The 69,931-nt window shown below is 50.1% G+C and overlaps 3 protein-coding genes and 1 long non-coding RNA gene across 4 annotated transcripts; 2 read left to right on the top strand and 2 right to left on the bottom strand.

Annotated features, from left to right (window-relative positions):
- Window positions 1-5,288: 5,288 nt before the first annotated feature.
- LOC123622311 (protein ALEX-like) lies at window positions 5,289-7,628 on the bottom strand. The gene is made up of 2 exons (XM_045528546.1): window positions 6,057-7,628; window positions 5,289-5,840 (listed from the first exon to the last, which is right to left on the bottom strand). Exons 1-2 carry the CDS (start codon window positions 7,446-7,448, stop codon window positions 5,289-5,291), a joined length of 1,944 nt encoding a protein of 647 aa, XP_045384502.1. The 5' UTR covers window positions 7,449-7,628.
- A 7,895-nt stretch (window positions 7,629-15,523) lies between these two features.
- On the top strand, window positions 15,524-20,121 carry LOC123622267. Its single transcript, XM_045528442.1, has 5 exons — window positions 15,524-15,535; window positions 18,641-18,831; window positions 18,952-19,077; window positions 19,127-19,831; window positions 19,992-20,121. Exons 1-5 carry the CDS (start codon window positions 15,524-15,526, stop codon window positions 20,119-20,121), a joined length of 1,164 nt encoding a protein of 387 aa, XP_045384398.1.
- A 107-nt stretch (window positions 20,122-20,228) lies between these two features.
- Window positions 20,229-21,435, bottom strand: LOC123622308 (neuroendocrine secretory protein 55-like). Its single transcript, XM_045528539.1, has one exon. The coding sequence runs from the start codon at window positions 21,026-21,028 to the stop codon at window positions 20,267-20,269; it is 762 nt and encodes a 253-aa protein (XP_045384495.1). The 5' UTR covers window positions 21,029-21,435; the 3' UTR covers window positions 20,229-20,266.
- Window positions 21,436-22,034: 599 nt separating this feature from the next.
- LOC123622309 lies at window positions 22,035-43,007 on the top strand. The gene is made up of 4 exons (XR_006729458.1): window positions 22,035-22,097; window positions 22,390-22,613; window positions 40,111-40,209; window positions 40,828-43,007. It is a non-coding gene; the product is annotated as an uncharacterized LOC123622309 (long non-coding RNA).
- Window positions 43,008-69,931: the final 26,924 nt, after the last annotated feature.

The following is a 69,931-nucleotide window of genomic DNA, read 5'->3' as shown; positions in this document are numbered from 1 at the left end:
TCTAAACTGCATAAAGACCCCAGAGAGAGAGGCTTAGGCCCATTTTTCTATCACTTCCTAAAGAGAGAATGATCTTTTGCTCAGGGCGACCACAGGCCAGAATGGGAATGTATTGGGAACAAAGGTTCCATTCAGTCCAATTCAATGAAATCTGTCAAGGTGGGTATTAGGGCCAGAGTCTCTAGTCTCTGTTACTGGGGGTTAGGGGACCACCAGAGGCAAAGATGGCCAATCAGCCTGACCAATGCTTCCAGCTCCCTTGGCTGGCTGTTTAATTTACGGTGGGGACCTTGTCACATCAGCCGGCCCTGTCCTATCTGAAAAATTGCTACTCTTCCTGAGAAATTTGATTTTAAAATGGACAAATGACATGTGACTTTCGCATTTCGTTAGGAACCCTGGGAGGGGCAAAGTGGGTTTGATATGATCCCACGTTTGCCATAGGTAAGACAAAACCTAGACATGTCAAAACCATTTTTTATTCACTATTTATGTGTCTCCTGAAAGGTACTTTATTTAGAAACATTTGAAGAGCCATAATTTTGCTCGGAGTGGGAGTAAGTTTTATTTGGAGGCAAAATTGACTTTCAAAAAAAGGAAGATGGCTGGCATTGAGAATTTCAAATCTAGGTTACTTTCTCCAAAGAAAAATTCATTTTTTCTTAATACCAACCTTCCTGTATAAAAAGTCAAAGGTGATTTCTAAGATCATACACTGACTCTTGCTAAGTGGGAATTAGTCCTGGACTAAAAGTAAAGAACATTTTTTTTAAAAAATTGCTATGAAGAATATTGAGCAGAGTTATTTCAATAAGATCATTAGATCCAGACTAGGATATTCTAAACCATCTAATTCTATAAATGTAATAGAACTATGCATAAAAGCAACTGCGTTTTATTCTTACAATTATTATTATTATTATTATTTTTTAGTGGAAAGCTAACTAAAGAGAAAAGCTTTAGACCCTGCTAAAGAAATCTAATGGAGGATTTTTAAAAAGACTTTAAAGAAAACATGCATTTAAAAGAAAAAAGCAAAGGCCAACAAACAAAATAAAACTGCAGTGTTGCTATGCTGGCAGATGAGTTAGAGCAAACGTGGAAATTAAATATCACCATAGCAGTGACAGGTATCTCAGAAATGGGGAGCTCACGTGTCATGTACACTCAATGGACATTTATAACCAGGGATCGGTCAGGGTTTAGCTGTAATTCTGAAAGCAGCAGACTATTAGACACCTGTCATTTGACAAGGGATTTCAAGAGCACATAGTAAACTTATAAAAATCATGCTTTACATTTATGTAATGGTTTACAGCTTATTAGCACATTTTCCCTATGCAGTACCTTATCTGAATTTGATCCTTCACTTACCTTGCAGTCTTCGAGCAAAAGTCCCTGATATTTAATCTCTGAGTTTTGCTTTATTTGCCTATGAAATGAGGTCCTATTGCATTTCTATTGCCCAGAGCTGTTTCAAAGGATAAACATGACTAAGTGAAAGGCTTTTAAAAAATGTATAATACAATTAGAATGTTATCATTAATATTACTGGTTACTAATGATGCTGAGAGCAGTGGGATGTTCCTTTTCAAGTCAGGAGGGTATGTACAGAGGGGATGACTCCTAATTTTCTTTGCTTAAAACCAGTTTTCCATGGTAGATAATGTGGAAAAATTTAAAAAATTAATCCACCTATATGGAAAAAGTTTTTTTGAGGGAGAAATCTATGGGAAGTTGGATTTTAAAAAGCAGGACAGAATTTTGGCCTTTGAGAAGCATGAATACTATCGGGAAACAGAGAAGGGAAAATAATAAAAGTCTATCTTAACTCTACAATTTTGTGGCCTAAGAAGCTGTGCCTCCCCACTGTACCAAACAGCTTGGTGGACGCATTCTGAATACAGACAAATGGCTGTATAAAAAAAAAAAAAAAAGAAAGAAAAGAAAAAGAAAAAAAGAAAGAAAAAAGAAAAAAAGTACTTCTGCAAAATGGGATGCAATGCATCACTGCTGCCCTTGGAGGCATAAATAAATTATCATACAATTAACTGTGATTCACTGTATAAAGTGTCATAGAATGGCCATTAATATATATCGCATTTTAATAAATGCAGCAGGTACTAAAAACTTCTGACCAGTAGCCCCCTTTAATTCTTATACAAGGAGGTAATCACACCTAAATGAAGTTTCAAAAAAAAAAAAAAAAAGTTTAAGCCATCAAAATTATTTAAAAAGGCAACAGAACCATGGAAATTGTTTATTATTGGATAAATGCTGACCTTCAACTCTTTAGTTATTCTAAAATTTTCATCATGTTCTTTCTTTTTTTTTCTAAGATTCCCTATAATGTGGTTAAGCTGTCTGGGCAATAAAAGCAAAGGAGATACACTCATAAACATACATTTTTAAAGCAACAGATGAATCTACATGTCACAAATTAGGAACCACACCAAAGGACAGCTGTTTGATCTGCATTTTCAGTGGCAAGAATGCATGGATGTCTTGTTGTCTATGTTGGGACTAGAAAGTTAGTAAAAAGTCTCATCCTACATGTGGGTAAGTCCTCATCTTTCCTCCTCTCCCCCTCCTCAATAAATAAGACCCAGATGGGGAGCCTCTCTTGTCACCTCAGCAAAATGAAGCCTGGTAGAAAACTGTAGCCTGGTTTGACATCCTGCACTGCTATGGTTTCAGCTGGCAGGTAATACGGGCTGTGGTAGTTCAGGCTCATGCTAGACATGACCCAAACTTCACCAGCCTATTTTCTGGACTATGCCGCATCTAAACATGCTTGACCACTCACACCCAGGGACAATGGCAAGGTGACCCCAGCAAATTTCCTTTTGTCAAGGTTAATTCCCCCCCCAGGGGACAAATAAGGTAAGTCCAGGGAAACTTCTAATATTCTTAAGACCTGGCCCCACACATGGACAATTTGCTGCAGGATTTAAGTGGACCATGCTTCCTTTACCTGCAACCCCTGGGAAAAACAGAAGACTCAAGTCATGAAGCTAAAGGATATCTTAGTGGAGATCTGCTAGGAAATCTTCATTTCACAAATGAGGCAACTGAGGCTCCAGCATGTAAAGGACATTACCAATTTGACAATTAGGAATCAGCTGTATACTGTCACATGCGTCTCCTGTCTGCACCAAGCTGGGTCCCCCTACCCCCAATTTATAGGTTTACTTCCCAGAGCTATGCTTAGAATATTGAAATGGGTCTGTTTTGGCAAAATCAGTTGTCTACAGGGAAGGCAGTATATTGTCATTTAAGGTTCTATGGTTTTAGTGCAGTTGGGACATTTGAAATTTAAAACTACCTCCCTTTTGTATGTTTTTGGGTAAATGATAATGTCATTATGTCCCTGGGTGGGCACACATAAAATGACCATCACATCTAAAACTGTGATTCATGGGAGACACATCACAATAGCATACAGCTATGTCAATAATGCCATTAATAAAAACCATCACACATTATAAAATATTTAACAAACAAATGTAGCACAGCCTTAGAAATTGTGATCTTGAAATCCCTTGAAAGTTCTCAGAGAATAAAATTAAAAAATTAAGATTGTGGAGATTCACTTTTAAAATTTCCATTTAAGCTTCGGACCGTTGCTAATTGCTGCTTTGATTAAGTGTGGCAAAAAGAGTTAATGCTTCAGATCTGACATAAGAAGTCTTGGGGGCTGGAGGAGAAGAGGGGAACTGGGGAGGGCCAGGGAAGACTTGGAGTTAAAAGAGAGAGTCTTGCTGTGGGGTGACGAAGGGAGTCCTGGAGGGAGGAGGGGGAAAGGTGGAAGTCTGCCAAGGTACCCTTCTGCTGAGAATAGCATTATTTTAACTTTAATCAAAAGACCTTTATTTATTTATTTATTTCGTATTCAAAGCCAATTTACAGAAAACCTTACCTTTGAGCCTCTTTGCCCCCAGCTAAAGCTGCTTGAAAAAATTCACATGCAAACATTTACATGTTTCACAAATCATATTCACAGTTTTACCATACTTTGTCCACACACTTAAAATACACTCAGAGCATTTTTTGAAACTTTTATTTTAATTGTATCTCAAACACAACACGACATTCCACTCCCCACACACAACTCCCACTCTTTTTAAACCAAGCCCCTCCTCCTGTGCTCTTTGCAAAAGTGTAAATGATTGGCTTACCTCGGGCTGCTCCCTAGAAAACAAATATTTCATATTTTTTAAACACAGCCACGCCCTCCCCCTTGGAACCAGCCCCACATGGTTTTGGATCCTGAGTTGCCCAGAGCAGGTTAAGTGTTCCCCCCTCCCCCTTCCATCCCCCCACCAGGTAAGCTGAGTGTGTGCAAAATACCGAACTCGTGTGCAGTCCCGATGCCCCAGATACCTGTGTGTCTGGTTTTTCAACCGTAAAGGCGAGAGGGTTTGGCGAACGAATGAGAAGTGAGGAAACGCTTAGCGCAAAGAGAAAAAGAGAGAAAGACATACAGGAAGAAGGTTATGGAGGCCAGGGGGAAGCGGCCCCCACTCCCTCCCCTGGCCAGGGGCCCAGCACATTACCCAGGATGCTCCGCCACCTTCCCTGCTCCGCTGGCCGCTGGCCGCTCGCCGTTCGCCGCTTGCCGCTCGCCGCTCGCCGCACGGCACCCGCGAACAGGTACCGCGGAGTGCACGAACACCGAAAGTTTTTTTGCCCGCGCCATCGCGCAAACCACAACACAGCCCATTCCCAAATACAAGTACACAGTCGGCGGGTAAATTGGGGGTGCCAGGATGGGAACTGGGGACACTTGAGCGTATCATGCACAGGCGTACACAGAATACGGACACCAACACACACCAACAAAAAGCTGTCTGAGTCCAAGCAGCCGTGCCAGGCGAGGCGGGGGCGCGCCTTTCCCAACGACCCCGGCCCACCATGGCCCCAACCAGCCTCGCCAGGGGAGCCCCGGGGCCCCTTCCCGGCAGTTCCTGGCTCACCTGAGGACCCTGCCTGTCCAGCTTACGGTCCCCGGCGCTCGCCTTCCCAGCCGGTAACGACCCTCAGTGTCGCTCGGCATCACTTTTCTCCCTGGAGGGCACATACTTCGGCCACCCGAACCCACGGAACCTCCCCTCCCGCTCCCAGGGCAAAGTTAGGGTCCCTCCCTGGAACTTTCTAGCAGGGTCTTCCCACCTTTAACCAGACCCCCTCCTCCCGCTGCCGAGACCCAGCCCCACTGGGCAGCCCTGCCACCCGCTCCCCGGGTCCCCGGCGGCCCTGCTGCCCGCAGGCAGAGTCCGCCGCATTACCTAGAAGCAGCAGACGATGCGTGCACACGTAGTCCATCTTCTCCTCCTTGAGTTGCTTGTCGATGAGCTTGCTGCGTTTCTTCTGTGCACGCTTCTGTGCACGAATCTCCTGAGCTTCCTTGCGCGTCTGTTTGCGCTTCTCCACCACGGGAGCCTTCTTGACCTTGGAAGAGTGCGAGCCTTTGGGCTGGGGAGTCTCAGAACGACCGAAGCATCCCCCGAAGCCTTGTGAGAGGAAATTGCAGAAAAAGTTGCGTCGGGTCTTCTTTCCACCCGGGCGGTTTCGCCGGTGCTGAAACCAGCGCAGGCAGCCGAAGGTCCCCTCGTCGGACTCGTCTTCGCTGGAGTCTTCGCTGATGACCAAGCCCTCCTCGTAGTACTGGACACAGCCACTCTCGGGCTTGCCCCGCCACGCAGTCGGTCGAGCAGGCCGCGGAGTAGGCGGGTCGGCAGCCTGAATCTCCGGGCTGGGGGGTCTGAGGTGATGGAGCTTGGGTCTGGCCCCAGAGGCAGGGGCAGCTCGCGCTGCCCGGGCTGCAGGAGCTGCCCGGGCTGCACGGGCGGCTGAAGCTGCCCTGGCGGCAGGAGCTGCCCTGGCGGCACGATCGGTTGGGGCGGCCCCGTTGTCAGCAGTGGCTGGGACAGCAGGGGCTGCCCCGGCTTCAGGATCGGCCGGGGCTCCAGCGGCTGTCCCGGCTTCAGGATCACCTGGGGCTCCAGCGGCTGCCCCGGTATCGGGATCCGCTGGGGCTCTGGCGGCTGCCTCACCTTCAGGATCGGCTTGGGCTTCAGCTGCTGCCCCGGCGTCAGACGTGGCTGGGGCTCCTGCGGCTGCTCCGGCATCAGGATCCGTTGGGGCTCCAGGGGCTGCCCCGGTGTCAGGATCCGCTGGGGCTCCAGGGGCTGCCCCGGCGTCAGGATCCGTTGGGGCTCCAGTGGCTGCCCCGGCGTCAGGATCCGCTGGGGTTCCAGCGTCTGCCCCGGCGTCAGGATCCGCTGGGGCTCCAGGGGCTGCCCGGGCGTCAGGATCTGCTGGGGCTCCAGGGGCTGCTTGGGCGTCAGGATCTGCTGGGGCTCCAGGGGCTGCCCCGGCGTCAGGATCCGCTGGGGCTCCGGGGGCTGCCCCGGCATCAGGAATCGCTGGAGAGGCAAGGGCTGCCCCGTTGTCTGGAGCGGCCGGGGCGGCAGGAGCTCCCTGGGCGGTAGGGGATCCGTCCTCGGGAGAGAGGACTTTTCCTCCTTCTGCAGCGGCGGCTGAGCCTCCTTCCATCTCGGCTGCTTCTCTCTCAACTCGGGGTCCCTCTGCTCGCTCTCTCTTATCTGGGGCTCCGGAGACCTCGATGGGCGGGCCATCAATCGCGATTGGGGGGCTGTCCATGTTGACGGGAGCGTCGTCGACCCCAATGGGGGCGCTGTGAATCTTGAGCGGGGGTCCGGAGATCTCCATCGAGGGGCTGTTTCCTGCGAAGTTAGGAGGAGATCTGACAGCTTCTCGGGATGAGCTGCCGATGGCGCCCGGGACCCAGACAGGAGGCGCGTTTGTGGAGGGAGCGAGGTGGACCGCACTCGGGACCCCGACGGCCGCGGGGGCAACGCCGTCGTCGACTTGCGGGATAACTTGGGGGAGTCCTGGGGGTGGGCTGTGGTCTCCAAAGGCTTCTCCATCAAGCTCAAATGGCATAGCTTCCTCAGGGGGAGGGCTGTAGCCCCCTCCGACGCCAGCATTTGCAGGTCTGAGAGCTCGGGGCTCCTGGGGAGGAGCTCCAGGGACCCCTGCACCTGGGCCGCCTGGAGCGAGGTCTGGGACCTGCAAGAGAGGTTGACTGCAGCTTCTCTGGGCAGATTGGTCAAACTCAAAGGGCATAGCTTCTTCTGGTGGAGGGCTGTAGCCTCCCAAGCTTGGGCTGGCACCACCGAAGGCTCTGGGCTCCATGAACGCTGGGCCAAAGGCCTCCAGGCCTGCATGGGCCTCACTGGAGGATCCAGGCTGCACCTGGGTAGGCCAGAAGCCTCCCAAGCTGGGCTGCTCGACCTCGAAGGGCATGGCTTCCTCAGGAGGTGGGCTGTAGCTTCCCCAGGCTCTTGTTTCCTGGAAGGCCGGGTTGAGGCCCTGTAAGTTGGGCCTGGAGACTTCTGGGGGTCCACAGGTCTCGTCTTCATTCTCGATGGGGATGGGCTCGCTGTGAGGCGGTTTGGTCTCCATTTCTTCGGCTGGGCTAGGCCCAGCACTGGGGGCAGCTGCCCCTGGGGCCTCCAAGGGTGGTTGCTCGGGCTGTTCCCCAATTTCAGGGGGGCTATCGCGTTGTCCTGACATATGATTGCCGTCGAGGCAGTTGCGCATGCCCATAACACGGTGGCGGCCTCTTAAAATAAATTTGGGGCTCCGTAAGACGGAGCACCCAACCAAACTAGGGTGAAAAAATTATTTAAAAAAAAATCAAAGTTCCAGCTGGAAAGTTCTCCAGCCTCACTTTCCAACCCCTATGAGGTTGGGGTGGGTTCAGGGCCTGGAACCCCAGACCATGGCGGAAGCAACTCAATTGTTGCTGTGGAGTCTAGGCTCCTCCCTGGCCACTTTTTATCCTCTCAGGCCGCCCCCGGCCCCCACCTCGGTCTGCCTTCGTTCCCTCCTCTCTCTCACACTCTCTCTTTCTCTCTGTTCCAGGCCAGCCCCGCCTGCCTGGATCTGAGGAGCGCGCCGATTCGATCCGAAAATCGCCAGTAGAGCTTTCTCTCTGCCACCAGAGGACGCCGGCCCCTGTGCCGAGCCAGCTCTGGCTCCAGGAGCCGCCGGCAGTCCCGGACTTTGGGTAAGGGGGCTGATGAGCGCGGGCCTCGCAGGGACGTTCTGGCTCCTTCCACTCCTCTTCCTGACTGATTTGGAGTCTTTCTCCTAGCTTCTCCCCTGACCAGAAAGATCTCCTGCGTTGCGGGACACGTGACGCAAGACGTGGGCCTCGGGACGCTGGAGTTGAAACCCTCCCTCCCCAATCAAACAGACTCTCCTCGGGGAGGGGAGACTGTGGGAGGGTTTCATCACCCCAGGATACCCTGAACCCCTGAGTCGTAGCCCCCAGCCCCTAGGCAGCCGCTGGTATCAAGTCCCAAGTCCGGAGCGCAAGGCTGTAGGCGACTGGGAAGGGGGCGCAGACGCGCGCGGGGATGCGACAGGTGGTCGTGAGCCCACCGGAGAAGTGGAGAAGAGGCAAGGGTGAGGGGCTGCCGAGTGCTATCACACAATTTGTTTTTAAAAACGCCTTGGGGTACTTTCCCCGCGGCTTCTGCAGCTTTTGTTTGCCGCTTGCCAAGGTTAGCTCCAGTTGGCTCCGGTAAAGCACTTAGTGTCCCCCATCCCCATCACACTCTAGGGGTCTCCGCAGTGGCTTAGGGTGGCGCAGGAAGGATTCTCTCCGTTTATATGGATGGTGACGCAGGGGAATGAGAGGGTCGGTCTCAGGTGTGTACCGCGGAAAGTCAAACAAAGCCACCCCAGGCAGTAGCCGCGGCGGCGGCGCCGAAGGCGGGTCGCGGGGCGCACGGGGGTACCCCATGGAGTGCAGGCCTAAGAGTTCCGCAGGTCCTACTGTTCTGGGGAAGGGTTAAAGGGGATTTTGGTTTCGGTTTATGGCCGGTATGGGGTAGTCTCGGAGACTGGACTACCCCGTGCGCACTTAAACCCGTAGTCAAACACCGTGCCGCGAACCGCAGCAGAGGTGAGCGGCTCCCGGCTTCCGGCGCTGGCTGCAAGGGTCGGCCAGTGAGTTCCTCTAGCCCCACTGCAGCCCCTCTCCTCTCGCTATGAGTGAGTATTCTAGGGCAGGTGCTTTACTTTTCCACTGCGAGCCCGCTGAGGCGGCACTAAGCCCGGCCACAAACGTATGTACGGTCACCCGCCCGGCTGCGCTGCGGTTGCCGCGCCACGATGGGCTCAAAGCTGGCGGCAGGTAAATGCCCGGACTTCCCAATGAGCTCTCGGTGCATGCATGCGCCCTGCTCTGGGTCAGGGGTCTGCAGAGGGTCTGCAGAGGGATTTCCTCCAGGGGAAAAATTGCCGCTCAGGGGTCACGTAAAACACGGTAGGCGCTCATCGGCTCAGTCTCGCCAGCGGGTGACAATGACTGGCAAGCCACATTTAGGTGCAGATCAGCAGGGCAGGGGGCAGACAGTCGCCTGGCCTGCAGAACCCCAGGGGAGGGAAGGCGGGATAAGGGTTACACACGGTGGGCTGCGGCAAGTAAGGCGCTCGCGCTCGGCGCGTACCACTGTATACGAGCCGCAGGCGGGCGAACCACGGCACGGTCCGATCCCGTTAGGTCTAATGTAATACGTTTCTCTTAAAACCAGGGTACCACAAGGCACAGTGCATCATCGCCCCCTGCGTCCACCACCTACCTGGCCGCGCGCCGCGGATAAAAGCTAACTAAGTCGGACCCTGGGTAACGTTAGGAGCCCTGCAAAAGCGTATTGCTTCAGCTCTACGGGTCTACGCACTTCCAGGTGCCAACACTGAACTTTGGTTCAAACTTTGGGTAACTACCCCCACGAGAAAAGGCTCAATCACCTGGGCATCCACCGGGTGGGCAAACCGGGTCCCAACATTCAACTCACTCCCCTCCGACCCCTATGCTGGGTCAGCCATTGGGCCGGGGTCACGCCAATCAAGGCTGCCTGGCGAATGAGCAGGGGGCGTTGGACCGGAAACCGGATATGGGTGGGAGGTCCAAAAGGGGGCGCCGCGTTGGAACGCCCTAAGAGGTTATGCTGGTGGGGTGGTTTTAAGGCCTTGGGGGGCAGGTGTATGGCGACTAGGCCACAAGAATCGATAGCGCCCTGGGGTCACTCTTCCTGACGCCATAGGTCGCAAAGGCTGGGTGAAATCGGGGGCTCTCAGGGCCAACCCTCGGGCTCGCTGATGGCGGTGGGCTAACCTACCCAACAGAGGGGGTCGCCGCCGCCGGGGCGAGGCGAGGAGAAAGAAGATTTTCAGGGCCTGGAGGTAGAGGGCCACAGGACCTTGAGGAGAGGGCTTACTGCGAGGAGCGCCAAGGATGGATAAGGGGGTTGAGGCCCCAGGGATGCTGAGCCCTGCGGAAGTGAAAGGTCAGTGGACGCTGGGGTTGGAGCTCCAGGGAGGCCGCGATGGGTGCCCCAAAGGGACGGTGTGCTCTTGCCAGGCCTCGAGCTCACGCCCAAAGCATCATTCATCGAGGAACGGGTACAGGATCTCTGTTCGACATTCTCATGGGCCTGCAGGCCTCCTTTGTTCAACGTTCTTTCTAGTATTATGGTTCTTTACTAGGGGAGCACATACATTGGGGTGATAAAAGTTGGACGAATACCAATCCGCTGTCGTAAGGGGTAGAGCATCATAAAAATGAAAAAAAGAGACCTTCATTTAGGGGAACTTTGAAAATCTTGACAGAGAAAATGGCGTTCCAAATGGGCCTTCTAGAAAGGATAGACGCCTTGGCTATGAATAGAAGGTAGGGGGATGGGAGACAGTTTGTCTACCACGAACAAAGGATCCAATGGTAGGAAACATGGGGCGTGGCTGGGTAAACAGAACAGGCCCCCTTGGCTGGCCCTTGGGGGCCAATGGAAAAGAAAGCAGGAAATATTGGATAGAATCTCTCTGAGGATGCCATGGAGTATCAGGACAAGAACTTTTGAGGTTATTTTAGTAGGAAACAGAGAGGATGTTTAAAGTTTTTTTTTTTTTTTTTGTCCTGCAAGTGAGGATTTGAGCCTAGTTTTAGGAAAGGTAGAAGCAGGGTGGAGGATCGTCCTGATGAAGAGAACAAAGGAAAGGGGTTATGCATAAAGGAGACCTTGAAGGGAGAGACCCAGACATGGTGAAGGAGGCAGGAAGGCTAAAGGAAGGGACTCAGGAGGAGTCTCACAGGATCCTCCAGCAACTTCAGTGCTAAAAAGACAAAAGGCATTAGAGCCAAAGTGTGGTACCTGGATGATGGGACACTGGCCATGAGGCAGAGAAGCCAGGAAGAGGGCTGGCGTCCTGGCAGAGCCAATTTTGTTTCAGACATGGCAGAATTGAAGGAAGGTTGTGTAGTTGGGACAGTGATTTTTGCAGGTCATTATTTGGGAGGAAGGGTCTAGAAGCTTAGAAAAATATAAAGACCATAAATTCAAATTGGTAATCATCCTTATTTAGGATACAAGACCACTGGCTTAGATATAACTCTCTAGGGGAGAAATGTATTTGGTCATAGAATCTTGAACAGTTGGAGCACTGAAGAGGAAAATGTGAGACAATCCAGGAAAGAACAGGGAGGGCTCAGAAGCACTCCTGAGGAGGGGGTTTCAGAACCACTCAGCATATCTAACCTAGATGGTGGTTTCTTATCCTCTGCACTGGTGATACTTAGGGCCGGCTAATTCCTTGTTGTGGTGACTGTCCTGTACATTGTAGGATATTGAGCAGCATCCCTATCCTCTACCCACTAGATGCCAGTAGCATCCCCTTAGTTTTAATAACCAAAAATGTCTCCAGACTTTGCCAAATGTCCTCTGGGGGGCAAAATCAGCCCTGGTTGAAAATCACTGCTATAAGCTGAGAAAGGACCCTTACACATGAATAGAAATCACCTTAATTTAAAAGGAAATTAGGACCAGGAAGAATAAATCCCAGTATTTAAACTCTGATGTTTCTCTTTTTTTCTACTCTTGTTTATTTCTCTGTAGTGACTGGCTACCAGAATCTGAAAACCCTAAATCCTTTTGGTGACTGGGGTTAAGAGCTGAAACTCCACTGCACATCAGTACTAGGGTTCCAGAGACTCCAGAAGTGTGGCCAGATGTGTGAGGCAACTGGTGGCCTGGCCACAGGGACCTGAGGAACCTGATATGGTAAGAGCTGGGGGTGATCAGCTAGTGGGCTGACTAGGGCCACCTTGATTGGCTGGACTGTCTGACGAGCCCCCTGAGGGCTTGCGATCTTGCTGGCTTAAGACAGAAGCATGGCCTTGACCTGGAAGGAGATGGCCTAGGCTGGGTGTTGGTGGGCAACCTAGTCTGGGGCCTTAACCCACCAGGGGCATTGTTTTTAGGATCTGCCATTATAACTATAATAGCAAAGTATCTTAAATGTAGGTTTCCAATTCTGGATGGATTTCTATCATGAGAAGAAGTAAACATTTGATAGGAATGAGCAGGAACCAGGAAGGAAAGTTTATTAATGGGTTCATGCAGCTAAGGAAGAAGAAGTCAGGATAAGCTAGTGCCTGAAAAAAGGCTGAGTTGGGATGAAAGACAAAAGCTGTGTTTCACGATCTTGACCAACTCCTGAGGGGGAATGTGCCAGTCTTTGAAGGGCTATAGTGAGATGATGCGTCAAGTAGGGGAGGGCAGGATTGGCTGTCAAACCCCAGGCAATGGTTTCTTGAAAATTGTATATTCTTGGCTACATGAAAATAATAGATTTTCTGTATTTGATGAATTAAGAAAGGCATGGGAAATGCTACTTATGCTTCCATTAACCTCTGCATTTCTGAGGAAAGTCAGCCCATTCAGACCCAATGGCCCAGGTGCCACAGGTAGCAAATCAGTAGCTTTTTATAAACAAGTAAACCCCAAATGGGAATAATACATTTCAGTGGCATTACAGCAGTATTGCCACCTGCAGGGACATAGACCCCTTCCTTGGTGGCTACACGTGCTACCCTGGGCTTCCTGCTATATTGACACCTCCATGGCACACAATCAGCAAGTAATTGTGTTTATACTTATATTTTGGGATTCTTACTCATTGCCAGATTTGGAACATCCAAATTTTAGGTAGCTGCCTGTCAACTTTCTGGGTTCATCCCTGTAGCCAAGGAAGAGAAAGCAAAGTAGAAGAGTCCCTTGAGAGGGAGGGGAGGCGGGCAACAGGGAAAGGAGCAGAAACCAGGACAAACAATCCCTTTGGGCAGTCATTTTCCTTTCGGTCTGCGGCTTTGGGAAGGGGGCAGTTTGCAGAAGAGCCCATTCATGTCATTAGTTGTCAGTGTGTTTCTTTTAAAGGAGAATCTTTTCACCGGTTGTAAGGAAAAGGCAAAAGCGGAATAGAACACAGAAAAGAGAATTTAGGCAACTAGTAAGTTTCTCAGCCTCCTAGTGACAAATGTTTTCTGAGTGCTGACTGAGTAGCAATAGGACTTTGAAGCTGTTCAATTAATTACTGTTCAATTAAGACTTGCTGCTGCCATTCTTTTCCCTTCCAGCGTCTCCTCTGCCAGCCTTGGCCGGTGGAGGCAGCAGCAGCATACTGCTGCCTGCAGAAGGGTCTGCATGACCAGGCTGTTTCAGGCAAATGCCAACGAAAGGAAAAATGCCTCAAATGGATAAGACAAGGCACTGGGTTAGGGGCAGAAGCAAGGCTGATAATAAAGGTGGTGGAAACAGTCTTTATGAAAATGCTTGATCTGCTCAGATTAAAAAGCTCTCACTATGAATTCAGACCCCTTCGCTAAGCTCACTAGCTGTGGCTCAGCAGCCCTCTTCTCAGAAGGGCCACAAATGCTGCTTTAGCCAGGCTTACTACTGTCATCTGGCCACATGTGCTCCTACAGTGTGGGTCCAGACATTTTCTCTGTGGTTCCCTGAACTGGGCTGTGGATTCCTTCTCCAGACTAGCTGATGATGCAGCAGAGAATTTCAGGGTAGAAGTGGCCATTGCAGAAAAGATGAACAGCACCACAGGAAGGCGACTAAGAGAGGGGCAGAAGTGGAGGGCTGGGGTGGGGGGGGGGGTCCGGATCCCGGAAGGTAAATTTGGCTTTAGTGGAAGCTCTTTTTAAAATTTCTGTAATTCATGGAAATTCCAGCCATTCTGGGTAACATTGCTTGAATTTAAGGGGAATGGTATATTTCACCTTCTCACACAACCTCAATTACCCATTACCCAGAGCAGATTTTCCTAATGAAATCTAATTGAGACAGCAACATAAGCCAGGACACTCAGAAACCAGATGTCACCTGGGTGGGAGAAGAAACTTGTGGTCTTCAGCTGGCTGCCAGTCTTTGGCCTGTGCTCTTCATACCCCTCAAGTTTGACCTGAACTGAATGAAATCCAAGGCTTAGCAACTAAGCTAGACAGCAAGACTCCTAGGTGTTAAATCTTTCTGTTTGGGTGAAGCAGTTGAGGCACTTGTATGAAAACTCCACTGCACCTGTGAAATTGGAATTTCTTGGCCAGGTCTGTAAGAGATTCTCAGGGGACAGCAGGGGTAAGGGTGACAAATCAGTAGACCTCCAGTGTTGTCTTTGTCTGTTAAAAATGCTCCTCCTAATGCTGAGCTGACGTCTGCCCCTTGTCCTAACCCCTTTGGCCACCAGATATATGAAGCTTGCCACTGAGGTTTCTTTTCTCCAAGTCTCTTTTTATGCCTTCAAACTACTCTATAAAGTCCTAAAATTTCCTGCCTTTGTGACGCCCCCCCCATTTCTAAATCTTCTCTTCTGCTTATTCCTGGGGGTTCTCTTACTTGCCCTCTTACCTCCCCTTTTTTTCCCACTGTGATCCCTCAAAACCTTTTCCTTTTGTCTTCCTCAAATCTGACCCCACATTACTGCTGCTACCTACCCTCTGTCTGTAAAGCCTAGGTTCACCCTGGCCTTTCCAATGGCCATGGCCCCCTGCTAATTTGAATCATACTCACACTAAAATAAGCCCATAGAATAAATACACAGGCCGTGCCCACACTTGAAGCTGGGAAGGCAGCCTCGCCAATTCAGAGGGTGTCATGGTGCCAGCTCCTCTCCAGTGTCCTGCCTTTGCTGAGTGCAGTCAACAGGTGACGGTGGCCCTGCACTGCAGACTCTTGGCCATGGGGGAACTAAGTCACTAGGCTGTTCACTCTGGCTTCTCTGCCCTTCTACCCCATGAATTAACTAGGCCCTAGCACTTGGCCCAGCATAGCTATGGGGGGGGGGCTTTTGAAAAAAAACCCATGAGATTTAAAAAAAGAAAACAAACACCAGTAAAAATTAGCCTTTTTATGTGTGAGGGGGAAAAAAGTTAAATTATAAAACGAAAATGGGATGCTAAGTCACTTAATTTGACAGAACCAGTTGTGTGTTTGGGTTTTTTTTGAAACATGTATTTTTTTATCCCATACATTTGTGATGTAGGCAAAATTGGTTTTGGGGTATGTGCAAAACAAATCTTAGCTATTACAAAGTCCTGCAGTACATAAACAGATAATATAGTATATGTCTGTGGTATTAAAATGTGATGGGGTTGCGGGTACGGGGAATTAAGGGGAAAAAACATGAAGACTCTGGGGATGGGGGAGTGATAATGAAAAACATTGCTGGAAAAACTGGTTTATCCTAACTAGCTGCAACCTGTAGGCCCATTAAGCTAGGTCTAGCTTAATCAGGACACTTAAAACTGTTACCAAATAATACATTCAACACTTGTGGTCACTTAACCAATGCTCCTGTCAGAGTGCTGTGTCCTGAAGTGGCCAGCATCTCAGCGCCACAGCACTGGTGCAGGGCTTGTAACCCTGCTGCCTGTTTCTGCTCTGAAAGGCTTGTTTTCAGACACTAAGGTTGGGGGAGGAACCCCCACATTAAAAACACTAAATGCTGATTGTGCTTCAGGATGGCCACCTTTTTCTCAGTTTAGGGACAGGACACAGTGGAATTCTGCATTTTCTAACCTGCCTCTTTTTAAACCATTTTTGCCACCAATTAAAAAGCAGATTTGACAAAATTAACATTAGACCAACACAAACGAGATTTCTTCACAGCTGGTGCTTTTTATTTGATCAACTTTTGAAATTATCTAGATTCCATTAATGTTAAAATCATGGATAGAGTCAAATTGAGCAACTCCAGGGTTCTAAAACTAATCCAGCTGCACATATATGGAGCTGAAAGGGATAATAGGAACATCTCTTTCAGCTACTTCACTTTAGAAGAAACTGAGGCAGTGAGGTGTTAGGTCTGACCTAAGGCTACTTGGCAGGAGCAGGGCTAGAAGCAGCCTGGGCTATTAGTTAGGTGCCTTTTGTCTTAGATCCTGCTGCCCCAGTGTGGGGCACCAAGATTTAGGAAATAGAGTCATTAATGTCAAAACCCCACAGCAGGACAAGAAATTCCATCCCGCATTCTGGAACATAGGGATTAAAGGTGTAATTTGAGAATCTCATCCCTTTGCTGGGTAGTTTTTTAGGGAAGGGAGCACTTGAGCTGGCATGACATCACCGGCCACTGGAAGCCCGATATGATTTTAGTGATTTGGTTTTTAATAGGTCACCTTCCTAAGAGACATGCTTTCCTCACACCATGGTTTCTGCTCAGTTTCCTCTCAATAGCTTCTCTCTTCTTGAAGAGCACCAATAATACTGGTAAATTAAGTAAAATGCATGCAGATTATTTAAAAAAAACCAAAACATTCTTACCAAGACTAGAGTTTCAGCTTTCTTCATTAAACTTTTATCACAGCTGCTAAAAATGAAGGCTAAAGAGTAAAGGGCTGTAAGCAATTCCAGGGTACAAAAGCTTCTAGTGCATTACAGAAACATTATCTTCAAACAATTCTAAACTTTAAAATTTCTAATTCCTGAATTCTGATAAACATAGATTAAAAAAAGTTTTGTTTGCCAAACTTTAGATGTAAACCTATGTATGTCAGGTTATTGACATCACACAATATTTGAACATTGCTACATAATTTTCCAATTCAAGAAATTCATTTACAAGAGCACCTTGCCACCCCTCCACCCCCGGCCAAAAGCAAATTTCCATTAAGCAAATGACGAATGTAGTAAAAGAAGAATCTTAAACTATTGCATATACCATCATGTTTAACTAGCTTTATTTTCTTCCTTCTCCTCCTCCTGTCTCTACATTTGAAATGTTGTAACTCTAACGTGATTAACTCTAAGGTTTGCTTTTTTTGAGAGCATATTCTCACTCAACCGACCGCACCTATGTAAAAGGACTAGTGAGCCCATTCAAATGCTAACCCCAGCTTAGCAGGGTTAGACAAAGGGCTAGTTTGGAAGACTTAGTGAGTTGGGAATGCTTGGAGAACTTGCTAGAAATGTCTCTGGAAAAGGAAGGCAGCTGAACACTAGTGTCTCAGGCAGAAAGAAGGTTTGAAGAGTATATATAGAAAAACCCCTTCCTCAGGATGGGTCGTGGGTGCTTTCTTGCGTGTTTGGTTTTTCTCTGTTGCTTTATATGGACCCCTAGGGCATGGCTTTTCCACCCTGGAATCCGGGCGGAAAGAGGGAAGTTGGGGGAGGGGAACTGAATGGGGGAGGAGGGTGTGTGCCTGTGGGTAACAGGTTTTCACAATCCGGCTGTAATGCATGTATCCTCTAACTTTGACTCAGAGGCAGTTTGTGAAAGACAGCAAACTATTTGTGTGTTCCGGGATTGGGGACCCTCCCCACTAAATATATGAGCCTGGTGCGTTGCTTACAGTTAAGGAAACCAGCCTCCCTGTGTCTGCCTTCTATTTAAAAAACAGCAAGACCAGTGTGAGGTGTGGGCTAGGCACTGTAAAACTTTTTAAAAACTTATTTATTCATCCTGCAACAAGGCAACATGCTAATTTCTTTAATGAAAAACCAGCCCCTCCCCCCCAACTACGCAGTCTGTAAAGATAGCTTCCACACTGTAAAGCACACCAAAAAAAAAAAATTCAACAAAACCTCTGGCTTCTCTTGCCTGTTCCCTAGAGACCTTTGCTTGGTGAACTATGGCTACTAAGATATTACCAGAGGAAAAACAACGACTAATGTCACAAAAATGAACACACCGTCATTGTTTACATTAAGTAGCAATTTCAGTTTCAGGGGCGCTCCGTTTCACTTAGCAATTTCAGGATTGCAAGCTAAGAGCAGGGCACGCCTGGCCCCCAGACTTCCGCCGTGCTGCAGAGGGTAAACCCCTTGCTAACAAACTGCCTTCCCCCTATTTACTGCGGAAGACCACAAAAGCATCCAACCGTCGGCATAACTAAGTTCTGGGGCGCTGCAACACCTTTCCTACGCATAGGTCCCGGAAGGAAGACCGTTTATTAAAGTGTTTTCCTCTAGCACTATCCTTTTCTTAGGAGTTTAAGAACCCGACAGTATTTCAGTTCAAGCCATCAAAATGCTTTACTTTTCCCCCAAGTCATTTTCAGCAGAGTAACTCAAGCCGGCGCAAAACAAGACGAGCACGCACCAAAAAAAAAAAAAAAACCAGGAAAACAAAAAGATCAATTTCCAAGCCGAGTGAGATTTCGTAAATACATTTCACTTATTAGCTTTTTCTTCCAGGGTTGGCGCTGAGGGCCACCAGATTGCTGCGTTTTTGTGCTGGGTCACCAGGGCAGTTTCCCCTCCAGGTTACAGATTCCAAACTTAGCTCCACCCGAGCTGAAAATGGCCGGAGCACGCTGCCTCCCCTCCCGGAGGCTACTGAAGCCGCCACCTGCCCCTGCCCTCTCCCCGCCCTTGGACCGATTGCCCAAGGACTGGCGCACGAACCAACACCTTTGCCCAGCTCGGCTTTTGCTGCGCTCTTTGAGGACACACTGTACGGTGTCGGTGTCCTCATGATAGACGCAAACCCCTTCTCCAGCCCATTCCATGTTCCTCTTTACCTTTATGCTCGCGACCACCTCGAGGGTTTCTAACCTCTCCCTCCTGCCTCCAGGGCCTCGCACAAACAGCCCAGGACCTCTCCAGCCAAGCTGCACGCAGACCCGCCGCCTGACCAGCTGCGCAAGAAGGTTGGTAATGCCCGACGTGACCAAACCTTCGCCGCCAACCCTGGTAGCCCGTAGGGGTACCCCCTGAGACTCACATACCTCCCTTGCGTGCCCTCCAAGTACCGGCGACTCCAGGGAAACCACCGGCGCGCTACAACAGGTCGGCTCTGGGGTGCGCCGACAGGTGCGCACGCTCTCTGCAGCGGTCTCTGGCCCCACGAGCGCCCGGAGACGGGCGGTGGAGGCAAAGACTGACTCGGGGCAGCGGGAGGCACGGGTGCCAAGATCCCAGGGCTCTAAATTGGCAGCGCCGGGACCTGGGCTCCAGGCTCTGAGCGGCTTAAACGCTGCGCGCCCGTGCGACTTCCCTCCGGAGCCTAGAGTCTCCGGAGTTCTTGCCCAATCCCATTCTGATTACTTTCCTCACATTGCAACAGTGTCGCTAACAGCGCAGCTGCTCTTAAATCGTGAAAGTCGGTGCGCGCACCTCCGAATCACATTTCGGGCGGCTGCCAAAGCCAACTCGTTTGACACTGGTCTTTCTAGGAGAAAAAAGAAACACCTAAAACAAGTGACTTACCAGTGCTGTTTTGGTGCGCAGCTAGAAACCTGGAGTGCGGTCCGGAATCGCTCGCGCGTCCGGGGCACCAGCCGGGAGACCTCAGGTTGTCTCCAGCGGGACGCAAGGAGCGCCCCGCTGTCCGGATTCGCTCGCGCGTCCGCGGCACCAGCCCAGAGACCTCAGGTTGTCTCCAGCGGGGCGCAAGGAGCGCCCCGCTGTCCGGATTCGCTCGCGCGTCCGCGGCACCAGCCCAGAGACCTCAGGTTGTCTCCGGCGGGACGCAAGGAGCGCCCTGCCGTTCGGATTCGCTCGCGCGTCCGCGGTACCTGCCCAGAGACCTCAGGTTGTCTCCAGCGGGACGCAAGGAGCGCCCCGCTGTCCGGATTCGCTCGCGCGTCCGCGGCACCAGCCCAGAGACCTCAGGTTGTCTCCAGCGGGACGCAAGGAGCGTCCTGCCATCCAACAAGCCTTTGGCCACCGGGGCAGCGGCGCCCTGGGGAGATTTGGGGAGCTCTCTCCACCTCACTCAGACCCCCGATCCCGGGCTGGCTAGCTGAGCCCGCTTTCTTCCCACCTTGCTCTTTTACCCTGTCTTTCCTTCTTTCTCCTTTCCTTCCACCGCCCCCAGACCCCCAGTTTAATGGTAGCCAACTAACCTGAATCCATGAAGACAAGGAGAATCTGGACGGAGTCCCCCATTAGTGACGCCGGATGGGGATGGGTCCCCTTTTGGAAGGGGACTCCGGGGACGAGTCGCGGCGGGTGAACTTCTTCGGCTTGCAGCGGCGCCGCTGCTTCTTCTCCTTCTTGGGCTCCTCAGCCTCTTCGGGGTCCTTCGGATCCTTGTCCTTGGGCTCTGGCTCGGGCTCCTCCCCCTCCCTGGGGCTCTGGGGCTCCTGAGTGCTGGGCGGCGCACGACTTGGGGAGGCGTCGGGGCTTCGCAGCCTCAGAGCGTACAGACGCTGGATGAAAGACGGGCTGGAGGTGGAGTGGCTGGGCACCACGGGGCCGCGGTCGTCTTCCGGCTCGGTCTCGGGCTCAGTGGTGGGAGCGGAATCGGACTCGGAATCGGGCTCGGTGTCGAAGTTGCTGTCGAAGTCGTTCTCGAAGTCGTTTTCGTACTCGCTCTCGTAATCGTAAACGAAGTCGTACTCTGGGCACTCAGGAAGGGACAGGTCAAGGTCTGCCTCCTCGTGCTCGTAGTCAGACTCGGACTCAGGGGTCTGGGGGAATATCGGGGCGTCGGAGCGGTGATGGGCGTTAAGGAAGCCCCGGCGCTGTTGGGCAGCCAGGCGCTGCTGCTGGGCGCGGGCGTGGGAAGCGGCAAGGGCGCGGAGGAGCGCGATGGAGCAGGAGAGCCAGAGGAGCGCGGCGGCTGTCCGGCGGCCTATCGGCGGGCACAAGTCGTGGTAATTTTGGCGAGCTCGGCGCCACTGCAGAGCCCGGGACCTCCTATCCATCCTCTTAGGCACACACCGAGAAGCCGACCTGCCCTCTGGCTCTGCAGAGAGCAGCTCCGATGCGCATCGGCTGCTGGAGCCGGAAAAGGTGCACCTTACGAGGTAAGAAGCTGGGTCCAGAGGTCCCAGCCCCACCTCGGCGCGAGGAGAAAAAGGGAAGCTCCTACCTTCCTGGCCACTTAAGAACTTTCTAAAGCTCCGCGCCTTTGCTTGCCTCTGAGCAAAAAGAAGGAATGGGAAAGGGGAGAAAAAGTCTATCTCCTCCGGGGCTCCTCTCGGTAAGTCTCAGACTCTGCAGTCTAAGACTCGGGAGAGGTGCCTCCGCTGGTCCTCTCGCCTGGGAGAGGAAAGAGGAGACTGAGGCGAGGAGAGCTGGGGTGGTGAGGTTCTGCGAAGTTGCGCGCCCGGACTTCTGCCGGGCATGTGCAGTAGCGAGGTGGGGGCCGCCTCCCCGCGAGCTGCGCGGTGGCGCCGAGCCTGTGGCGCAGACCCTAGTGGGCCGGCAGGTGGCAGGAGGAGACCTTGTTTGAAAGGATTTGGGCGAAGAGACGGGCAGGGGTTCTTGGTGGGTGCCAGCGAGCAAGCAAGATAGCTAGCCACAGGTTAGAGTATTTGGGCAACTGGGCATGGGTTGCCCATGGGGTCGTGCCCCTTCCCAGCTTCTGCAGGGTTACCGATGGAATGGACACAGCCCCAGAGCAGCTGAAAACTAGTCCTCAACATTGCAAATATTCAGGGGAATGAGGGTCTGATACGTGAGTATTAATGATCCAGCTAAGGGCATTTTCAAGGGCTTAATATTTTGAGGGTGGTAACCTCAGGTAGTCATTAATCATGAAACCGCCTTTAGCAGATCTGTTATAGTGACTGTAATTAGAGAAGTTTCAAAAAAAAAAAAAAATAGATGCCCGGTGCAGTCTGAATTGGCTAAATAAGTGTATTCCTTAAGTAGGGCCCCCACAATCAAGGCAGTAGTTTGCAAGTCTGCAAACCCATCGGGGATCGCCTTGAGCTCTCTCTAGCCGAGAACTTGCTGGAAGGCAGACCTGAGCTGAGAGCATTGGTAAAGGTAAGGATTTCCTGCACTGTCAGTCCTGCTCCCGTGAGGCTATTCAGTTATCACTGAATCCTCACTAGATGTCCCTTTACGGCTGTTTCTTAGCTAGGTTTTTAACAAAGATAATTCTTTCGGCAAATATTCATTGAGTGCCTAGCACATGCCGAGCTCTGTTCTAGGTGCTGAAGATGAACAAAAGAGAAAATCTTGCATTAAGCAAAGGATATTTCAGATAAATCTGCTGTTAATCAAAACGTTAAATTAGTCAGAATCCCTCCTTACCCACCAACATTGTTTAATACAGCCAGAATTCTACGTGAGGAAACAACTGGATCAGCACGAGCAGCAATGCTAGGGGGCGGCCAGACACCGCTGGATCATGCTATGAGCTCCGCAAAGGCTAAAGAGCTGGAGTGAATTCGTACCACGCTCTCGGCCCTGGAAAATCAAATGAGCTCCACAGCCTACGGGAGGGGATCCCTACCGTGGAAAGCTCTTGAGTTCCATCTGTAACCTGCTTCTTTCAGGGTATGTATGTCTTCAGTCTTGCCCTCCCTGTTGAATATGGGGTACCCCTCTTTCAGGGCATGTTGTGGAACAAATTAGGAATATGCAGGTGCTAGTAAATGTCCTTTCAATGGGAACTAATGCCAGCTGTCAGCAACAAGGTGGATTATGATTCTTTTAATTTGTGCACATAAGAAAGTACTTCGTTTTTCAGATGCAGTGCTTTATGCCTATAATGGAGATGGCAGCCCAAAGGTAATACAACTCAGAGGAAGGCTGTCTTGCTGAAATCCATGGAAATGTCAACAAGGTTGCCTCACTTGGGACATATGACATGGGTTCAGTTCTTTTCTCCTTCTTGAGTCAGTATGAGGGGACTTAAAGAAGAGGGGCTACCTCTGGGTGGTCTACCAGGCGTTCCCTCCTGTATTTTTTCCTGGTGGCTGAAGGTCAGTCATGCACCCACAGCCATTCCTCACCATGGTGGAAGTTCTCCTCACACCTTCAATGTCATGCTTGCATTAAAGCTGCCAGATGCAAAGGTCAGACCTCAGTATGTGTCTAGCAACTGCTTTTGATGTGTTGTGGTTTTTATTTCTGTGTCTTGGCTATGTCTATCTTGCATCTCGTGTTCTGTGAGTTAGTTTGTAGCATTAAAATACTGATTGGTCTAATAAAGTGGGATTGATTTGGCAAACCCCATAAAAGGACAAGTGTCTGTATTCAAATTGTGCTCTGCTCTAACACTTGCCAGAGAAACGAAAGGGTTTTACTATCACAAGTGCCTGCATGGCTCTAAGCATTTTGTGGATATTCTTATGGGACACTGGACACAGAGGCTTTTGGAGCTGTATATTGCAAATCCTGATCTCCACCTCTCATTGCTGACAAATGGGACATTTCTAAGTGGTCTGCCCACATTGACCCACCTGCTTTATTTCTTTTAACTAGTACAACTCCACTGGCATAAAGACATCGTTTAAGCTGATTGCAGGGCACATTGCAGGGGGGAAAAATCAGGAATATGTGGGTGCTGGCAAATGCTCTTTCAATGGAAACTAATGCCAGCTGTCAGCAACGAGGTAGATTATGATTCTTTAGTGTACATAAGAAAGTACTTCGTTTTTCAGATGCAGTGCTTTATGCCTATAATGGAGATGGCAGCCCAGAGCCGATTCACTAATATAGATACACCGAGATTGCCTGCATTATTAAAAAATGTGCATTACATAATACATATTTTTGGAATAGATTCTACATTAGCAATGTGCTTTCTTTGCAAGATGCATTTTAATCAGCAAATGAACATTTAACAAAACACTGCATTTTCCAGCCCCGGTCCTGTTTAGTTACAGATACATTTTGGTGTACATTCAGCACAGGCTCTGGGACAAAGGAGCAGGGCACTGCACTGAAATACTGTTCCATCTTGCATTTAGTGCCGAGGTCGAGCAAATGGAGCTGTGCAGAAGATGCTCTTTAAAATGCATTACGTGCATGACTTTAAAAAGTGCTTGCTGTAGAGTGAATTTCAAAAAGGAGCAAGTGGGTGATGAACGACCTCGGTTGTTACCAGGCTAAGGAACAAGGGGCTCTCTCTGTCTGCCGGTAAATAAAGTGTGGACATATATCACCTTTGGGGCTCTGCCGGAGGGAGGCTCCTATACCAGTTGAACAGGAAAGCACAGTTCCCAGCTCATTACAATATCATACAATAAGGTTCTTATTTGGATGAATTGTGAAGAATATTGTCTTCAACCCCTTAAAGGTTTATCATGTGGAAAAGGCTTTAAGATTTATTTTATGTGGCTCCAGAGGGCAAAATTTAGAACCCATGGGTGGCAGTTACAACAGACAGCCTTCAGCCCAGCACAAGGAAGAATAATCCAAAAATTAGGGCTCTGGAATGGAATGGACTATCAGGATGTTGTTGGCTCTTTGTCAGAAGCAGAAATCAAAGGACAGATGACCACATATTGGAGATGTTGTCCGTGGTGCTCATGAGCTGCGTAGAGTTGGAACTTGATGCCCACCAAAGTCTTTTCAACTCAGCTTCTGATTCCATTAAAGGCCTCTGGAGGCTGTGGGTGAGAGGCTTGGGGGCTCTATTGGTAGACACAATCTTCCCACTGGAAGGAATGTTTGGGTGGCAATTTTAAGACATGGGCAAACAGCTGTGTGCAGATGGAGCCTGTCGGGCAGCTTTCCTAACTGAGGCAGGGCTCTGAGGCTTTTTGCTCCACAACTCACTTGTTGAAGCAAAGAAATTAGTCAAGTCCATCTACTAATTACATTGGTCCTCTTTGCCTGCCTTCCTGGAGCTGTCTCAGAAATAACAAATGAAATTGGCTATTTAGCAATCATGAATTGAGTCACTTCTATGACCAAGACACTATTCTGGGCATTGTGGGGAGATCAAGTAATTGAGGGTGCGCAATTCCTGCCATCCAACAACGTGCATATCAGTGTGAAATGCCCCCAGATATTAAAAACAGACAGCCAACAGGTGCAGAATAAGAAATTCCACACCAGAGAGATAGACAAGGGAGGGAAGTTGAGTAACTGATTAGAATCAGAGGTCGAGTTCATCTAATGGTCTTCTAAAAGAGGTGGGTTTTACCTGGTCCAACTTTGAGATTTTCTTTTGATTTTTAAAAGCCCTTTGCTTTCAATCCATCTGTTCCTATTCATGTGCCCACCATGTGCAAAGCCATGTGCTGGTCGCTCTCAGGGAGACAGAGGTGAATCATAGGAGTTCTCAGAAGGCTTGGAGGCTATTGTCATGGGTCCCCTAGACTTCAACACATTTTCCAAGATGAGACTCAAGATAATGGATTGATTGGTTCTGCTCTGCCTGGAGAATGGGTATCATCACTCTTGAACATATTTTTTGGACAGTCATTGGAAAGGATTATTTTGGGAGATGGAGAGCTTTTCAGACTTTCCTTTGGACAGAAATGAATTCAGGGAGTTTGAAGTGCCCCCCACCCCTCGCTGTGCCAGTCAGTCAGAAAGGTTCAGCCCCACTGAGAGTTTGGCATTGGCCCCTCCCGCCTGTTCCCCAAAGATGACTGGACACAGTACAAAAGCATTTGGCTCATTTCTCTAGGGTGCTATTTTGCTGTTATTTAGATTGCACTAATATCAATGGGCTCTCGCCAGTAGAAATGGTGAAAACCTGAGCTCCTGATTTTGTGATTTTGGGGGAACGCCATCTAGAGCTAAAAGCAAACTATAGGGTAAAATAGTCATCTTTTTGACATGATGGGATTCTGTCCAGGCCATTGTTGGGATTACAATACTGTATTTTGTGCCCTTTGTTTTTGAAAGTAGATAGGATCAGAAACAAGCCATATTCCTGTGTACAGAGATCTGTAGGAGTTGTCTCCTCAGGAGCTGCCTTGCTCTTCACTTTGTGCTCTGTTGAGGTTCTCCCACAGACATAGCACCTGTCTCCCTCCCTCCCTACTTCTGCCTCAGGAGGAGCAATTTCTGTGCTCCTGATCCAACAGGAAGTGTCTAGGAGCCTCCCCACTCAGGCAAAACATTGGCTTCGGGTTACAGGTCTTTCTTGGACATGGTGCCTCACTTTCTTTGCTTTGGCCCTGGAGCTTAGCTTTCTTGTGGTCCCTGGCTCAGCCCCTGGACTCTGACCATTTGCCTTGCCTTGTCCTGGTTCTGTCTGTCTGTCTGTCTAGCCCTAACTTATACTAAGTTTGTCTGGTTCTTTCCCATGGCCAACTGAGACTTCATTGTCTCAAGATTTGCCCAGCCCAGGTGATTGTGGCCTCGGATGTCCACCTCTGCTTTGCACACCAGCCTCTCTGCCTAGAGCTGGTGGGCTGTGGATGAAAGCACTGCTGATTGCAAAGGACCACTCAACTGTCGGGAATGTTCTCTGCTCATAGCTTTGTCTTTTGTCCAGCTCTCCTGGACATCCCACTTCCCCCTAGCCACCAGCACTGACAGAGAGCCTCAAAGTTGTTTTCATCTCATCTGCTGAGGATCTGACTCACCCCTTCAGGCTTGGGGGAGGGAGGGAGGGAGCGAGCCAGCCAGCCAGCATCAAGCCCAGAGGGGAGAAACCCTTAGCGGTGTCATGGTTCAGGAACACGCTCATAGAAATCCTTTCAGCTCAAGCTCTTCAAAATATGATTAGACCAATTTTACATGTCTAGTCACTGAGGCTCTGGTAGATTGGAACTATTTCTATATGTGCAAAGTGAAGTGGAGAATTGAGGCAATTATCTTCAGGCAAATGAATCTGGGCTCTGTAATCAGTCCATCCTGATAACCTGGGGGAATCGGCCTCCTTCATTGTAGCATTGCTTTGTGCTACAGAGAATCCTAAAGTATTTGTTTGTTATTTTCACTTGGCTTTGTTTTTGCTAAAGGCAATCTGGTGAGGATTAGTCCTGCTCCATGCAGGTGTTAGGGTATGTGGCTCTCTTGGGTCTCAGAACACTGTCAACCAGGCAGGTGTGGGGATTGATCTGGATCTGTTTCTAAGCAGATCAGTTCCCAGGCAAGGTGCGTTCCAGCTGACCTGCCCTTTGCTTCCTCCCGGTGGATCTTTGGTTTCCACTTCAGTCTTTTCTTTCTATCCCTTGTCTCCTTGTGGGTGGATCATCTGCACCTCCAATGCTAGGATGATATGATTCTTAATAGGGCCATGATTAGCATATGTTGTACATGAGAAAATATCATGAAACTAGGAGAATTAAAGGACTTGGCTTCTCAAAATCAGAAATGAGAATGCATTGTAGGTTGGTGATGACTTCTAGACCCTCCCTCCCGCCTCCATTGTTGTGATAAAAATCATTGTAAATTGAGAGTCTTTCCCTTTGTGGGTCTAGAAATTCTCGCATGAGGTAACCGTCATTTCCCTCCCAGCCCTTCACCAAGGAGGGAGGAAGGAGAATCAAGAGTAGATTTTTGGTTTGAGACAAGCCAAGGCTTCTAATCAGATCGTGGGCTGTGAGCAATAATCTGTATTTAGGAACCCAGGGGCCCACAAGAAGGCACCTACTGTGTGGTGCTTACTGGGTGCTGTGAGCGATGATGGTGCAGGGCCCCTGGGAAGGAGCCTGAACGGGAGATGCAGGTGCCTTAAGGCAGCCTAGCCAACAAGCTCACACTGGTAATTAGAGAACAATGGGAATTTATCTGCTAAATTTTGCATTTGACTAGAAGTACTCCAGGAGTGAGGTGGTGTTTGGGGCTTGAGGTGAACCTTGGAAAACATAGAAATTAGAAAGGTTTGTTTTACACTGTCAAGAAGTGGTCATCTTATCATTTTGAAAATTTCTGCTGTTGCTCAGTTGGTTAAGAAAACAAAAACAAAAGCTTCCTGTCCACAATTGAGATAAGGTTTTAAAAGATATCTCTCTGTCCTCAGAGTATCGTGGCATCCTGTGTGTTCTATAGTTATCTCTAGCTGGTTCATTCCTTCTCAGTTGGTTAAACTGGCATCTTTCCCCAGCGTCTTACTGTGGTTGGTCCACAGCCTTAACAATCATTGTTTTATACTATATTTTAAGATCTACTGGGGCAAGTGCCTTCTTACTACATATTATCTCAGGATTCTCTTATAGTTTTGCCTGTTTATTTTTCTATATGAATTTAAAAACCATTTTTATCAAGTTCTATAATGACTTTGGTGATATTTGGACTAGAACTGCATTCAATCTATAAGTTAAGTTGGGAAATATTATCATCTTTTCTGCATTTAGTCTTAAGTCAGAAGTATGGCCTCTCTCTTCATTTGTTCAGGTCTCTATTTCTCCCATTAAGGATTTATGTTTTCTTTATATAATTTTAATTGTATAAAATTGTATAAACTCCATATTGTATGTGGAGTTTGATATGTGAATATATATCATTTCCCAAGTATTTGATATTATTGTTGCATTGTGAGTGGGCTCTCTTTTTCATTACATTTTCAGGCTGTTTATTGTGTGTTTATAGGAATGATATTGATTTTTGTACATTTTTCTCATCTTGTACTTTTAGAATTGGTTTGTTTATGAGGCAACCAGAAGTCTGCTCAAGCAGTCAGTGAAGGTTTCTAGAGGATTTGGTAGAGAGATTCCTTCATGGGGGAGAGAGTTGAACTAAGTGGTTCCCAAATGCTGGTCCACAGTAAATGGAGAAAAATAAGGATGATGCAGCAGGTTTTTCATCAGCTAAATTTATTCAGGGAAGGGACTATCTTGATAGTAAGGCTATATAAACTTCCTGCCTTTTGTTATTTTGATGTCATTTCTTTTTAGGACAATAGGTGATAATTAGGGTTTTTTGTTTTCAGATTTTAGAGGTTCAGAAATGCTTATAAAAAATAGATAAATAAAACTGTTTGAATTCTTCCCCTCAAAAGATTTTAGAAGATATTTTTAAAATTTTGTTTTTATTTAGTTTCTTTTCAGCGACTTGGCAGATTAAAAACTAAAAGTCAGTTGGCAACCCCATATCAGCACCACACATTTCTTTTTTAAAAAATTTGTATAAATTTATGAGGTGTAGTACAGTTTTGTTACACACATAGACTGTGTAGTGGTCAAATGCTGAAGGGTATCCATTACCTGAGTGACATACATTATACCCACTAAGTAATTTCTCATCATCCACCCCCTTCTGCTCCCTCACCCTTCTGAGTCTCCCTTGTCTACTGTGTTGCTCTTTATATCCATATGTGTACGTTTTTTAGCACACACTTATGAGAGAAAACGTGACATTTGACTTTCTGTGTCTGGCTTGTTTCACTTAAGATAATGACCATTCTGTCCATGTTGCTGCAAAAGACATGATTTCATTCTTTTATGGCTGAATAGTATTCCATTGCGTGTATATACCACAGTTTTTTAATCCAGTCAGCTGCTGGTGGACACTGAGTTCCATTCTGTATCTTTGCTATTGTGGATAGTGCTGCAATAAACATACGAGTGCAGGTATGTTTTTGATTTGTAGTGTTTTTTTGTTGTTGTTGGGTCCTCGTCTGGTTTTGGTATCAGGGTGATACTGATTTCATAGAATGAGTTAAGGAGCATTTCTCAAGTCTAGGAGTCATTTGGTGGAGTCCTTCGAGTTTTCTAGATATAAAATCATATCATTGGTGAACAGACATAATTTGACTTTCTCTTTCCCAATTTGGATGCCTTTTATTTCTTTCTCTTGCCTGATTGCTCTGGCGAGGACTTCCAGTACTATACTGAGGAGGAGTGGTAAAAGTGGGCATCCTTGTCTTGTTCCATTTCTTAAAGGGAATGCTTTCAACTTTTCCCTGTTAAGTTTGATGTTGGCTATGAGTTTGTTGGGTATGGCTGTTACTGTTTTGAGGTATCTATGCCGAATTTGTTGAGAGTTTTTATCATGAAGGGATCCTGAATTTTATCAAATGCTTTTTCTTTGTCTGTTGAGATGATCATATGGTTTTTGTCCTTCATTGTGTTTGTGTGATGAATCACATTTATTGATTTGTGTATGTTGAACCATCCTCCATCTCTCCTATGAAACTCACTTGATCGTGTATTATCTTTTTGATGTGCTGTGTTGGATTCGATTTGCTGGTATTTTGTTGAGGATTTTTGTGTCTGTGTTTATAAGAGATTTTGGTCTGTAGTTTTCATGCAGGTATCTTTTTGATATATTGATTTCTTTTCCTTTGGATAGATACCCAATAGTAAGATTGCTGGATCAAAAGGTAGTTGTATTTTTAGTTCTTTGAGAAATCTCCATACTGTTTTCCATAGATGCTGTAGCAATTTACATTCCTACCAACAGTGTACAAGAGTTCCCTTTTCTCCTCATCCTCACCAACATCTGTTATTTTTTTTAAATGATAGCCATTCTGACTGGGGTAAGATGATAATACCACACAGTTCTTTTGAAATATTAGCATTGTCTGAAGTCTCAAAGTCTAGGAACCTCCAATTCAGTGTCCCCTTGTTACAGTTTGGGTATTTGGTAAATGTGGGCTTCTTTATTTCAAAAATAATTTTTAGTTTATTCTTTTGAGTTCTTCTAGTTAGTCATGTCATTTAGATTGATGTTTTTATTACTTCTTTCATTTTTATCTAATTTCCTCATCTTTCATTTGTGCCCTACTGTGTTCTCTAAAAGTATATGAGAAACAAGAATCTTTAATACTTTACTGAATGAGAGGGATGGAGTGGAGGCATCCTTGTTTTACTTCATTTTCTGCAGGGATTTTCTCTGTCTTTTCTCCAACAGTATTTGGGTGGGCTTTACAAGGAAACAAGATGGTATCCTGTGAGAGGGACTCAGCAAAAAGGCTGGAGGTGAAAGGCTAGAAGTCAGATTTGGGACGAGATAGGCCTTGTAAATCTTGCCTCCCTCTGCTTCATAGCTGACCATTGATGTTACTTGGTGACAATGATGGTGATGTGATAGTGGTGATGGTGGTAACAGTGGTGTTGATGGTGGTAATGGTGATAGTGGTGGTGGTGGTGATAGTGATAGTGATGGTGATGATAGTGATAGTGGTCGTAGTGGTGGTGGTGATAGTGATAGTGGTGGTGGTAGTGATGGTGATGATAGTGATAATGGTCGTAGTGGTGGTGGTGGTGATGGTGATGGTGATAAAGGCCAAGAGGTAAGCGAGCAAGGGAGAGGATTTCAACCCAAACTAGGCAGAAGGAGTTGGAGTGGCAGTCAAATTGGGTGTTGTTTATTTAAATTTCCGGCTTTCTTTTAGTGACCTCTTGGTGGAAAGCCTTAGAAGCTGTAAGAGTTTGATCTGCAGAAAAGCACTGAGTACCCACCATAGGTTGCATACTCTGTAAGCACCAGGAACATGCTGGTCAGCTAAGTCAGACTCGATTTCTCTACCTGATACATGCAGTGGTGGATCTGGACATAAGGAGGGTCTCATTATAATCTGAGCTAAGGGTACTGGAAAAGAAACATGTTTTTTCAGAGTGCACAATGGAAGAAGCTGCCCTAGATTTCAGCATGTCACGGAATACTTTCCTAAGAAAGTGATACGTACACACTTGAGCCGAGAACTGAAGGATGGGGTGGTGCAGTTCCAAGTCAAGGAGTAGCCAGGGGTGTGGTGCAGTTCCAAGTTGAGCATAGTGTGCCTGCGAGCCCTCTGATGGAAAGGAGCTGGGAATGTTAGGGCAACTAGCTGGTGGTCAGCAGAGCTGGGAGAGAGAGGGAAATGAGTCTACAGGGGCATGGGCTGCCATTGTAGGGCCTCCTGGGCACAACAAGGTGAATTGCAGTCTTTCTGTTGTCTTGAGTAGTCTTCAAACAATGCAAAGGCCTTGTCCTGATGGCGGAGAGGTGTTGATATCAACTTGACTGTGTCAAATATCTCTCTGGCCACAGAGTTGGGGGATGGAATTCGAGAGGAAGCTAGAGTTGTTAGTAGCTGGGTCTAGGGCCGTAGTTGGTTCTAGAAATACATAAAACTGGAGATGGTGAGAGTGGCTTTGATAGTTATTTAGGAGATCAACTAACAAAGCTTGGCAACAACACAAATGTGGAGAATTGGCTATGTCACGATGATGCTCAGATGGAACTGGATGGAAGTCAGAACTATCCACTGATCTAGGGAAGCGGGGAAAGAGGCTCAGGTGTGGTGTGGTGGGAGGCCATGAATTCTGCCGTGTTGAGTGGAGAGCGCCTTAGGGCTACATGTGAGAAGGTATCAGATGTTCCTTCTAAAGGAAAGGCAGAAAGATATTCCAGGCCTAGAGTTTAATGGAGAGGCTGTCATGGAAGCAGAATAAATGTAGTGCTAAGGAAGGGATAAGACATGTACACCTGAAATCAAGTTTCCAGCGAAAGTCATGTGGACAGGAGTTGTCCCAGAGCTGGAAGGGACTGGAGAGATGAAGTCTTAGCTCTTTCATTTTTCAAGCAAGGAAACTGAGGCTCAGGGAGGGAGGTGACCTGCTAGTTAATGGTAAAACCAGCTCTTACACTGAATTTTCCCTAGTCCTAGTTTTGTCCCTGAATTTTCACTGTACCAAGTGGAGAATCTTCATGTGGAGGTGGCATGTGAGCCAAAGGCTCAGATGTCAACCCCTTGATAGCAGATCTATTTTTTGTCAGCAACCAAATGGACAGCTCACAGCTTCACATTCTTTTCTTGATCACTTTAGAACTGACATTCTGCCGGCTCCTTATTAAAGAAAGAGCAAAGCAAGAACTGGCTAGACGTAGTTTGGAAGCTAGAAATAGAACTATACCATGCCCTTAATAATCAAGCCTGGCAAAGTCCACACAGCAGCCGGGAAGGACTTGGCCAAGGGTAAAGCTAATATGATTTGGTGGCACTCTCTTTTTCTGTTGGTTATTCAAAAGTCTAGCCAACTACAAAAGCACCAGTTATTATTTAAAGCTAGCCCTCGAAATATGGGGATTAAGGTATGAGAAAGGCTAGTCAATTTTTCTCAAGACCCTTTTTCAAGATGTCTACTCCATGAAACCTATGACATAGCAGCAGCTTCTCCCAGCCATGAGTTTTTAACTTTAATGTTTAATTATACATGCAATTATATGAATTACATGTATTATCTAATAATTTATTAAAATATTAAATAGAGCTAAGGCTAATGTCTGCTTTGATGATCCTTCAACAGCCACAATTTCCACGTCCCACCTCTCAAATCCCCCAGAAGTTACCAGTTTCACAAATAATGAGTTTCCATAGATGATGTCATCTTTAAAAACCCAAATAGTGTCTGTGTCACTTTGTAGCCTTTTCACTCCCCTGCATTTCTTGAAGACCCTTCTCTGTTGGTTCATGAAAGATCTTCCTGGTTATATTTCACTGTCACCTTATTACCTATGGTCTTAATGAAGACAATCGATAGTTACTTCCCTATCGACATGCATTTCTGCTCTTTCCACTTTGTCCCTGTTAGGGACTCTGCAGACCATGTCCTGGTATACACCTCTGTGTACACATTACAGTTATTTCTTTTGGGTTACTATCAAGCAGTGGAGTTGCTGGTCATAGGTCAACACAGAGCTTTAGCTAAATTGCCCTTCAATCCGAGGCCACCAGTCTGTCCCCGCCAGCAGTCCATGTATGTTTGTTTCCCACGCTCTATTGACACCACCCTCTCTCCTCTGGACAAGAAAGCAGTAGTACCACCAGCATGTGCAGACTGCCATGAGGTAGAAGAGTGGGCTGGGAGCTGCTTTCCTGCCTGCCGTGGGGCTGGGTCTGTGAGGCCCCTGACCTTGGCTCTATCACTCCTTTCTCCAGCCTGTGAAGAAGAGAAGTTGAACTTTGCCCCAAAGAGAGGGCAATGGAAAACCTAACTGAAAGATATTAAAAAGGAGAGGCCAAGTGTATTCCAGGTTCTGTGTCCAGTTTCCTTTAGTTCATGAAGGTGACCGAGTTCTTTAAAAAATAACATAGTTCAAACTCCTATTGATTGTAGTTACTGGAGAACTCCTAACTGTGTTCTGATTATGGACCACGTATTTCTCCCCCTCATCGTTTGATAATTTAAAGCCCAAATGGTAGACCTCTTCTAATCCCAGATCTAGATGGTTTAAGTTGGGAATAGCCACAATTTAAAGAATGTTCTCCAGCCTTTGAAATCCAGGTCCCTCTCACCCTTGGCCCCTGACCTGCTCATTGCAGGCATAAATGTGTTAGTCACACTGTACAACTAGGGTTACCATGTAACTTGTTATCCAACCAGGACATTTTTAAGCGTAAAAGGCAATGCTAACCAGAGGGAGTGCTGGGATGATGGGGTGAGGCCTGGCAAACCAGGCTGTGTGGGCACCCCAGTCTTGCCTTGATGCTAACATCAATATTATCAATGATATGATCATAATACTACAATTAAGTGTGCAAATTCAATACAGAATTACATAGATAATTAATGTTATGTTATTATTTTTAACACATTTGAAAAAGAAGTAACTTTCTTTCTCCCACTATTTTTTTTTTCCTGAGGACATGTACCAGGAATCTCCCACTATTTTTAAAATAGACTTTACTGTAATGAAAGCTCTCCTGCTGAGAGCACTTGTTAAATTGGGTGAACTGTCTGCATGAAAAGTGACATTTGCTCATCTGTCTGTCTGTCTGAAGTCATTGTCTACAGGTAAGGAAAACAGCGAGCTCAGGAGAAAGAAAAACGGGCACTGTCTCAGAGGCCTGTCCTAGGGTGATGATCAGGAGACTAGTCGTGGTGGCTTTGTTCAGCAGCTCTGGGAGCTCAGTGCAGCCTCTACCAGCTCTGGCCTGAGGAGAGCAGGCTCGGTGCGGAGGGCTGGCTTGGGTGTGGGCAGTGGCCACCTGTAGGCAGAGCTTGTAGCTAAAACTGTGTGGGCTGGAACATACCTTAGAAATTAGAAAAAAATTATAGTCCCTTAGGGATACTGCCGCCATTTTTGCTCAAACTTCATTTATTTTCATACCATCTTTATGATTTTTGCCATATTCCTATACTGTAACTACATTTAACAGTTTTCTTTAAATCAGCTTTCTTTTTGTAAATAAATTTGGTTTTTAAAGGAAAATTATACCACTGCTGTAAAAAGGTTGCCAGTACCACTTGGCTTCTGGTTAAGTATTTTTTAAATACACGTGAAGATAATTCTTGGCTGTTAAAACGACCACATTCACCTTTGTCCCACTTCTGCTTGTTCTTTTCATTGACCTGGTAAATGTTCTTCGAGACTCTAGGGAAGACGGTGTAAGAGGTGGTTTTGTGTGGCACAAAGGTTTCCCCCAAAGAAGACAAATTAGATTTTGATCCCAGTATCCAGTAAGGTGCCTCTTAGCTGAGCAGTGGCACGAACGACTCTGGTTCCAGCCAGAGTTTCAACAGGACTGAACTCCTTGAGGCGTATTTTCTCCCCATGACATTTGCCTTCTAATAATAAATTGACAGATGTAGTTGTCTTGATCTGCCTTTACCATGACATTTGCTGTCACTTCACATGTTTATGTTTGCAGATGCAGCCAAGAAACAGTCTTATCAGTGGAGGGTTCCACCCGCGCCGTTGGCCTCAGTAGAGCTGTGTCCCAAACGCCAGCAAGCATGAGCTCGGGCACTTTTTGCTTCTTGCTGGCACGTTTTGAAACTGAGCTCCAGCCAGGAGGCATCTCGCAAAACCGACTTGCTCACCTTTATTCTCACTTTCAGCCTTTCTGGAGATTTGAGTAGAGGGAGGTGGTCTCTTCCTATGCTCTCTGTTCTTGATGGGATGCCAGAAAGAAGCCTGTGCCTAAAATTATGTATTCATGCACGTGGTGCATACAGCTCAAGAGCAAGCACAACTAAGCCAGTATATACATGATAAAGCTAAAACGTCTACAGTGTTACAGTAAACCCAAGATTCTGTATTTGGTTACCTCTGGTGGGGAAGGCAGCAAGGAAAGGGAGAGGACATTCCAGTAGATGAGCTTACTGGCTATGTTGTTTCTTAGGTAGTATTTTTAAATACTAAATTTAAAAAGTACATACTCAGACTGTCTGCATAGGTTAGTGGTATGGGGCAGTTGCAGGTGATCCAAGGCGTTTGGAGGACAGAGCCGCTGTGCAAAAGGAGATTGTTTTCAGGCCACACTGTTACTGTGTGGCAGGACTTTGCTCACCTTTCTTCTTTTTATAGGAATTAAGAAGTGCCCAGAAGAGTTCTTTGCACATACTAGGCCCTCAGTAAATATTTGTTGAATATTTTTTTCACGTGTATATTTTTAAACTTGTTGTTATGGAAATTTTCAAGCATACCAAGGCAGAGATGAGGCCTGTCAGCCCTACAGCAGAGCTGTGGCGCCTGCAGCTTCTGCTTCTCTGGTTTCCTCTGTCACTCCCTCCACTCCCCAACCTTTTCTTCAGGATTCTTTTAAAGCAAACCTCAGAAATCATAGCGTTTTTACCCTTCTCAGTTTTGGACAATAGAGTGAGTTCTTCCGCTCTGGATTTGTGGCCCTGTAACACCTAATGGTCCATTCTTTCTCAGTTCTTTTGGGATATGTTGAAGCCACCTTCTTCCGCCTCAAAGACAGCATGTCAGGAACATTAAGCCAACTTTCCCCTTCTCTTCGCCGTGAGGTATTTGATCTTCCGCAGACGTGTACTCAGCTGCACTTTTGCGCTGGGCACTGTGCTAGCTCCTGGGAATCGCTGATGAGAGAGGAAGCCGGTGGCCTGGGGCCTCTGCAGAACTGCAGGCTGAGTGGACCCCTGCATCTGTGAGCCCGAGGGGCTTCCTAAAGTTACCTTCCACCCATCTTTTGGGCTGCCTTTCATGACTCCCAAGTTGATCGTTGGCAATTACCCCCATTGCTAGGGCACAGTGGACACATTTTCAGCGACACCCCGGCAGATTGCAGTTCTGCTTTTTCTGAAAGAAGGCACTTTGAGAACATATCAACCTCAAATCAGTGTGATGGCAGTTGTCACCATCCGTGTGGAAAGATTTGGCCCCGGCCAGCTGCCGGGCCTCTTTGCACTATATTAATAGCAAGGCCATGGAGCCCACTGGGGTCGGAAGCCAGGGAGAGGAGGACAGCTGTGGCGGACATCACACCATGCTCCAGGCATGTGCTCCCTTGTCCCCGGCACACAGGCGGCCTGCACCTTGCCCTGCCGATCAATAGCCCCCCGAGCTCCTGCCTGTCTTCTCCTTGTAGGGGCAGAATTGGGCTCACGCTGATGATCCATTTGACAAAGCAGCCAAATTGAGATTGGCATGATTGGAATAGAGGGTTCGAATGGCCCTGTGTTCTGGGTCATCTTATACGTTTATTGGTAGCACAGGCATGTGGGCCGAATGAGGTAGTGGTATTTAAACAGCTGAGGATATTGAGTTCTATATGCCAAGGCTGGACAGATATTTTTAAATGTCACAGGCCAAGTGGAAGCTCCTTTGGCAGCAGGATAGAGGGGCAGGGGGATTTGGAGGCCACTGCATCACCACGGCTAGATATGGTTAGGAGAGCTGGGTAGGATTAGGGCCTGGGAAGAAGCCCAGCCTCTGAAGTGCCCTGAAGAGGTGGCAGGAAGGATCATATGAGTAAGCGGTGGTGGGCGGACAAGAGGGCAGATGCCAGGGCCAGGGGCAGATGGAACTGTGTGTAGGCGTCAAGGACAGGGCCAGAGGGGAAGGGTCAGGGCCGAGCCCCTAGCTCAAAGGAATGGGGGGGAGAGAACCTGCAGTTCAGGGTTCTTCTGGCATCGAGGAGAAGTGAGCGCCAACCTCAGCACCCACTTTCCACACTGGGGCCTCCAGACAACTTATTTATCTGCCCAGGCAGTTTTCTTACTTGGGCAGAGTGGCCAGGCGAGGATTAAGGCAAGCAGCACCTGATACTCAGGAGGGTGGCCCTAAGTGGCTGCCGCTATTATTCATAGTAAAAATTAATTTGTGAACAACCGCCATTATGGAGTAGAGTTGGAAACTGCCCTCCAAGCCAAATCCCACCCAGAGACATGGTGGGTTTCAATTGCATAGTTTTTTTTTAAAGTATGAGTGATAACCGCCAACGTTTAAATGTTAGGAGATTTTACATAAACCTTTGGATATTTGACTTCTGGCCTAGCAGAGCCTCTAGTTCTCCAGATCCTGCCTTCTGCCTGTCCCCAGACAACCGCAGCTGAGGGGCGGCCGCCCCCTGTTGGCCAGCAGCACACCCACCACTGCGCCTGCCGCCACCTGGGCCCATCACTCATGTCTGAGTGGAGCCTGTCCTCCGTAGGCATTTGCACTTGCTCGCCCTGCAGTGAGCGGAGCTATTATTATCTTAGAAGGAACAGGGGTCATCAGAATTAGGCAGGGACCCAGCCGCTGAGTCGCTGGCTAGGGCCTCCTTGACTTTGCTGTGACATTGCTCTGGGAGACCTGGGCTCATGTAGGAGCATCAAGGGGCTGGGCCTGGGGAGGGGAAGGGAAAGGAGAGCAGGCAGTGAGCTTCCACCAGTGCCCGGACCAGTCCCCCAGAGCCAGCACCAGTCCCCCAGAGCCAGCGTGGCTGCCTTTTTCCTCTTTGCAGCCCCTTAGTAACCTGAACAGAAACACAACAGGGTTAGGGCAGTTACCATGGTAACATAATATCTGCAAGTCCCTGGGCCTCCCTCACCCTCCACTGGGTGGGGACTGACTTAGGAAGGGCTGGGAGAGGCCAGAGGGGCTATCTGAACCTGGGCCTTGCTTCTCACATAGGGTAGGAAGAAAGGAGGGGTGGGAGAGGGGGAGAGTTTCTCTTGAGGTCTCAGGCAGCTGCCTTGGGGTCTCAGGCGGCCCGTGAGTTAATCCCTATTCATATTCAGAATTTCCTCCTCTTCCTCGGAGGTTCAGACCTCTTTCTTGTTCATCCGGGCCTCTGGGAAGAAACTGTGGTAGTTGTGACCACAGCTAGGCCTTAACTACTTCAGTACCATCTACATGAAGGCTTAGGACATCCCCTCACCTTTTAAGGACTGAATCTTGTCCTGTGGGCTTCAAGGGACACTCTAGGGTTAGCTGTTTACACACAACCTGCCCCATATTCAGTTTTTGGCACAGAGAAGTCCTTCATTTTCCTGACTTGTTTGTGGCACCTGCCATGTCCTAGGCAGGACGTGAGTGGGGGGGGGAGGAGCAGGGGTGGTGCGTGCGGGCAGGGTCCGGCCACTCAGTATCGGGTTCTGAGCGCAGTGAGAAGCCCTGGGGGCTCTGGCCGGGGCACAGGTGTCCTCCCTGGCTGCTGTGTGAAGCGGGAGGCGCTAGAGGAGCAGCAGGGAGACCAGTTGGCCAGGGCGAGGCCTGCTGCGCCCGTCAGTGGCGACTGTGCCTTTAGGCGGCAGCAGCACTTGCTGGTGGATGTCTGGATGAGGCTTAGAGGTGACTCGATTTGATGGACGCGGCTAAGCTGCCCTCCACTGGGTAGTTGGGGCTCTGTTCACTGAAGTGGTCCAGTCTGAGAAAGGATTTTCTTTCTCTGAGGCCTCTTCCTTGACAATGTAGAGAAGAGTCCCTGGTACTTCTGGAATCTTCCTCAACCTTCTGGGGCTCAGCCTGTTGTCAGAGCTGGCTCCTTACCACCTGGAGAACAGACGTGGGCTCAGGGTGAGGCAGCCTTGGAGAGCTGCCTGGGCTGGGGGAAGATCGCAGAGCCGCCGAGCGGGCTGGGGTTCTGGAGACTCAGCCTGGGCTGTGGACAGTGGCGGACGCACTTCTGAAGGGGTCAGCTCATCCCCATCCTTTTGACAGCTTGGTGAGCAGGCAGGGCCTTGTGGGTTTCCCCATTTTTATTTCTCAGCAGGTGAGGAAATTGAGGCTTGCCTGGCCAGTGCCTGAGGCCAGTCTCCAGTCCCGTGATGAAAATGGCAGGCAGCTGGTGCTTACCATGTGGACACCACCGAGGGGTCTCCTTGACATGCCTGGGGCTCCCACTGAGCTGTCATCTTACTCTGGGTGATTGATACTCCCAGGGGGCTCCAGCGGGGGTGGCACAAAGTGCCCAAGTCCCTCACCACGAGTTGGTGTAGCTGTGGTAACGATGGTGATGGGGTCGTTCCGGTCCCTTTCTCAGGAGAGTCGCCTGGTGGGGGTTCCTAGGGCCACTTTGCCCTGGACACTTCTTGGACCCGATACGCAGTCCCAGCTGTTCCATCGTGCTCTAGGGTCATTGGTAAGTCATGTCACCCATGTGGACCTCGGTTTTGTTGTCAGTTATAAGGGTTGGAACCAGAGCTAGATGGGTGTCCACCTGCTCTGTGGTTTCATGACGAACTAAGTCACAGACTCAGCTGCCTTGTATTTGCTTTGGTCCCCACTCCTGTCCCAGCTCTCCATGATCAACAGAGCACCATAGCTCCACCTCCTTTCTCTGGCCAACCAGAACGATTGCAGAAAAGGCTTCTTTAAACCTCACTTCCTGCACTCCATGCTTGCCAGCCTGAGGACCCCAAAGAAGTCAGCTCTGGGCAGATGACTTGTCTAAGATCATGCACAGAGGCCTTGGAGACGGGCCTTTACACCCATTTAATTAACATCCTCTCCTCCTCCTCCTCAGAAAGGAGGCCATATTTTTGAAACCATGACTACTTCTCTCTTAAATCAACAGCAGGCAGTAGCCTAAAGATTGCCCATAAATACAGCTTCCTCTGGCTGTTGTGGCCATTGGAAGCAAGATAGCAAGTTGAAGTATGGTCAGGGGAGGTTGCTCAGGGTATATGTGTATGTGTCTGCTTTTGTTTATCTTGCTACTCTGTTTTTCTCTTTTTACCCCAAGCCTTTCTGCTTCCAGGTATCTCCGGGGTCTTCAGCAGCTGTGCCACCTGGGAGGCCCAGGCACTTCCTGGTGTGGTGCCTCTGAGCCTCATTAATGCCACCCCAGGTTTGAAACCTGTGACACTTCAGCTTCTTCTGAGTGGAAGTTTCACCTTTGCCCCCTGAAGGAAAGGTTTGCTAAGCAAAGAAAATTTGGGGGATAAGATCCTTGTGGAGGTAAGAGTTGATCTTCAACTGCCACCAGAACCCATCTCCTGACAGGCCTCTGCATCACGGTACCTGCATGTCGCTTAGAGCTGAGGCACATCTGGTTTAGGACGAGGGCTTGGCAAGGCAGCCTCTTGGAAGCACCTTATCAGAGTTTACTTTGGATTTAACATTAGGCTTCTTTAGAGACAGCCTGATGAATTCATGGTGGTGACCCCACCACCTGGAGCCACCTAAAATGAGAAGATTTACTGTACCACATTACTGCCACACCATGTCAGGCAGTAAGTGAGAAACTCCAAACCAGCTGCTGTAAAAAAAAATCAACAACAGAGCATTCATAGAGCAGACACTTTGTACTGCTGCACGATAAACGATCCCATTGAGTGCAGGCAGCCTCCGGTTCATCCACCTGCTCCCTGTCTGTCCCGACCCTGGGCCGGTTACACTTGTGGCCTCCTCCCCGTGAGAACCCTGGAGCGGCAGAAACAGCCTGAGCCTCTGCACTGCTCCTCTGCCCGCAACACTGTAGAGTACTCCTCAAATGCCTCCTCCTCCAGCTGGCTGAGTTCGTAACTTCCTATCTGCTCTCTGCCCAGCGAGTGTTCTCAAGCAGAGTGACCAGCCTCGCGCTGGCAGTTCTCATCAGCCAGGCCCATCATTCTAAAATCTCGAAAATCAGCTATATGGACCTGGCCGTAGAGGCCTGCCAGCGCTGGAGGACACGGGAGAAAAAGCTTAGGCCTTTAACAGAAGCAAGGCCGTTGTGCCACTGGTCTTCCTGGACCATGAGGAACTTGCCCTGTTGCTTTGCCTAGGACTGAGCTGACAGCTTCTTTCTGATTTGCAGCCATTGTTCAGAGCAAGGCAGGGTTCTCCACCATTGCAGCGCGTGAGTTAGGCAGTGGTTCCTAGGGTCTCCCAGGGCCCCACACTGGACAGCATCATTAGCACCACACCCGCCACCCACAGCAAGGTAGCCAACAGAACCTTTAGAGAAGAGCCTTCAGCAGCTGGAATGTCGAGGAGAGCGGTAGCGTGTGAGGCCTGGCAGAGCTATGACGGCGTTCTTTCCATAGTGCCCTGAGCCCGCTCCAAGGCCCGTGACAGACCCTCATTCAAAGCCCATTGCTTCAAAGTGCGCAGTGCCACCTGCGAACTGTGTGGCTGGGAGGCGGGTTTGGTCATAGGTGTTTGAGTAGGAGGGTCCACAGGAAGGTGCTGCGGGGGCCAGTCCTGGGTTGATGATACCGTAAGACCTTGTGCAGAGAGGGACTGTTAGTGTCTTTCTGGGGTCCCCCATGGGCCACCGGCGTGGGGGCTGGGAGGGCTGAGGAGGGGAGATCCTGAGTTGGATTACGAGACTGGCCCAGCCTCACGTGCGAGGTGTTGAAAAAGAAACCTTCCAGAGGGCCCCTCCTCAATCCTGTTGTACTAGATTCAGAGGGTTGGGTGGAGGCTCTCCTGAAGGCCTCTCAGTAACACCGAACCCACGGGCCATGCGTCAGGCGCTAAGATGGGGTGGTTGGTGCAAGAGGAGAGCCACCGTTTTCTGCCTGGTCCCCTACCACGGGCAGAGGGCATGGGCATGGGACCATCACCTGCCTGGTCCCCTACAGTGCTCAGAGGGCATGGGCATGGGGTCTGGCTGCGCTGTTCCTCTGTTCTGTTTCCAGGGCTCCCCGCTGCTCAGGACCACCGCAGCCGCCTCACCTCGGCCTTGAAACCTGCAGGACCCAGCACCGCCCACCGCCATGCCTGCTCCCCCTCCTGAGGCTCTTCCCGCCCTCTCTGCCGCATCCACAGGGAAGCCCCCCACTCCTCACTTGGCTTCACGGCACCTGAGCATCTCGGTCTTTGCTGGACGATTCGTTCGTCGTCTGACTCTGCTAGACTGCGAGCTCCAAGCTGCCTTGTGCATTGTTATGTCATCTAGCTTGTCTCCACACGTGACACACAGCAGGTGCCTAATAAACTTGTGCAGAAAGAGTGGTGGATGTCCTTCTCTTATTTGTTTTTCATAGAGCCCAGCTCTGTGCTTGCTAGAGTCCTAGAAGCGAGCACACGGCACATTCTCACTCACTTGACCTCAGGTTGCTTCTAACTCATGGTTGCTGCTTGGGGGGCCTCACTGGGAAGTTGACACCCCTACTGCTCCCCAGACCAGGTCAGCCCCACTGCGAGTCCCCACTTGCTCTTTTCCTTCACAGAGCTCACTGGAGCATGGGAGCAGGCGCTTACTGTCTTACTGCCTGTCTCCCCCAGGCTAGACCCCAAAAGGACAGGACTTTCCAACACACTTAGAGTAGGATTCGGGTAACTGCTGCATGGACGGACGAGTGGATGGGCAGAGCAAAACGATGAAAAGACGTGAAAAAGGCAGCGGAAGTATGACATAAGCGGAGTCCCAACCCTTCGAGTGGACATGGCCTAGGGGGAGGCTCTGGGTGTGGCCAGGAGGAGTTGGGCTGAGAGATGTCCCCACAGCTGTCCTGGGGGCAGAGCATGGGTGACACTCCTTCCCATTAGAGCCAATGAAGTCTCAGACTAGCAAGAGCAGTGGGCCTTCCACCCATGGCGGGACCCACACAGAGTTGACAGAGTCCAGCGGCTCGAGGGCCCTGAAGTCCATTCATACCAAGCCTCCTGGCAGCTGAGGCCTCCCATGGCTGGAGCGGGGGAGCGGGGGAGTGGGGTGCAGCTCCGAGGTGCCCACTCTGCAGGAGAGGCGGCCGGGCCCAGGGTGGCTCTGTTCTGGGGGCTGTCAGTGGGGGTGGGAGCCGGGCTCTGTGGCAATGGCAAGCCAGGAAGCCACCAGCGGCTCTGGCCTCTGGCTGGGTCCTGTGCGTCATGCCAGGCAGGCGTGTGTAGCCCCCCAGGTGAGGCTGCAGATGGAAAAGGCCTTGGGTAAATGGGATGAGAGGCCAAGGGCCAAGAAATGAGAGCAAAGATAGAGGCCTTCGCTACCAGACACATGGGCCTTTGGACACAGCCCGAGGAGAAGGGGGTGGAGGCCCCTGCCCTGTTCTCCTGCTGAGGCTGGCACCGCACCCCTCTCCCCTCAGGCTGTGTCTTGGACACCCCGGACAGGAAGGTCCTGCCTGCCCTACCAGCTCCAGTCCCCATCACAGCTCCAGACAGGCCCAGGCCCTGCTGCAGGCCTGGCCTCCCCTCCCTCCGCCTGCCACTCGGTTTCTGTCAGGAAAATCCAGCATGCCCCTGCAGGCTGACCTTCCTCTGGTGGCTTCCACCCCGCTCCCGCCTTCCCATCTCCCGTGGATTCAGCCTCAGCCGTCAGACACTGAGCGTCTACCTGGTGTGGGCGGGAACGTGGCAGCCCATGAAAGAGGCAGGAAATCCTTCTGGGCGGAGCTTACTCCCATGGGGAGGGGAAGACGCCAAACACGGAGAGGGTGTGTTGGGAGGTGACTCGCCCTTGGGAAAGGAGCTGGGGAGAGGGTTGGGAGCAGCAGGAGGCTCCCCAGTGTTCCTCCCGGCGAGCGCCCCAGGGCTGCTGCACCTCTGCACTGCCGACATCTGGGGCTGGCTCATTCTCTGCGGGGGCATCTAGGATGTTTGGCAGTGTCCCTGGCCTTCACCTGCTAGATACCAGGAGGTACCACCACCCCACTGTGACAACCAGAAATGTCTCCTGATGTTGCCCGATGTCCTCTGGGGGAACGGTCACCCCAGGTTGGAAACTACTGGCGTCCACTTAGCTTACACAAACTACCTTGACCTGTTTAGCCAAAATGAAAAAAGAGGAGTGTGCTCAGCATATGGCCCTAGCGCCCTATTCACACAAGACTGATCTCGACTGCCCCAGGGCGGCTGACGTGTAAGGACAGTCTGTCACCTTCTACGGGTCCTGGTGATGTTCTGCTTAACACAGAGCCTGATGGAGAGAGAAGAAAGAATTCCTGGTAGGTGTGTGTTCAGGGCTGGGTGTACCCACATCCCCTCGTGTTCAGGGCTGGGTGTACGCACATCCCCTCGTGTTCAGGGCTGGGTGTACGCACATCCCCTTGTGTTCAGGGCTGGGTGTACACACATTCTCTCGCTCTCTCTAGGGCCTCTGAGAGCCCTCGGAGCAGTGACAGCACCCAGGTCTGGGTTTTACCACCCTCCAATAAAAGGAACCAGACTGCTTGTGAAAATAGCTTATTCTCGGGCTGGGGCAAGGACTGCAGATGAGCCCGGAGCATGTGCAGTGACAGAGTAAGAAGTGTTCCAGCAGAAGATCCCGGTACGAGGCTGTAACCCAGGGTGTAGAACCAACACCAGTGAGTCTAGATTGAGACAGATGATTGACTCAGTAAGTAGACAGAAGAGACAAGTCTCTTGTACAGAAGAATCCCACATAATTCGGGTAGATACTCACCCACCAGGGAGATGGAACATGACTCCCCTCCTCTGAAGTCTGCACAGTCCTGAGTGATTGGCTTCCAGAGAGCACACGTTGAAGAGGGGGGAGAACTTCACAGCGGAGGGAGCTGGGGAGCTGCACTGCCATCGGTGCCGAGCCCCGTGCGCCCGGATACGTGCACCACGAGGTCTTCCTTCCCCAGCGCCGCGCCCAGCCCAGCCGTGAATGTCAGTGGGGACGGCGGTGAGGTGTGCGTTGCGCATGGTGTTCAGTGCTAGCGCAGCAACATGGGCTCGTTAGCTGTGAAAAAAGACGTGGCCGTGTGACAGCGGGAGAAACTGGGTCCTGGGTGCACGGGAGCTTTGTGCCAGCTTTCCAGCTTTCCTGTCAATCTAAGTTTTAAAATAAAAGGTTTATTTAAAACATATGTGCACGTAGATAAATATAAACAGTTGTGGCCCAGCGCTCGTGAGCTAGGAATGCAGGCAGACTCCAAGCAGAGAAAGAAGCATCGCGCCCCGGCACCCGCACATCTGGCCCCCTGACTTCCCAGAGCAGGCCAGGAGCAGGGGCGTGGGAAGGGCTGCAAAGACGGGGGCCCCTCCGGGCCCACAGGGGGACTATTCAGAGACAATGGAGGGTGCGGGAATGCAGCCACGTGCGCAGCGTGTGCACACGCATGTGCGGCATCTGCACACACCTGTAGTACTTGTACAGTGAGTGCACACGTGTGTATGCATGTGTAGTATCTGAACTTGTCGTGTAGTGTTTGTGTGTCTGCATGTGCACGTGGGAGTGACGCCAGCAACCTGGCAGGGAGCTGCAGAAGCTCCGTTATAGGGCAGCTGCGGCAGCTCAGGTGAGAGAGGACAGTCTCTTGGGGGGAGGGGTGATGACACGGAGGGAGAAGCAAGCTGGGGTGGGCTGGACACGCAGCTTGCAGCCACCTGGCAGAGCCTGTCCCAGCAGGCCCCGCGGCTCTGTCGGCCCAGCCGTGCTGGCTGCTGGCGGTGGCTCCACTACTGGAGAAAACCCAGAGTGCACTCTTAGCAGAAGACCCACGGGAGGCTCCATCTGCCGCAAAGTATCTCCCCACACCCCCCAAAATTCTTCACTTTCTCAAAAACTGGAACGTTTTTGTAATTCAAGTTGCATCTGGGCTGATTCCACCCTCCCAAAAGAAAATACCACGAGGCATTCGCACCCGCTTGGAAGTGGGAGCCATCTGTCCCCCGCTCACACGTTGGAGCCTGCAGTCTGGGCAGGGTGGAAGGGAGCACATGGCCCTGCTGTCCAGGCAGGCCCAAGGCTGGGAGGGGCATGGGGGTGAGGGTACCCCCTCCTCAGCTTTCCTGAGGACCAGCTTTTTCTGGGCAGAGGCCTAGAAAGGCCAGGGAAAGAGGAAGGGAAGAGGGGCGGGCCCTCAGCTCCATCACCACCGCCTGTGGCAAGTCACCACCTGTCTCTCCCTGCAGACAGTTCACAGATCTATGTGCACTTACTGCACACCAGGCCCTCTTCTGGGCCCCAGGGACACAGGGGAGGGCAAGACGGACATAGACCTGTCCTTGCAAAGCTTAAAGCCTGTGCCTGAGACAGACTCTGGCCAAGTGACTAGGAAGGGCTTAGCAGGGAGGTACTGGGAGGTCTTCCTGGAGGAGGTGACATGTGAGTGGAATGAGAAGGAGGTAGCCAGTCGACCAAGCAAAAGGGGAGTGTGCCCATGGAGTGGGGCAGGGGGCAGCACATGGGAAGGCCCTGACCTCCCCTCATGCCCCAGCTTGGATTTTACCCAGGGGAACAAGCCACTGCTTCACGCAGTGACACACACTGTGTGCATTTGGACAGCTCCTTCTAGAAAGCTGCGGAGGCCAGAACGGAAGTCAGGAGACATGCGGGGTGGGGGTGGGGCTGGTGGAGTCTCCCTGTAGAGAGGTCACAGTACCTGGACCAGGAGGAGGTGACAGAGGGAAGAGAGAAGGTCAGAGTCTAGACCTCCTGCGAGCTGGCTCACCTGTGGCTGAGCAGCATGGAGGATGCGGGCTGGGGCCTGCATGGACAGGGGTGGGAAGGCTGGGGACAGGCATGTTGATGCTCTGCTCCCTCCTCCCTGATCTTTGAGTCCCCATCTATAAAATGAGGGAGCCGGATGGGACCCCACAAAGCCCCTGAAAAGGACTCAGGTCCCAGTGTCTACCCCGCTGCCCCAAACTCCAGGAACCGCAGCAGGTGGCACAGCCTGTCCCCACTCTGATGAAACATCTAGCCATCCTCGTGCACAGCCCACGTCCGCAGCTGCTGAGTGCCCTTTCTGCATGGATGACTCACCAGAGTTAATGTTCATTTGATTTTACTATAAATTACGCCGCACATAATTTCCCCATTATGGGCGGAGGACGGCTCCTCTGCAAGGCTGGAGCGGCCACTTGGTCACTTCTGCCGAGGAAGTGCTGAGTCATCACTTCTCCCCCGCGAGGGCTGGCGGCAAAGGTGGCTGCCTGGGCCATCAGGTAGGTGGCTTAATGGATGCACCTCCAGATTCACTAATAGGAGATGATCACCTCGGCCCAGAGGACGGGAAGGGGAGGGAGCAGAGAGCTCACATCCATGTGGCACTTGCACATGGCAGACCGCCATGTTGAAGGTAAAAAGAGAATCACTCTTTTAAAGATGGAAGCATCTCCCCGCTTCCCTACTCCTTCCTTCACAAGCGTATCGACTACACCACCATTCCACGAACATTCCTGACACGACAGTGGGTGGGAATCAGACAAGGTGCCCGCCTCGGGGTGCTCATAGCCTGATAAGAGGAGATAGGTTGACCAGAGAAGCGCATGTCACACCTCAGTGAGCAGATGTGCGAGTGAAGGGCGGGTCTTTCCCAGAGGAGGTGGTGTCTGGCTAGGATCCCAGGGTCCCAAGGACAAGGGGCAGGAAGCAAGCACACACCGGGTAGGGACTAGCATATGCAAAGGCCCTGTGGGAGTGAACCTGGGGTGGCCAGGGGACAGAAGGGTGAGCAATGATCGGAGCTCATGGCCCCCTGGAAGGACTGTGCTTATTATCGGAAGAACAAAGGGACGCTCCAATGTCTTTAAGGAGGGGGTAGGACAGGCATCATTTCACAGATGTCTCTTCCACACGAGGACCTGGCCCCCAGTGGGCCCAGGGGCATGGGGCTGCTGTCACCGTCCCGGGAGCCAGGAAGGAGCTCATGGAAGGAGCGGCAGGGAGAGGGGGCTGCCAGGCTGCTTCTGTCTTTTCACCAGCAAGGAAACCACAGACCCCGTTTAAAAACCCGACAAAACCAGGACTGTGACTCATCAACCCCGGTACTCCAGCAATGGAATAAACCAATTTGCTTAAAACTCTGACTGATCTTATACATTTATCTTTTTTTTTAATATCTGAAGCTCAAAAGAAACCAAAGTTTATATGAGAAAAAAAACCTAAAAACCTAGCATACTGGATGGAAGCAGACTCATGTGTATCTGTTTTCCGAAAGAATTTAATTAAAACACAAAGCGCACAAACAGAACCTCACGACTCTCTGCGTCAGCCCACCACTGCCACTCACCATATTGGGGCCTGGACCCCATCCCTCCGGGGCTCCCTCCCCAGGCCCAGCCCCCGCAGCAGGATTCACAAAGCCAGGCACACTGTGGGACCCCCGATGGCATTGGGATGGGCCCTGCGGGAACACCCCTCCCATGTGTGATGCCTGGGACATGGCCAAGCAATCCAAGACGTTGTCCTGTCACTGTCCCAGTCTGCAGATGTGGAAAGTGAGGCTCAGAGAGTCTAGGAATTTACCTGAAGTTCTTATCTCATAATTATCAGAGTAGACCTTGACCCTGGACTCTACTGCTAAAAATCCAAAAGACATGCAAGTCATGAGCCTCACTCTTCGCTTTCCAAACACTGGGTTCATACAGAACAGGAGATACATGATTCCCTTTGTCTCAGTGGTTTTTGCCCCCCAGGGGAGCATTTGGCCTCATCTGGAGACATTTGTGGTTGTCACCACTGGATGAGCACGGAGCAAGGCCTGGGATGCTACTGGCATCCAGTGGGTAGAGGCCAGGAGGCTGCTAACATCCTGCGACTCACAGGACTGTCACCACAACGGAGAACCGTCCAGCCCCAGATGTCAAGAGTGCTGAGGCTGAGAAACCCGATTTAGGTAAAATGGTGCTGGTGGAATACGCTCATCCTCACGCACAGAGAAAGAGCTAGAAAGATAAGCACTAAAATGTCTACATTTGTTTATCTCTTGGTGAAAGGATTTGGGTAATTTTTTATTTTTCTTTCTTATGTTTTTCTGTACTGTTTGAATTGTTAAAGAAACAATGTGCTTGTATCATTTTTATAATCAGAAAAAAAAGAGCTGTTTTCATTTTGTGAAAATAAAAAAGGGCTCCAGGACGTATCGATTCTGATCCAGCCCCCTCACTAACTAGCTGTCAGGAACAGCTCTCCGGAAAATACGTCTACCTGGAAAGTGAGAGGAGCAGTCTTTCCTGCATTATATTATAGGAATATAAAGTAACATCGTCCTGGAAAAGCTCTCTGGGCTCAGAGGAGAAAAATTGTTAAGAATCCTGAGATATTGCTTCTCTTATACATTTCCCCTTCTGAGATGGTCCCTACGTTTCTGCAGCATAGAAATGGGGGGAGACCCGGCCTTGCTGAGGGCTCCCCCTTGCCAGATACCCAGGCCAGAGACCTGGAAACGGGGGGGCCCTGCGTACCTCCTGCCCTCGGGGTGTGCAGAATGGGCCCTTCTACCTTGCAAAGGGAGCATTTAGTCCTGGGATGATTTTGATTTCACCTCAAGACTGGGTGAGGGCTGGCTTTCTCGGCTAGGGCACCACTGACATTTGAGAGGGGGTCATTCTTTATTGTGGGGCCATCCTGGGCATCATAGGATGTTCAGCAGCATCCCTGGCCCCTACCTGATAGATGCTAATAGCACCTCTGCCACCAAGTCCTGACAACCAGAAATGTCCACGGACAAGGGCAAATGACCAGCGGGGGAGTGCCGAAGTCGCACCCGGTGCAGACCCACGGGCTCCAGCCTGCTTGGTGTTTTAACGGGTGGACTTCATAGAGATGACGCAGGTGACTGAATCAGGGTACTGCTTTGCTGCCTTTCTGAGTCACTGCCCGTGTTTTCCACCTTCAGAAATTTTCCATTTGTGTCTACCCCCTCTGAGACAGCCCCGCACCCAGACAGGAGCCCTGGTGGTCTGCGAGCCCCCGACTCCTCGCAGCAGGTCCCACTGGACTACGAGAGGCATAGGGCGGGGGCTCCCGTTTCCCTACAAATCCTGACATGGCAGGCAGGCTGTGTTCCAGCTGTCTGGGTGACAGGAACCACAGAAACGAGCCCCAGAAGGCCGAAAAATAAATCCCTCGTTTCCTGGGATTGCATAAACCCACGGACTAATTGTGAGAAGGCCCGGAGAGATGCTACCGCAGCCACTTTTCACACCAGCGCCTAACTCAGACCGAGAAGATGAACTTTAAATTGAGTAAGATAAAACCAGTTTGGGAAATGCAATATCTCACCTCCCTGCCAGTCTTTTTAAAAATCCATAATTCATAGAGAAGCTGGTCAGGGGGTGTGCAGCTCAAATTGAATTATTCTTTTTTCTAAAGACTGAGGCTGGGAGACGCATTTTCTTGACATGGAGAAAATAAAAAGCAGCACTTTGGAGCTCATGTCCCCTGGTCTTGATGTCCTCGCCACAGATCTTCTGTCCCGTAGGGACAGGGACATTATAAACACATGCTAAACAACATTCTAAAGTGCATGCTAATTACGCAGCTAGGAATTTCTCTGCTGCTGCTCTCACACCAGCCCGCATGATGAGTACACAGGGTTATTCATCGTGGAGCCGTTGGTAATAGCAACAGACTAGAAGCAACGTAGGGACCATCGTAGAAGATGGTTAAATAAGCCTATTTCTCCATCGCAGTGAAATTACCACATAGCACTGAAGAAAGAACCAGGAGGCCCGTTGTATAGTGATCAGAGACGCGTCATTGCATTGTTGAAGCAAGGTGCAGAACGATGTTTATAGTATGCAACCATCTGTATTTGTAGAAAAAGGAAAATATATACACATGTGCTCTGGCTTGTGTCTACCTTGTGTATCCCTCTGCTGGCTCCCGGGGGTGGGGACATCAGGAGAGAAGCTGCAAGGACACCCCCTGCTTACCCTCTGGCTTGTGTCCACTTTGTGTATCCCTCTCCTGGCTCCCGGGGGTGGGGACAGCAGGAGAGAAGCTGCACGGACTCCCTCCTGCTTACTCCTTGGTATGTTTTGATTTTTGAATCTGAAATAAGTGCTCGGAAATAAATGTATAAAATTAAATCTCTTCGAAACAAAACAAAACAAAACCCAAACCACATCATGCTAATTTGTTATGAAAAATACATTGTGGGAGAGGGATGATGAATTCCTGCAAAACAAACTCAAGTGTGTCACCTTGGGGAAAACAGGCCTCTTTCTGCATCTCAGAATTTTTCATTTCGCAGTTGTTTCCTAAGGATGCTTCACTTTGCTAATACTCTGTGAAGAAGCTCTGGCATCTTCAAAATAACAACACCGCGTCATCACCCTCCAGTCACCAGCCAGAGCCTACGCCAGAGTTCCTGTTCCCTCAACCCTCCCCTCCGTTTCCCAAAGCAAAGCGGAGGTGGGTGACTGTGATGCTAATAAGCATGTGTTTATTATCATGGATATTTGTTACCTGGTCACGTGACACAGATTTTTTCCACTGGCTGTGGTGCTGTAATATTTCCTTTTCAGTCATGTATTTAAATAATGAAAGAGCAAAACAATATTTAGAAAATCATAGCAGGGCTAGGCCTGCAGATGTGCAAAAACCACAGACCTGGGACCCTGGTGCCTGGAATTTGGGGTACACAGCTCTGCACACATCACCCTGTCTTCTCCACAAAACCACTTCACTCTCAGTGGCCAGGCCTCTTGGATTCCCTGACCAATATGATGCAGAGAAGAGAGAAAAATAGGCATTTGTAGTGAGCTGTCAGTTACCCGCTGGGCAGCAAGCCCAGAGGTACAGTGATCAGGTCGGGGGGAGACAGTCTCCCCAAAGCACACCTTGGGTCCGGCCACCTCCGAACAGCCACAATGACCTTCACTTTCTGTTCCATTTTAGGATGTGTTGTCCATTCTCTGATGTCAACTATGGTGTAAGTGCTGCAGATCTCATACTAGTGAGGGAGGCCCTAGCAAGCTCCAGGATTTGGCTGGATCAACACTCGCCTACAGCCCTTTCTCAGAGGTACTGCAGACAGCACCGGAGACGGGTGAGGGGATAGAGCCCCCCTCAGAAGAGCTGTGGTCTGAGAACTGGTTAACAGATCAGATGGCGATGCTGCTTTATGGGATACTTAAACGCACATGATCTCCGAATCATTAATACATTGCAGAAGCACACAGGATTCCAGTGGAGCAGGGGCATGGTAGTTTCTCCTAACTGGGGCATAGAGAATTCCAGGGCTGTGGGCGATATTTTCGGAGTCAATGTCACTCAGAAGAAGCACTCACAGCCCCCAGCTTTCCCATTTGCCTTCAAAATACCCAAAGAGGCGACTTGTTTAGAGCTGGGCACAGCGTGGGCTTCCTCTCATGAGCTTTTTGATAGACATCTCCCCGTTTGTCAATTTCTCTCTGCCAGAAAGCCTAGTTAATCCTTCCTTCCAACTTTCATTTAGGCTTTGGACATGAAGCTTGTGAAAGGCAAATTCCTGGGGAACCAGATTTTCTGGCAGATCTGTGAAGAAGTTTCCGGAAGGTCAGGAGTCAGCCATCTTTTTGAAGTTTTAAGCCAATCCTGAAAATGGTGTGGGAGGCTCCTGGAGACCGGACAGACATGGCAGACTCCATTGCAAGAACCACCTACAGCTACCCCGTGGGAAACAAAGAAGGACCCAAGCGTCCGAGGCAGTGTGAATGCTGACCGTGCGGACGGGGCACATGCGGTCTCATTGATCTTGCGAGGAAAGTGCTGCCGTTATCCCCACTCAGAGGTGGGCAGAGAGATTGGGTGACTTGCCCACAGTCACACAGAGTACCCCAGAGATAAGACACAATCCCAGGTCTGGCTCCAGAGGCGAAATGCCCCCAGAGCAGCATGAGGAGGAGGAAGGGTCGGAACCATCCTGGATGCCCGAGGATGGGGACAGCTGGAGCCCCGGGGACACCGGGGCTGCTGTTCTGGGTGCACAGCCGCCTTAGAGAGGGGCCTGGGCGTGTCCACACCGGGACCTGTGGCATCTCGTCAGGCCCCTCAGGGGCAGGGCAGGCCCTGAGGGAGGAAGCCAGGGAGGAGGCCCCCGGGGAAAGCAGCTTCTGAAGACCACCGGGAGGTCAGCAAGAGACCCGGGCGGGGGTGGTCTCCACCTCAGGCGCCTTCTGGAGCTTGTCTCTGGTGTAGAGGGGAGTCTCAAGGAAGGCGTCCTGGAAAAGCAGCCTCCTCCCTCTCCTGGTGCTGTGGGTTTCGCCTCCTCACCCTGGGCCGGCACGGGCTGCTGCCCACAGCCTGTTCCTGCAGACGTGGCGGGGGCTGGCCGCGCCTCCCCGACAGGGACATCTGCCCGTGTCTCCCTTCCCTGTGCCGGGCTCCCTCGCCTGCTTTTTTTTCACTGCGGCAGCACTTCCATCTGTAACACCTTCGTGGCCTGTGTTCATTGTCTCTTTCTTGGCCTGCAGTGGATGAAGTCGAACTAAATTAAATTGCTGCTCTTATAGGTCAAAGACAGACAAATATCGGCAATTTCCTGTGTTTTTACTGAATCCGGTCAATGGGTCTGGGGCTTTCTTTGGTTCCCTGCTGACACGTAGTAACTAGAACAGCGCCTGCCCCGAAGTCAGCCCTCCGTCCAAGCTGTGGGTGAGTGGAAAAAAGTGGCCATTTAGGGGCTTGGAATGCCGACCCCAGGCTGTCAGCCCCAGAGACAGAATGCATTCCGGGCGATTGTGGGAGACTCTAAAGGTACTCCAGCTGCCCTTAGGGGTGCGGCTGTTCCCCCTGCCCACGTGAGCCTCCCACGCATGATCCTGGGCACAGGAAGACGGCAATCCAGGCCCTATCATTGCCTTGCTAATGGTGGATGTGCTGGTGGCAGAGGAGGCGGAGTGGGGAGGGCGCTGGGACGTCTTGTTCAGCCCCCCGCCCTCCGCCGCTCCCTCCGGCTCCCATGGGAGTCTGTTGCCGCCATCCTTGCCGGAGGGCGTGGGCGTGCAGCGGAGGGCCGGGAACAGGTTCGGGGGCCCACTTGGCTGTGTGTACCAAAAGACAACCATTTTATACACCAATGTCTAATGAAGGTCGCAGGTGAATGTGAATGGAACTAATGAGAAAATAATTATCCAAGCCGGGAAGGAATCAAGGCTCTGGAAGCTGCGATTTCTGTGCTAATGGAAATGTGGCGAAGGGAGGGGCGGCCGGAAGAAGCCGCCACTTGTGCTTTCCTGAACTTGAAGTTTCTGTCTGGGAAAGTTCTGCTGTGGGGGAAACGGGAGGCCAGCCACGGGAATGCATCTCAGCCCTTCTGGGAACCAGCCCCCTCCCCTTCCTGCATCCTAAGTGGGGCAAATGGAGACACGGCTAACCTGGAGGTGACGCTGGTGCCCCCGGGGGGTCGATGCTTCCCCTGATGGAGCACCGTGGGATCAGGCTGAATGCCCCCCTCCTCCCAGAACACCCTCCCTCGGCTGTTGAAAAGGGCTTGTCCAGGGAGAGAGGCAGGAGGCAGCCAGAACTGTGGCCACGAAGGGGAGGTCTGGAGTTCTCCTGCCAGGGCCCTGGCTCTCAGGTAAGGCCACTCGATTGTTTTGGGAGAGGAAGGGACATTCCACCAATCGAACCGACATCTGTGCCCAGAGATTTCAATAGCTCCAGCCTTCTTGGCGGTGTTCACCTATTGTTTCTTGCAACCTGGCTGCTGGGTAGATAAGGCTGCAGCCCCGAACTCTACCCGCCCAACCCCCAGCCCTCCCCCATCTCCTGTACGCCAGGACAATTATGGAATATAAGAACTATACCCTGGTGACACTCCCAGCATTTGTAGGGGCCCGCGGAGTAACACAGATTGCAAATTCAGGTCATTTCCACAGACCCGGTGCACATTTCTTAGGGATCTAAATTGTGACTGAGCTTGTGTTGTGAGAGAGGAAAATCCATCTTCCCCTTGCTCCTCTTAGCACGGCCTCAGGTTCAGCCTTGGGTCTACAAATTGCCCTTGTAAGGCAGCAGATGAGTTAACTTGCCTAATTTAGCCTTTTCTTCGCACTGGGGTGGGGGCAGGGGCAGAAGCGGAGCTTGGCCACTCTGTTCCATGGACCTTGAAAAATACAGGTTCCCAGGCCCTGCCCCAGACCTACTTGTTTTGAGTGTCCAGGCATAAGGTTGGGTATCTGTGTTCTTATGACAGCACCGCCTCCCCGAAGCCAGCCTCGGAGACACTGGCTTGTGGATAATTCCAAGATGGATTCTTCATTCAAAAGGATTCAGGGGAGATTTGAGGTTGAGTGGTGAGCCACAGAGTTGATTTGCATGGGGTGGGGAGCGAGAAGTTTTCCACTACCTTGAGACTTGCTCTCCAAACGACTTGAGGCTGTAATTATACATGCAAAGTGAAGCTAAAATTTCAGAGAAGTATCTGGAGAATTCAAGTCAGAAGAAGCATGTTCCTCTGAAATACCTAGATAATGAAAGAAAAAATATATTCATTGCATAAATTGCTCATTAATTCACTCCTCTGTGGGGGCACACAGCTTAAAAGCAGACGCTTTGATTAATCCAAGCTATATTAAATCCTCAAGATGCTTTCCCCCCACCCCCATGCCTGGATCTTCATATTTCTTTCCTCTAAAAAAATCATAAATAAAGTTGTCCTTTTGCAAAAATGCATTTTAGATTTGGCTTGGCACAATGAGCTCTATAGTTGGTAGAATCAATTTGGGTGTACTTTTTCATTTTTAAGTACACATTTTGAAATCAGATGCATTCTTTCCAATTCACTGGAAATGCTAATTTTTTTTTCCATCACATTTCAAAGTTACATTATGTGTGGCTAAGTGAATAACACCCAGCACAATAGCACTTCAGAAAGACTGAGGACGGACAGGATCCCAATCAGGGGGAAAGCTAGGGAAATGGTTAATTTCAAAGGTAGGCAATTGATTGGGAAAAAGAATCTATAGAATTATTTATTTCCTTAAAAAAAAAAAGAAACCCTGAAAATTCAAAAACGACTTGGAAAGAACAAGAGTCTAATCCTGACAGGTTGATTTCTTAAGGCCTCTCAATGGAATCTTGGCAGATCTCACCCATCGGCTGTGAGGTTGTGGGGTCTTGGGGTTCGCTGTCTTTTTCTCTGTGAGCTGCTTCACACAGGTACAGAGGATGTCTACCTGGCCTTTCTGCTGCTGATTTGCCTATTCCCCACACCTGCGGCGAGCTCCCTGGGAGGCAGACCAGCCCACGTGGGAAGCCTCTTGCAGGTAAACAAAGTCATACGGCGACTATGATGCCATCCTCTCACCCTTTTACAAAATAGCTTTTTTGTGGCTGTTGGCTTGATGCTGCAGGAGTTCCTCAGTACCTTCCTGGGGACCAGTGTTAAGTACTTTGTAATGTCTGTTTCACAAAGCTCGGGAGGAGCACAGAGACCTCCTGCATAAAAAAACAAAAAGCCCTTTGTAGTAAATAGGGGAGGTAGATAAACATAATCTATTTCTGGGCGCTTGGGGATACTCCTTTCCATTCAGTTAACACGCTGATAGATTATTCTGATCACTGGTGGAATTGGTCCCCAGATTCAGGATTTTAGACACCAGTAAGATAATCATAATCATTAGCAGAGGAGATGGCAACTTTTTATTTTTATCAAGAAAGGGCATAAAAAAAGCAACCACCTTCTAAGGCCACACCTTATAAAAACAAGGGCATTTGTACTCCCTAAGAACAAGAATGACCAAATCTCAGAAGTGATGGAATAATGTATTTATTTGGCCAAGATTTACTGAGTGCCTGCTCTGTGCCAGCTGCATTCTAGGCACTCAAGATTGGGTTCCGCGGGGCCCCGCTTTAAGGACAGCACTTCACACTGAGTATGTGGCCTCGGGAAAGGCTGGCTCTCTCGCCCCCTTCCCCAGGCAGTGGGCTTTGTGGGGGACTGGCCTTGGGGAGGCCTTGCGATGCTAGACAGCACTTTGCCAACCCAGTGCGTGTGACTCCCTGTTTCGGGAAGTCACACGTATTCTCCTGGCGATGAATGGTATGACCCACCACAAATCCAGCATGGCTTCCGCTACCCAGCCTGCCAGCGATGGGCGGTGGGGGCTACCAAAGCAAACTAGCATCGAATCAGCAGACGCTGGGAGCCCCGTCCCCAGTGTGGGCATCAGAAACCCCTCCTACGGCTGCCTGGACACCCCCCAGCCCCACACCGTTCGCTCCACCTCCTCTTTAGGAAGCACCAAGTCTTCCCACCAACTGTCAGTGCACCAGCCTCCTCTTCCTCCTGCTGCACAGGACGCTGCAGATGGCTGTTCGCTTTGGGCTACCCAGTGGTGATGACCACTCTGACCATCAGCCCGGGCAACTCTGGTGCACAGACCAGCGAGCCAGAGTCTGGCCTAGACTTAACCATCAGAGAGGGCCATGATGGTAGCAGCCCTCTGCCTTCCATGACAACTGTCTTAGAAAACATGTCCCACTCTCTCCTTTGCATTTCATCAAACTCACTCGAAAGGAGGCACCTGAGCTGTGGCACGACGCAGGTGGGCGGTGCCTGGGGGGGTCAAGGTGCCAGGATTTTGTAGAAAGATGTTCTAGACTAGGTGTGGGCAAGCTACAGCCCTTAGGCCAAATCCAGCCTGCCAGCTAAGAAAGAAAAAGAAATAGAATATTTTTCTTAATGTACAAAAATTATTTATGGGAACCCATAACGTTTCGCTGGCACACGGCCACATGCGTTTGTGTATGTCTCATCTACAGCTGCTCTTGTGGAAAATATTTACTATCTAGTGCTTTGCAGAAAGTATATTCTGAGCCCTGGTCTAAATCCGTGGATAGGGCCTTCAGAGGGCTCCAGCAATTCCCTGGGGCTGTTTACGAAGCGGGGGACCGGGCAGCTTTTCTGAAAGAAGAGCCACAGTTTCATCCAGCTCTGGAAGGGCCCCAAAATGCAGGGCTGCCAGAGTAAGCAAATACGGATACAGGACACTTGGCTACGCTGGCGTTTCAGACAAACGATGGATGAATTTTTAGTACAAGTGTGTCCTATGGAATATACGGGACATGCTTTACTAGAAAAACTATCTGTCGTCTGTCTGAAAACCCAGTGTAACTAGGTATGTTGTCATTTATCTGAAACTCAGCCAGAAGAGTGAGAAGCACCAACTCCTCAGTGTCCCCTTCTCACGGCCCCACCCACACTCCTGAGCTAACCTCCTTCAAGGGGGCACCGGACCCCGTCCCGCCAGTGCTTCTCTCGCCATGTGGTGTCTGGTCAGGAAACTGAAGTCACATTTATTTCCTCTAAATTGACTTTTATATATTTTTATGGCTTAAGCTGTTTTCTGATTACAATGAAATCCAAGCTTATTATAGAAAATTAAATCCTGTGCAAAATGAACGTTAAGTGAAGGGAAGTATTCCGTGACTGAGCCGCCCCGACCTGACTCCCACGACTGCTGGGCACGGATTCTCCCGGTGTCTCCCGTGGCTGTGCTAGCTCGGGAGGTCTTTCTAAGTACGTTTGTTTTGTCGCCTTTTCCATGGGACCATACATCGTAGACCTAGTTCCGCATCGGAACAGGAGGTTACCGCCTTCATTTTGACGCTGTGTGCTACTCAGGGGCCGGGGGCACCATCGTGACCCACAGGTGGACCTGGCTGAGCCACTCCCGCCTCAGAGTCTCCGGACCGCTTACTCTGAGCAGATGAATTAAGGAAGCCTAGTATTGCTTTAACTGTTTTTCTTTTATCAAAGTAATATGTGTGTACCATGGAAAAGCCAGAGTTCTGCACCCTCAGGATCAGAAATAAAGTCCTTGGCCCCACCCTTGGGTCCCTCTCCCCAGAGGCTTCTACTCTCTGCTCTTCCGGCTGTTTCTTCTGATATTTACATGCTTCCGTGGCTGTTTCTTGATTTATCCATCTTAGACATCACCCACTGAACCCCTTCCGGGAATGAGGCATCCACCGCCTTACAGAAGAGCCTCACTGCAGAGCCCCCCACTCTTTGTCCGCAGGACTCAGTTGAGAGGCTGCTGCCCTTCCCACCCTCTCCTGCTGCCCTGCTGCCGTCCTGCTCACAGAAGTCACACTTTTAATGTGTTTTTTTGTTTTTTGTTTTTTTTTCTTTATTGCTGACTTGTTTGAGTTCCTTGTAGATTGTGGATATTAGTCTTTTGTTGGATACATAATTTGTGAATATTTTCTCCCATTCTGAAGGTTGTCTATTCACTCTTTTGATTATTTCTTTTACCGGGCAGAGCTTTTTAGTTTAATTAAATCCCATTTGTCTATTTTTCTTTTTATTGCATTTGATTTTGCAGTCTTAGTCATAAGATCTTTCCCTAGGCCAATGTCCAGAAGAGTCTTTCCTAGGTTTTCTTCTAGAATGTTTGTGGTTTCAGGCCTTACATTTACGTCTATTATGGTGAGAGACAGGGAGCTACTTTCATTCTTCTGCATATGGCGATCTAATTTTCCCAGCACTGTTCATTCAGTACTGTGTATTTTTATCTGCTTTGTAGAAGATCAGTTGGTTGTAGGTATATGGTTTTATTTGGGGATTCTCTGTTCTGTTCCATTGATCTATGTGTCTCCTTTTATGCCAATACCATGTTGTTTTGGTTACTATAGGCCTGTAGTACAATTTGAAGACAGGTAAGGTGATACCTCCAGTTTTGTTCTCTTTGCTTAGGATTGCTTTGGCTATTCAGGCTTTTTTTGATTCCATGTGAATTTTAGGATTGTTTTTTCTAATTCTGTGAAAAGTGACATTGGCATTTTGATAGAAATTGCATTAAATCTGCAGATTGCTTTGGGTAGTATGGTCATTTTAACAATATCAATTCCTCTAATCCATGAGCATGGGATGTTTTTCCATTTGTTTGTGTTGTCTACGATTTCTTTCATCAGTGATTTGTAGTTCTCCTTGCAGAGATCATTCACCTCCTTGGTTAAATATATTCCTAGGTATTTTAATTTTTTTTGCAGCCGTTGTAAATGGGATTGAGTTCCTGATGCTTCACTTCGCGGCTACCTGGAATGTCCCGAGTTTAGAATCCTGCAACCTTCAGCAACTGGCCCAGCCTGGGAGGTTCTGCTTGAACACTCCAACAGCTACCTGGACCCGAGATGGGCCCCCAGGGAAGGAGAGCAAGGGGTCAGGGAGCCAGCGACAGGCTTGGGTGACTTTATGGCTTCCAGAGGCCCAGCCTGGGCTGGAGGGATGACAATCTGGTTTGATTTTTCAAGTGCACAGACTCCCCTCCCCCAGTTAGCCCCACAGGACCAGGGGATCCCAGAGCATGCTGTGTGACCTTCAGTCAGTCACTCCCTCTCTCTGGGCTCCCATCTTCCCCTTGCAAGGCCGAGGCTGGGCTGTCTCCCAGCAGATGCTCAACGTTTGTTGATGAGTGAGCTGCAGATTCGGGGGAGATACTGGAATTCTTTCTGGCTGGTATTTTTTACTTCTGACTTTTCCCAGGTTCACAAGAGAGACATTGAGGACAATGTCACCTGCTGTTGCTCAGAGGACAGCACTGTGAAGGCCGAGGCAGCTGAGGGGATGAGTGAGGACTTTGTCACAATAGTCACTGCCTTCATTTGGGTGTGAAAACCATCATGGAGCCTTTCCTCTCCCCTGTGGGGAAGGTCCTGACGACCCTTCTCCTGGGCCTGGCAGGTACCGAGAGGGTCTCCAGAGTGGGGCCAGCCTGGCTACCTGATGGGGCGGACAGACCCCAGAAAGGCCAGGTAGGGCCTAGGGTGCAAGATGGCACCAGGCACGCTGGAGGATACTTGAGTGAAAAGCTGGTGGCTTCAGGGAAGCCCAACCAAACACTGGAGGGGAATTCCTGAGCCTGGGATAAGTTGACCCCAGAAAGCTGGGAGCATTTGTTCACCTTCCCACCCTACAGAGGAAAGCAAGTTGATGTACAATTTTTTTACTAAAGTGTGAATGACTGATAGTTGCTTACTAGATTTCTCTTCTTATGGTGCTAACAGATTGGGTGTGATGGTTTAGAGTGGGAAACGAGAAGATTAAGGAGATTTGATAGTTGCCTTAGAATATTTGAAGGGCTGTTGTATGGCCAAGGCAGCCAACTTGTCTTCACATAGCTCAGGGAACAAACGAAGGGTGGGAGGATATAAATTACAAAGAGGAATGTTCAGATTAACGTGTGAAAGAATTGCAGAAAATTGTAGCTGCTCACCAGTGAAGTCACTGAGTATCTGACCCATGCAAAACTTGGGGCAGGCACTCTGGGGCATGGTCTTACGACGTACTCAGAAAACGCTGGGAGGCACGGCCAGCTCCTGTGTGCAGCAGGGCTTGTGGGTCCACTGTTCTGATAGGAGCCAGTGTGCCTAAGGAGCAGATGTCTCCTTTGACTTAATTAAACTCAAAATTTAAAAGCAGTAACGCTTGATTTAGTTACTAGAAAACTTTAAAGTTTGTTTGGAACAACTTGAATGTGCAAATCTATGTCTTCCACTTTAAATATTATAAAATCTAAATACAGATCAAGTATTTCCAAGGAAAATTTAGCATCTGAATTGAGATGCTGTTAAGAGCAACACACACACCAGATTTGGAAGACGCACTAAAGGGAAAAGTATGCGTGACATTGCAATACTTTTTTATATTGCCTCCATGTGGAAGTGATGTTCTGGATGTTTTAAACGGCCACATGCGGCTCCCGGCTCCATGCCGGCAGATGTGAGCCTCTCTGCTAGGAACAGAGCTGAGCAGAGCTGAGGTTTTTGGGGGAAGAGATTCCTACCCCATGGCCCAAAGACCCCCGAGGCAGGGTTTTCTGCGGGCAAGTAGCCTCGATTTAAATATTCTCCCCTGTGTTCTCCTCTTCCTGTGGAGGGCTTCTTACGTGCCAGTCAGTCTCACAGGTGTGACCCCCCAGAGGACTGAGAATTTAAAATCCGGCTTTTCCTTCAGAAACAGGAAGAAATGGGGGTGTTCTCGCTGAATTCACAAAGCAAAAGTAAAGACCTGGAGCTGCGCTCTGTGCTGTGGGCCTCAGGCAGGGAGGATGAACACGCATGACATCCTCACGTGGGCACACATGTCCACACCATGGCAACCACATACTTTTTTCTAAAAATAGCATAATAATAGTAACAGCACCAATCAATCGGAAATGAGATTAGTGAGGGTCTCCTGCATGTCAGGCACTGTTAATATTTCAAGTGCTTCATGTTTTCATCCCTCCATCTGTAGATGAGGAGCCTGAGGTGCGGGGGGGATGTCACCTGCTCAGATTTCAACAGTGTTCGGTGGTGAAACTGGAATTTGAACCCAGGCAGTGCGACACCAGAGCTTCCGCCTGAACAGTGTGCCTGTTGTCTCCTTAGCAAGAGGAAGTGAGAAGCCTGCTGCAAAAACATGTCCAGATTTGAGTTAAAATAAACCACCATTATCTCCAAATAAAGTACCCTCCCAAAAAGAAAAAAAAAAACCACCTCAAACCGTGTGGCCAGCACACTCCTGGCACTCAGCAAGCGCTTAATAAATGCGTACTGGATAAATGAGGCTTGCCTGGGGAGCTGAGCAAGGAGCCCGCCTCGCCACTCAGGGAGGGGCTGGTGTCCATACACGTTGGCTGCTTTGCCTAACAAATGTCGGCGGAGACGGAGGGGTGGCTCAGGCTCACCAGCGCACCCCGGGGACTGGTTGGCAGCTGCTACTCTTCCACGGATGGAGGGGTCAGGGTTCTTAGAAGAAAACGTAACTTGCCCAAGGTCATAAAACCAGCTTCCCTGAGCCCTGATGAGCAGCTGTCCATCTTGGACAAAATAGTCTGTATGAACAATTGCCTAAACCACTCTCTCCAGGGCGGGTGTACCCCTGCTTACCTTGACGGGGGGGGGGGGGGTGGCGGGTGAGGTTGGGGGAGCCCTTCCTTCATCTTGTATCTGTTTCTGGTTTCTGCAAGTAGCCCCATGACAACACCAGCACCTAGCAAAGGGACCCTGGGACAATTTGTAATACATGGAAGTCCGCAGACAGCCACCTCTGCTCCCCAAAGTGAGAGCAAGTGCAAAGGTGGCTCACCTGCGGAACCCCTCCACTGCACCCCGTCACCACAGGACACACCCACCTTCCTGAGTTCAGCTGCTCGGGGTGGAGTCTGTCACTTTGCACTTAGCAGTGCCGGACACTGGCATGTTTAATAACGGCTGGCTAATAGCTCGATCCATTGTTCATTTCACAGCTAGCTCTAGGAGGAGAGGAAACCGGAGGCATGTAATTAATATACCATAGATGAACTCCACTAATTTCTTTCCCCACTAAGCCAGGCTAGGATAAAACTGCCTTAGACCTGTCTCCTAACACTGCCCAGGATGGAAAAGTTCAAAAATAGAATCTGCTGGATTAATTTAAAAAAAAAAACAAAAACACAACAACAGTCACACCTGTTTGTCCATGCCTTGAGGCCACGTCCCAGATGTTTCCTGTCTGCATAGGAGTCACCTGCACACTCAAGCACGTCCAAGGAGAACTGTGAGCCTGTCCCCTCCTCCCATGATGGCTACGGGGTCCCCCTCCCCCCAGCTATGGCTCTCTTCGTGTTTTATCCAACTAAGAGCCTTATTGTGAGATATTCTGCCGGGTTGGGAACAGCGCTTTCCCGTCCAACAGGTTTAAGAGTGTCTGTCCCTCAGGCAGAGCCCCGTAGGTGATATATGTCCACACTTTATTTACCGGTAGACAGACAGAGCTCCTTGTTCCTTAGCCTGGTAACAACCTGAGGTCGTTCATCACCCGCTCGCTCCTTTTTGAAATTCACTGAGCAGCAGGCGTCTCTTTAAACTCACGCACGTAATGCATTTTAAAGAGCATTTTCTGCACAGCTCCATTTGCTCGACCTCGACTCTGAGCTCAAGATGGAATGGTGTTTTAGCAGGCACCTCCCGCAGCCTGTTTGGAATGCATATCCAGAGATGTAAATGTGCCTGCGAACGTCCAGGCCTCAGAGGGAGGCTGTGGTTCACCAGGGGCGCCGGCTGGTGGCTCCGTGCGAGACCCCGGGCACCGGGTTGCGGAGTCTACAAAGCCGACAAGGCAGGGTTTCTGTCTTCCAGGCAGGGTGCGAAGATGTGCATGCGGATAACTGGCAAGGAGAGGCAGGGTGGGCTCCTCCTGGGAGGGGAGGCACTTTCTGCAGGCTTTGGTCCTGGAAGATGGTAGCCCGTGTCTCTGGGTCTGCCCCCATTAGGGGTGCTGGGCGAAAGCTGGTTTATCCAGCAGGACTTCATGGAGGAAGAGCTCGGCTTGAAGGATGAGTTGGGTCTCCATAGGGGTGAGTGATGGAAAGTTCCTTCTTGGCTGGGGAAGTATCCCCAGTGAAGTAGGCAGATTTCGGCGTGAAGTGAGCAGCTCTCAGCTAGAAAGGAGCGTGGGCTCACATGGAGGGTGACCCGGATGCCCAGTGGCCCTCAGACCTCACCTGCCCCAAATAGATTCAAGATTTCTCCCCTAAACCTGGTGTCCTTCCCTAACCGCCTGCCGTGGGGAATGGTAGCTCCATCCGTCCAGAATCTGCAAGCAGCTTCCCTCCCTCAGCCTCACCCTGTATCTGAGCCACCACGAGGGTACTTTCGCTTTGGCGTCGTCCTTAATTTCTCCATCCGTCCAGAATCTGCAAGCAGCTTCCCTCCCTCAGCCTCACCCTGTATCTGAGCCACCACGAGGGTACTTTCGCTTTGGCGTCGTCCTTAATTTCTCTGGAATCACCCATTTCCCTCTCCACTCACTTCATGTTCCCAATACACACATCCCCGAATTTTCCCTGTACCTCTGCCCCCTGGCCCCACTGAGCTGTCCACATGCTCTTATCCCCTCTAGTACAGCAGCTAGAAACATTCTTTTCAGTCAATCTAACCTTGGCCTCCCTCTGCCTAAAGCCTTCAATGGCTCCCTATTGCCCCTAGCATAAAGACCATTGTGCTCTGCGTGGCCTCCAATGCTCTCCATATGACCTCCTGGTCCTGTCCTGAATCATATCCCACTTCCCCTTGCTTTCTGGGCCCCAGACCCTGGGGGTTCCTCCTCACATCCCCCTTGCTGGGAGTCAAGCTCATGTCAGGCTCATTTTTGGCCCCCTCTTGACTCAGTAAGCCCCCCATTATTCCCTCCTGCCACTCAGTCTTCACCTTTTCCAGGAAGTCTCCCGTGGCCCCTCTGCCTACTCTGCCAGCGTCAGATTCTGTCATCACTGTGTGCCTCTTGTCACAGTTCTGCTCACAGCTGTAATTTTACATTTGTGTGCGTGCACAATTCTCTCATGTCTCTCCCTATCACAGCTGGTATCATACAGCTCCCAGGCTACATGTGGCACAGATGCACGAACTGGGGTTGCTTCTGTTCATGGTCATATGCACAACACATTGTGGTCCCTGCGTGGGTGGGCACGTGAGACCTGACAGTGGCCAGAGAGCATGAGCACCGAGTCTGGGCCACAGAGGCCGCTGGGGGCTGCTGGCGTGTCTGTGGTGGTTGTTGCTGAGGGTGGGCTTGCTGGTGCACCCCAGGACCGTTCTTCTAGAAGACTAGGTGAGATGAGAGTCAGGTGGGAGGCAGCAAGTGCTGAACGAGGCCATTGCCACGCGGCCGGTCAGACCGCGGTTAGGCCGCGGGAAGGAAGGGAAGGAGAAGACATGCAGGAGGCTCAGGGGCTGAAACTACGGCTCTGATTACAGCAAGACACCATGTGCCTTGAGTCTCTCCGGGGAGTTAACCCAAACCAGCCTTCTCTGCTGGCTCTGTCTTGCCAGGCTGGTCTCCGGGTCCTGTGTCAGGCATCCTGGGAGTGCCACTGGGGCTACAGTGTGTAGACCTCCCGCCAGCCAGCCTCTAAGTAGCTGTTCCTTCTCTGCCGGGAGATGCCCTTCTCAAGTGGGAGTTCACAGCGGCAGAGCTCGGGCTGGGCTCGGCAGCTTTCCTTGTGCCGGGACAGAGTATGATTTCACAACCTCAGGCAAGAGCTCCACGGTGCCCTGGTGGAGGTCCCCGGATCCAAACTGTCCCAGCCCCAGCCTTGCAGCCGAAAAGCCCTACTCCCTGAGACAACAATAGCAGCGAGAGGGGATGGACATATGTCTTCCAGAGGGGCGGTCGGCCCCCAGCCCTGCCTCTCGGCGCATCTCACTCCCAGGAGGTGGGGCCGGTAGTCAGGGGTCCTGCTGGTTGGCGGGGCCCATTTGGGAGCACCAAGGCTGGTCACAAGATGAGCCAAGTTTTGCCTGATGCTCTCTTGGGAAGTGTTCCTTGGGCCAGAAAAACCTGGGTTGGCGGACAAAGCTCATCAGTTTCTGTCCCGGTTTGGCGATTTTTAGGTTTATAATAACGGCAAGAACAGAAACCATTTAAATGCAAGAGCCGGGCGCTGCCATTCCCAGAGGATGACGTGAGCCTCATAAACAGGGGCTGGCGTTGTCGCTTCTCACTGATGAAAGGATGAGGATCACAGCAGTGAAGGATCCGGCCCGCATGCAATCAGGTCTGGCCGACCTAAAACCTGTGCTCTTCAGCAGCGCTGGGGCAGGGTTTCTCAGCCTCAGTGCGGCTGGCGCTCGGGCTGTCTCGTGCACGGCGGGATGTTCAGCAGCATCCCTGGGCTCTACCCACCAAATGCCAGTGGCACTTCCTACCCCCACCCTTTCCCCCAGTAATGAGCAGTAACAGTATCTCCAGCCTTGCCCCATGTCCCCCAAGGGGACTCAACTGCCTGTGGCTGAGAATCTCCATGATAGACTTTGCAAGAGTGGCTCTGATGACCCCAAGAAGTGAGGGTGGCCCATGTTCCCACCCCTCCATCCTCCCCCTGCCGGGAACAAGATGGGAGATTCCAAGCAGCAGACACCCCCAACATGACGCTCCCTCTCACTTGGCCCCCAGGAATTTCTTTGGGTGGTCCCTGTCTGATGCCGTTTGGATCCCCTGGAGGACAGAGCTCACACCTCCAGCTCTCTAGTGGGCTCTGCAAGGCCATGCGGGCTGTGTGCCCACAGTGGGCTGGGCATACAGGAGGCACCTACTGATGACTTCCTGAATGATTGAGTACCATGGCCTGCTTAAGAGGGGCTTTCCACAGCCACACGGGGTTCCTGGGGTAGGGGCTCCTGTCTCATTCACTCACTATGGAAATAGCTCCCAAGAACCTCCGTTGCTTTGCTGGTGGGCTTGGGATGGAGACCTCTTGGATTGCACCTGGTCACGTGAGGGGCAGGGGATAGCCCTGGCTTTGTGTGTTTTGGTCCTGGCACTAGGAATGACAGCTCGGAGAGGTGGAGGGCCATTGGCATTCGTGATGACAAAGTCCCGCAGAATTTACTGTTGCCTTTAAACCCATGTGCTGGGGTCACGGGTGACAGGAGCCCACGGGTAGGAGGGGTCTATGGAAGGCCTCTTCCAGCTCCAAGGCTTCAAGATTGTAGCTCCAAAGTCCAGGGCAGGGGAACACGTCAATGAACCCATCAGGACCTTGCTGCCAGGCCAGTCCTCCCGTATTGGGGTCCCCAAGCCTATCGACTGAAACCTCTGGTGCTCTCACTCCCATCTAGGGTCTCGCCAGACTCATACCAAATCCTGCACGAGGCTCACGCCACTCGAGTTTGTCTGTGGGTCCAGGTTTACACCAAAAGCATGTGTTCTAGATGGTTCTTTGAGATGAGCTCATCTTCCAAAGAACCCTCAGCATTTGGTTATCTAGAGAAGGGACAGGCATCTCTGTTGGCAGAACCCAAGGAGAGAACCGATTCTCGACCTTCAAGACTCTTCTTTGCCCTGTTCCAGGTCACGCACCGTGGGCCTGGAGCAATCTGACACGGCGGAGCTATTTGCTGAGATTCTGTTGCCTGCTGTTTTTCTGCTAGCATGCATCCTTCAACTCATTACTTTAATGAAGACTTTCTGAAGACCACCAGCCTGCATAATATTCCTATTCAATGGAAAGGCACACCTGACAGGTACTGCTGTCCCTAGGGTAGCATTTGGAGATTCTGCTAATAGACTCAGAGAATGGGCTCAGCTCAGGAGGCGGGAATTAGATTTTCTTTCCATTTGCCGAGTCATCCATTTGTAGGTGCTCTTTCGAAGTTGCTGGGGAAAGTTAGAATCTTGTGCATCTGTGCAGGGTGGACAGAGAGGACAGGGGCCTTTCTTTTGTACCAGGTGCCTCCAGCAGCAACAAACCTGTCCTTTGTCGAGCTGGCACTTTGCTTTTGCTGGGACCCCTTTACCGAGTGGCTCCGGGAGCCGCACAGGTGCAGAGCTTCTGCTTAATGAATGTTCTATGTGCCTAAGGATTTGCTGTATTTTCCTTTTCACCATTCTGTGCTTTAACTAAATTAAAACACTGGCTGTGAAACGTGGGTTTTAAAGGTTTCTTGATTTTTAGACTGAGTCACTAATATGTCAGAGTATTTCGCAGAATCCTTATTTTAAAAGGTGGTACATTGCCAAAGCAATTCATTTTCTCACTAAGAAAAATTAAGGAGTCTGCGGTCTTTTTGATGCCTGAATCTGTGTTTCTGATCAAACCGTAGGGCAATCCTACCACCTGACATGAAAAAGTACACAAAATATCACAGTTTGTTTCTCCCCCCCCCGCCCCGTGCCCCCCAGGGATTGTAAAGGATTCTTTTTTGGTCCACATCGTGATGTTTGTTTTGGTTTTTACCCTGCTTTGTTCACATCCGAGGCGGGAGTTGGAAGCCATAAAGAAAATGGGAATGTGCGAGGGGCACGGCGGCGGGGTCCCCTGAGAGAGCGGGGTGCTCTTTCTCCCACTCTGATCCCTGAAACAATGTGCTCGGAAACATGTACTACTAAATGATCCCTGCTGTAGGGTGAGGAGAAAACTTAGAGAGAAAATTCTCTGCTGAGGCCATCTGAGCCCCGGTGGGTGAACTCGCTGAGTGGGGTGAAGGCGAAGGTTTCCCGTGGAGGGGGCTGACTGTGCGGGGACCGTAGGCACCAGCTACTGCTGTGTGCCTGCATGGATGCTCCTGATTACATCCCCCCGCAGCACGGAGGTGGGGACGGCGGTACATCTCCTGCCGCACGCGAGGGTCTCCTCTTTCCCGTAAGATTCCTTCTGCACGGAGCTATCTCCCCTGCGTGCCTTCGCCCTGCCTTTGTGCACCAGGGAGGACTCACCTTGCTCAGTTACCATGTTCCTGCTCATCAAGTGTTAATCTCACTCTTGAAAAAACTCCAGCAGGGAACGGATGCCCATCACTAGGA

The sequence above is a fragment of the Lemur catta genome, chromosome 17 (assembly GCF_020740605.2).
Source record: "Lemur catta isolate mLemCat1 chromosome 17, mLemCat1.pri, whole genome shotgun sequence".
Lineage (NCBI taxonomy): Eukaryota > Metazoa > Chordata > Mammalia > Primates > Lemuridae > Lemur > Lemur catta.
Note: the sequence above shows the minus strand (reverse complement) of the source record. Positions and strands in the feature narration are given on the sequence as shown.

Bases quoted from the DNA above. Each gene is read 5' to 3' on its own strand.
- LOC123622311 (XM_045528546.1), bottom strand. From the start codon at position 7,448: ATGAAGACGAGACCTGTGGACCCCCAGAAGTCTCCAGGCCCAACTTAC. The intron at 5,841-6,056 runs GTGAGGCAGCCG...CCGCCCGTGCAG, and splicing joins AGCCCAAGCCGATCCTGAAG to CCCGGGCAGCTCCTGCAGCC.
- LOC123622308 (XM_045528539.1), bottom strand. From the start codon at position 21,028: ATGGATAGGAGGTCCCGGGCTCTGCAGTGGCGCCGAGCTCGCCAAAAT.
- LOC123622267 (XM_045528442.1), top strand. The intron at 19,078-19,126 runs GTAGGGGTACCC...GTGCCCTCCAAG, and splicing joins GCCGCCAACCCTGGTAGCCC to TACCGGCGACTCCAGGGAAA. The intron at 19,832-19,991 runs GTTGTCTCCGGC...CAGAGACCTCAG, and splicing joins CACCAGCCCAGAGACCTCAG to GTTGTCTCCAGCGGGACGCA.